This window comes from Gymnodraco acuticeps, unplaced genomic scaffold (genome assembly GCF_902827175.1).
Source record: "Gymnodraco acuticeps unplaced genomic scaffold, fGymAcu1.1, whole genome shotgun sequence".
Lineage (NCBI taxonomy): Eukaryota > Metazoa > Chordata > Actinopteri > Perciformes > Bathydraconidae > Gymnodraco > Gymnodraco acuticeps.
The window spans coordinates 275,371-336,318 of NW_022992185.1; the positions used below are offsets into that span (position 1 = coordinate 275,371).

General features: G+C 40.0%; 3 protein-coding genes across 5 annotated transcripts; 2 read left to right on the top strand and 1 right to left on the bottom strand.

Annotated features, from left to right (window-relative positions):
- Positions 1-8,450: 8,450 nt before the first annotated feature.
- trhr2 (thyrotropin releasing hormone receptor 2) lies at positions 8,451-60,715 on the bottom strand. The gene is made up of 6 exons (XM_034205092.1): positions 60,613-60,715; positions 37,697-38,442; positions 36,401-36,533; positions 32,798-32,949; positions 32,053-32,179; positions 8,451-11,004 (listed from the first exon to the last, which is right to left on the bottom strand). Exons 2-6 carry the CDS (start codon positions 38,077-38,079, stop codon positions 10,417-10,419), a joined length of 1,383 nt encoding a protein of 460 aa, XP_034060983.1. The 5' UTR covers positions 38,080-38,442; positions 60,613-60,715; the 3' UTR covers positions 8,451-10,416.
- On the top strand, positions 39,448-48,559 carry LOC117539069. 3 transcript variants are annotated; one of them, XM_034205090.1, is made up of 12 exons: positions 39,448-39,925; positions 40,954-41,003; positions 43,213-43,415; positions 43,586-43,697; positions 44,090-44,238; positions 44,400-44,453; positions 45,171-45,227; positions 45,646-45,705; positions 46,065-46,219; positions 46,775-47,004; positions 47,460-47,619; positions 48,146-48,559. In XM_034205090.1, the coding sequence occupies exons 1-9, from the start codon at positions 39,782-39,784 to the stop codon at positions 46,214-46,216; spliced, it is 981 nt and encodes a 326-aa protein (XP_034060981.1). In that variant the 5' UTR covers positions 39,448-39,781; the 3' UTR covers positions 46,217-46,219; positions 46,775-47,004; positions 47,460-47,619; positions 48,146-48,559. The 3 variants fall into 3 exon arrangements, with proteins under 3 accessions (XP_034060981.1, XP_034060980.1, XP_034060982.1); XM_034205091.1 differs by lacking the exon at positions 39,448-39,925 and having other exon boundaries at positions 40,650-41,008; XM_034205089.1 differs by lacking the exons at positions 43,586-43,697; positions 44,090-44,238; positions 44,400-44,453; ... (4 more) ...; positions 47,460-47,619; positions 48,146-48,559 and having other exon boundaries at positions 39,888-39,925; positions 40,954-43,347.
- Positions 57,541-58,292, top strand: LOC117539063 (zinc finger BED domain-containing protein 6-like). The gene is made up of 2 exons (XM_034205077.1): positions 57,541-57,731; positions 57,977-58,292. Exons 1-2 carry the CDS (start codon positions 57,541-57,543, stop codon positions 58,263-58,265), a joined length of 480 nt encoding a protein of 159 aa, XP_034060968.1. The 3' UTR covers positions 58,266-58,292.
- Positions 60,716-60,948: the final 233 nt, after the last annotated feature.

A 60,948-nucleotide genomic window follows, 5' to 3' on the forward strand; every position in this document is an offset into this window, starting at 1 on the left:
GTGATATCTACAAGAGATGTACATTTAACTAATTACATTTTGTGACAGTGTGGTGACATTCATTTTAATGAAGACAAATGTGTGTATCTTGAAATTCATTTATTTGACAGAGCTGGAAACTGATACATACTTGTTTGTGTTACCTACACAGTCATCACAGATGAGCCAAACAGAGTAGAGGATGAAGAAAGGAGAACAGGAGAAAGGGACACACAAGAAGGAGAAACAACAGACAAGAACGACAATGGAGACAACAATGAACAGGAACACCAGAACAGACAAGAGTCAATGGGTAACATGACTGATTTAGGGACTGCAGATACAAGTCAAGGCAAGTGAGACATCACTGCTTTCCATCCAGCATGTTTGGCCAGCAAAAGAGATCATTTCAACCGCAAACAGCAAGTGATGAGGGATTATTATTTCCTCCTTCCATCCCTTTTTCTGTTTAATCTGATTACTAACAGCTTCTAATAATTTGACATAGTTTATGATTTAATTAGAAAATGAAGTGTTTTTAAATAATAAACCCGTTTCTGATTCTGATTCTTTGATTTCTTTTTGACATATGGGTGTTGAGAGATGTATCCATATCTCTTAATGTTGCTCTCAAAGTGCACAAGATTGATGCTTTTAACTTCAGTATTTAAAAAAAGTCTTCCTGGGGGACCCCAGAGGAGGTGAGTTCCCCCCAAAATAGCACTTTATCTCTGCTTAGGTAACTCCGGTGTAGTGTCTCCTCGTCAACAGATCACTCAGAGCTGATTACTTTCCTGCATTTCAATGGACAGCATATAAAAAGGACATGTGAGCTGCATTGCTTAAGAGATCCTCTCATGCTATCTCTTTTACAAAATAAGTGTCCAGTCAACAACAAAACATCAGTGATCGTATAGTGGTAGTATATTTTTCACAAGCAATGTGAAACATTAAACTTATACAAACTGGTGTACAAAACTCACATACCTGCGTTGATCTCCTGGAGTGTCTCTACTCTTTCTTCTCCACATCTCTTGTCCACCATCAGAGATTGCAAACATTTCAGAAACAGCTAGAGGTAGGGGACAAACAACTTGTTCGCTGGGCATGTCAAAAACCTCCCTACTTTGATCAAGACTTTAGGGAGCCTTTCAGTCCCTCTAGTAAAGGGACTGGAAAGCAAGCTTTGAAAATGCAGTACCATCTACATGCTGTCATGTTCCAGACACTGCTCTCAACCACTCAGGGCCTGCACACATACCTGCAGAAAGAAACAATTGACTTGGTGCAGGCAGTAGATTACAAAACAGCAGTTGAGAACACACTGAAAAGTTACCGAAGTAACGAGAAAGCACATGAGGTCTATGACAAGACCAAGTCCATGTGCAATGATCTTGATATTCCCGAAACTGTGACACAGAGGAAGAAGCGTAGAAACATGGAAGACTTTGTAGTCAAGGCATCATGTGGAGCAATGTGAAACATTAAACATAAATAAACTGGTGTACAAAACTCGCATACCTGCATTTCAATGGACAGCATAAAAGGACTCGTGAGCTGGGTTCTGGTGCTCAGATTAGCTATTGATGATCACGTTGATAAATCATATAAAACAAATAGCCAATCACACTAAAAACATGTTGCTGTGACTGTGAGCATTAAACAATTAACATTAAACTAAACAAACACAACAGTACGTTATTGTCCTTATAAAATAAAAACATACATTTTGTCCACCGAGATAATACAGGCACCTTACCCTCAAGAGATCCTCACGTGCTATGAGAATCTCCCACAATCCATTGCCGTAACAAAGCTAATGCAGGCACACGTTTGTGACACCAGATGGCGCAATTGTGTATGTGCGTGTAGAAAATTTGACTGTAGTGCCGCCACTGTGGGCTAAGCCCCGAATGTTTCCAGGTCCAGGCGACGCCCCTGAAGCAAGCACAGTTGTGCTAAATTTGGAATTTTGATAGATTACCTGCCATGGGTTGACAATCTTTGAAGGGAACAAACCAGGCTTTTAAAAAATATTTATAATCATTGTATATATTTATTTAAATTGATAATAAAACTTTGTTTAATGTTACCAACGTATGTTCCTTTATTCTTTCGCCATCACATACTTTTCTTTAGGTTTCTTTATGGTCATCACATAATTAATAATGTAATTAAGGTGATTGTATTTCGCACAGTAGTGTAAAGTAACTAACTTTTACTTGTAACAGAGTATTCCTAGTCACATATAATCCTTTCTAGAAATATAAGTGTCACATATAACAAAACCTTAGAGTGGAGACGAGGTGCGACAATATTACAATAATTTATTTATATTTAAACAAATAAACGAAGACAGCAATAGGTCCCCCGAGGCTGGCATGAAGAGAGTGCCAAGAGGAATGAGGGCGAGGGACGAATCCGGTTTGGCTCTCGGCTCCCCGACCCAGGTGCCGCTCATCAGACAAATGCCGGCCCCACAGCACTGGATCCTGTAAGCACACACACACAGAGCCGACGGCACCCCTCGTGGTGTGGAGGGGTCGTCACAATAACAGACTGCATATTTTAATAATTCTATTACATTCAAAGTCAAAATGTACTTCTATTATATGCTTTTCCTAAAATCATAAAGTCATTTAAAAAGCAGAAAGTGGCACTACCTCACAAAACAATAATTCATGGATTTAACAGAAATAATTATATGAATTGGTGACCTAAATCTGGTGTTGGGATAGAAATGTTGCAGGAGGTTGCTCAATAGTATGTGTGGGTGGCTCTTAAAAGAGCCTTTTAATGTGTGCTGGTGCATTACACTGATATTTGTTTAGTGAGCTTATTAGAGGATGTTCCCATTTTTTGGGGATGTTCCCTTAGATTTTAAAATGTCAATGAAGATGTCAGACTTAGTATATTTGTTAATAATTACATACAACACATGGAATTTATGTGTGTGTGTGTTCCAAGTGAATCTGCGGCCCCCTGGTGGCCAGTACATCAATGATGTGGCCCCCACCACCATCAAAGTTGCCCATCCCTGCTCTAGGGGGATCAATAAAGGTTCATCTTACTCTTAATCTTATAAAAAGAGTTATATTATTTAGAAATAATAGATATTGTGGGTGTGCCAGTTTGAATGGGCAGCTCATAAAATGATAGCAGTGTTGGTACCTCCACCAAGTGACTTGCAAGCAGACAGCTTGTGTTACCAACGAGGACTATACGATGGAACACAGATCTTCACTGGGGCATCTTATGCAAGATTGGTGGGACAAATTGTTGCAAATAGAAATCAGTGATTTCAGCAGCCTTAGCCGTCATCACAGAAGCCTGAATGCCACAACAAATGACTTAACAATTACAACTGCACAAAGACTTTGATAACACATACAACATTTTTTCCCATACTGGGTCTGGTTGCTTCCATATCACATTGAACAGAAAACCAACATAATCTTTTAGATTATTTCACTTCAGCCCAGCCAAAAATAGACATTGCATGTATTAAAAATACATGCAATGTCTATTTTTCACAAAATACAGCATTGTTTCTCATCAGTTTATTATATGTTATTATAAATCTTAAAAAAAGGTTTTCATTGATATCATGATAAATTGTTATTTATTGTGGCCGTTATTTCGGCCAAAGGGAGAATTATTTCATTTCATTTCATTTGTATTTGTCCCGCTCATGGTACGCAAAACCAAATGTACAATAATTGCCACACAACATGACTCTACCATTGAGTAGGGAGAAAAATAAAATCTTATGTGACCTGCCCCTTTCTAAAAAAAACAAAATAAATACAAATAGATGGTCTTCCCTTTATAATAATAATTTTTTTTTTTTTCACAGCCAAACATAACAGTAACTTAGGAGAAACATAAACAAAAAAATACTTATTTCCCACTTGACGGTTAACGGAAAGAAACAAAACAACACCAAAACATCACATGTATAAGGAAAAGAAAAGAAAAATGCAACACCCTCATCTGAGTCCTACTGATTATGATGGGAATTTACAGTTGTAACGATCAACAAGGGGTTCTTGTTGAGGGAGGGAGGTGTGAAAATGTGCCGTAAAGCAACGACAGTGCGGGACACACCAACCTGAGTAGGGCGCCGCGAATGCCCGACGGCCTCTGACTCCCAAAATCAGGTAGGTGTGTCAGGGCCTTAACGGGGTCAGATCCTGGTACTATCTACTAGTGCAGGACCTCTGTCCTTTCCAGCTGGAAATATGATTGATTCTGTTAAATGCTATAACTCTTTATTAAATAACACGACTTTGGTTTAAGCTTGAATATTTGTTATTTTCTTACCAGAAGGTGATTAAGTGTGGAATTTCCACCACAGCCCCGATATCAAGAGACGTAACAAAAAGTTTGCAAGGAATTAACATGCAGAATAATTCAACATACATCACACACATTATTTTTCTTCTCTTTATAGCTATCAGTTATTTTATTCATAGAGAATGTGTTGCTCTGACTGCAGAACAACAAGAGAAGACAGTGTATGTTCTTTAGTCACATTAAAACACTGCTGTATTACGAGATCCATCCAAGTTATCCGAGCTGAGAAATACTAAAACAGAACTGGCATCGCCAGTCCTCTTCTGGATTATGGGACAATGATGAAGATCGTGCAGGAGAGGAGTTTTTCTGAAAGAGGTCCGGAGTCCTGTGTTTTCAAGTACATTTAACAAAGGTTGTGCAATACCAAATAAAGTGTGTGTGTGTGTGTGTGTGTGTGTGTGTGTGTGTGTGTGTGTGTGTGTGTGTGTGTGTGTGTGTGTGTGTGTGTGTGTGGATAATGCTTACTACAATAATGTCCCATGAGTTAATCTAACAGGGACAGTGTGCTTGAATAAAGACTGGTGTAAATGTGCTGGAGTGTGTGCTATAGAGCAGTGGTTCCCAACCTGGGGGATCGCAGGGGGGGCGCCAGGCCTCAGATGATTTGAGGCCAAATATCATATCATACCTTTTTTTTTTTTTTTACATGTAATTGTAACGCAATACATGATTATCGCTAAAAGCCTTGTCTCTACATTACAATAAAATATAAATAATAATTGATTAATTAATTTTAATAAAAATTCAAGTTAGTAGCTATTAAAGGCATAAAAAGACAGAAATGTATAATTCTTTCTTTAATAGATTTATAATAAATTTCTTCTCCCCGTAAAGTGTCCAAACCAGGCTTGTCTGGATAAGCGCATTTTTAAAACAGTCATTGTCCATGCCGGTTTCAGTTGGATTATTTGTCACAGTTGCTCCGATCAGATCGGTCTCCTCCATTTTGTAGATTATTTACGACTTTTGAATCCACATCGGCAAAATCCGGCTTACTTTGCGCATGTGTTGAACAGTTTAATCCCTTTGTGAATTGTTTCCACTTCCGCGCCGTCCTTTAATTTCTTCATACAGCGGGAATCCAAATTAATGAATCCAGAGTCCAATAACCATCAAAGTCACTCCAATAGTGCTCCTTAATTACGCTTTCATCCTCCTTTAACAAAATACTTCACATTCATCCAGTTTGTGACAGTAGTTGTAGCATTTTGAGACTTTGAAACTTTAATTACCGCTGTTGCCCCACCCCCCCTTGTGTGTGTGTCTGTGTGTGGGGGGGGGGGGGGGGGGGGGACGCAACTTCCAACAGGAGTCATTTGGGGGGGCTCTTGGCAAAAAAGGTTGGGAACCCCTGCTATAGAGGATTAGCTGTTCAACACAAACATAAACAGACCTGATTCAATTCAAACTACAATATGTCTTAAACATAGAGATTGATATTGATATAGATTGTGAAACGTTTTGGATATATTTCACATTTATGCTAATGGTTACTGATATGTTTTAAAAAATGTTACTAAAATACACATGTTTAGATCTGGGAAATCATATAAAATCCAAATACATATCCATTGAACTTTGACCACACTTGTTGCAAGGTTATCTTTTATTAGATGTATTTTTGTAATCCTTATGATTTCAGTCCTCGTTGATAAAACTACACCCACAGTTGGTGGATTACATTACATTACATTACATTGCATTTAGCTGACGCTTTTATCCAAAGCGACTTACAATAAGTACATTCGACCAGGAAGACACAACCTTGAAGAAAACAGAATCATATAAGTACATCAGGTTTCATAGAGCCAAACATTTCAAGTGCTAATCAACTGGCTTTAGGTAAGCCAGTCCTTTATTAGTATAAAAGTGCTTCGTTAATAGTTCTAACGCTCGAAGTGGAGTCGAAAGAGATGAGTTTTCAGTTTGCGCCGGAAGATGTGTAGCTATCTGCTGTCCTGATGTCAATGGGGAGCTCATTCCACCATCTTGGAGCCAGGACAGCAAACCCACATGTTTTTGCCGATGGGAACTTGGGTCCCCCTCGCAGCGAGGGTGCAGCGAGTCGTTTGGCTGATGCAGAGCGTAGTGCACGCGCTGGGGTGTACGGTTTAACCATGTCCTGGATGTAGGAAGGGCCAGATCCATTCGCAGCACGGTAAGCAAGTACCAGTGTCTTGAAGTGGATTCTAGCAGTTACCGGATGGATGTTACAGCAAGTATAGTTTACTACTGTGAGTTCCAAAACTGGGGGAAGCAAACAGTTTAGAATTCACAGAGGAGAAAATGCCTGCCTTGCTGATATTACTTTACTCTGAAAACATCCTGAATAATGTTGGGACAGTGTTTTACAAAAAAACGATTCAAATATTACAAAATAGAAGAAGACGTGGTAAATATCAAAGAGTGGTCGGAGAGAGGCTTTACCAAATGTGTTTTATTGACTTCAGTCAATATACTGAAAAAAGCCACTGTACTCACATGCAAACTTTACTATGAAATCACAGCCAATCAACAGGGTGCATTGCATATTTATTAAAACAATAAATCATCACAATGCTTGAACAATACACATAAAGCCACATTACTAATCCATACATTTCAAAATCTGTGAATACATTAAGAACACAACACATCTACAGCTCTCCAGGGCTAAATTAGAACAGAGTAGGCCCAGAATCTATCTCTCTCTCTCTCTCTCTCTCTCTCTCTCTCTCTCTCTCTCTCTCTCTCTCTCTCTCTCTCTCTCTCTCTCTCTCTATCTCTCTCTCTCTCTCTCTCTCTCTCTCTCTCTCTCTCTCTCTCTCTCTCACACGTTCAAGGGAGTTCTAATATCCAATGTAATTTAAAATTGTATTTTCAAATGCAGTATATAAATAAGTGTCACCGTGGTAACATTGTTGAAATAAGGAAAATAAATATAATTATTCTGCTGTTAGAATTGGAGGGATGAAACCCTCTCTAACGGTCACACATGCAGAGCACACAGTGAAATGTGTTCTCTGCTTTTAACCCATCCCATCCTTGTACTAGGGGAGCAATGGAAGCGGGGGGGGGGGGGGGGGGTGTCCGGTGTTGCTCCTCTTGTGGCTGTCAGAGACATCTTAAACCATGACGAAGGGTTTACTTGAAAGAACTTGAATTACATTTAAAACTCTGTAATATTCTACACAGATCTAATATACAAACAGTTAAATAAAGCGTTGAAAAACATAATATTTACATCTGCCAGTACAGACACATGTAAAAACTATACATCAGTTTAAAAATGTTCTCAACATTTGTACTTGTTCCTCTGCGCATGAAACAGAGTCTAACCGTCCTGCCTTTAGTTTAGCTATTCAGCTTGTCTTCCACTCCGCAGTGCTAATCTGTGGAATCTAAGGACACTGGTTGGGCTTAAAGGGAATAGGAATAGAAATTAGTCGAACGAATATTTAAAGATCGTGTTTCCACTTTAATAATCAAAGAACCAAGAATTAGAACCAACTCTGCACTGCCCCTTAATTCTACAGAGCGTCCTGTCACATTTCCGCTAACTGTTTTGCATTCAGCTGTCACGCAGCACCTGTGCATGCATCGCAGAGATACAAGCCACCGACAGAACAAATTAGCAACTAGATGTTTAACATATTAATAGGATAGGATTATGTCTTTGTTGTGTTTACAGATTGTTACACTGCCCCTGATTGGGGAGAAAAAATCACAACATTCTTCTCACATTTAAATGAATCTGTAAATATCTAAAGCTATTTGTTGAACCAAACATCAGCACTGCCAAGTACACATAGCACATTTTGAAAAAGCTCAAATATGTTAATAAACAACAGGTTATTCTGCTTACTCAATCGTAATAAAGCAATCTTTTTAGGGGCATAAAGACTGAAATACATGTTGTTCACTACAGCAAGACAGTTTCATCCCACAGGCAATAAGACTGTTAAACACCTGAACTGTTGAAACAACATCCACAATATTCATCTGGCTGCTACTTAAAATGTATTTATCTATTTACCTAATATATCATATTTCAATGACTTGCATATTAGACTCTTATTGCACTATTTCACTTTTTTAAACAATGTTCTTCTTGTATTTACTATTTACTTGCACTATATCTTTCTGTTTATCTGTGTTTTGTGTTGCACTGTTGGAGAAGCCTGTGACCTAAGATTTTCATCGACATAACTACACTGTAGCTATGTTCTTTTGACAAATAAAGAACCTTGAAGTAGACCCAGCAGGGTCACGTTTCACAAATCCAAAGTAAAATGTAAACAAAAACCATCATAACTTAAATATCACTTACAGCAATGTACATCATCATTTCACTACACCAAATAAAGGATGAAGAACAGTCGGACATATTTACATGCAGCATGTAATTCAAGAGTTTAATTTGTTTAGACTATTTAAACTTTCCATTATTCCTCCTTGTAAAAACACTACATAGCTTCCTAGTGCATGTTTGACACGCTGCCAACTAGATCAAAATAGTCCTGGCTAATAAATCCTCATGAGCCTCATGTGAAAAGTGATTTACATTAGTGTTGTCACAGAGCTAATATAACCACACGTACAATGCACAGTATGCAATACACATGTGTATGCTAAGTTGCTAAAGTATTAGCATGATAAAGGTAAGGAGACATGCTCACTGGTGTTAGTGTTCTCATCAGTTAAAGGGTAGGCTGACTTATGGGATAAGTTATGGAAGCAAATAAGTGCCATAAAGATCTGAATCTTTAAGTAACTGAATGCTTTACTATGTCATTTAATTACTACAGAAAACCATTTCATTACACTGACATAGTGTGTACAAAAAAAACATACTTTCATCAAATAATGAAGTATTTCTGTTCACGATTACATATGAATCATCAGAATAGTTGTTGTAAGGTTGAACGCTTATGGTCACTGTCACCCCTTTCCCACTGAAATCAGTTCCGTGCTGGTGCTAGTTGTTTGCAGTTGGTTCAATTTCCAAACCAAATGAGATCCAGTTTGGTTGTCGACCGCACATTGCCCGAGTGGAGCCAAGTCATGACGTCAAGGTTAACCAGAAAGAATATCATTTAGAGCTGTGTTTATGTTGCTCTTATTATTATAATAATAGTAATACCTTTATTTATGCAGCACTAAAACAAAGTAACAAAGTGCTTTACATGGATTAAGAGCAGGCCGTTCAGGCGGCAACAAAGCATGCGGTCACAATTCCCCACCGCCCCCAATAAAATACACAGCGTATCAACAACAAAAGCAGTAATACAAAAACAGAAAAGTAAAAAAATTCTTTGAAAAAACACTGGGGTTAAGCCTACTGTTTACTAACGGCAGCTGCCGCTGGAAAGTAGTCATTCTCTGTCTGACTGTCACACAAATAACATCTCCTGATGCATTTTTCCCAATAAGTGAATATTATTTTAGTGTGAATTGACATTGACAATGTTGCTGGTGTAAAAAATAAAGAAAAACGACTTATGCCGATGAAGCAGTGTGCTGCTCTTCAAAACGGTCAATGTTAGCTAACAGCTGGTTATTAAAAGTAGGCTGGAAAATAAATAAATGTCACATGTATGACCTCAAACATGATGGTTATGATGCATATTTGATATACTTTGATAAACATCTTAGAAAAGAGTGATTGAAATAGGGACAGCTATGTTGAAAGATAATAATGTCTAACTTTTTGTTTGTCACGTCAAATTCTTCTTTCAAAGATATGGATGACACCATTTGTAAATTGCAGTAGATGCGGTCTTCTTTGTCCTTCAATTCATAATAACTGACTTTCAGCTTGTCAGTAAGTAAAACAAAACATATTTCGTTTTTTATTGGTTCGTTAAATTTGACCTGAGTGGCAACAAATTATTATTTTGGAATCATTCAATATTCTAAGTCACAGGTCTTTTTTTCTTTTGTCTTTACAATAAAGCGAATCCTATACATTAGTTGTCTACGGCTGTGAAGTCACCAGATGGAACCAGCTCAATTAGAATGATAGCTTTTCTTTCTTGTTGGATTTAAATTGTGTACTTAAAAATTCATAGGTATCCTATTATATGGTGATATGGAAACTTAAATGTTCTCCTGCTGATGGTCGGCTGCAGGTCTGTCTGCTAAATGAACTGCAGTATCATCTAATGAAGGCCAACCTAACACCTGATCTCCAGATAGAGCCGTCTCAGCTGGACCCCCAACAGATCTGAGAGCAGCTGGGCCCGTGTTGGTGGGATGGTCTGCTGCCTTGCCATTGACAGTTGTTGTCTCCTGGTGGCTGCTTCCATTCTGCTGTGAGGTCATCTCAATTGCAGTTTTCATTAGGTCTCTCCTAGCCTTTTCATTGGTTCTATTGCTATCGGCCTGCGAGGTTCGTGGGTCTCTGACGGTGCCGAAGCCAGTCTGAATCATTGATAGTGTCCTATGATTAGCCTCTGGTCTCTGGCAGCGGTAAAGCCTGCGAAAGGCTGAGCGAAACTTCTGAGACATAGCATTGTATATGACAGGATTTATAGCGCTGTTGGCATAGATGCACGTCCGACAAAACAGGAGGAACCAGGCATCCAGATAAGGTGTGGACACAAAAGAGTTGATCAAAACTAAAGTCCGGTATGGCATCCACAGAAGAGCAAAGAGGATCACCACTACTGCCAGCATCTTTGTCACCTGAGAAGTAGAGATAGCATTACACCACATTAGAGCAGCTGTGATTTAAGATATAAACAAATGAAGACTCTGATTTATAGACAAATCAATCCCTTCAGCAACAGTTTAGCCTCTGATGGTGGCTCTAATGTTCATCATTGGCATCCATTGTTATCTCGCAAACGAGACTGCCAGGTGAAGTTAAACACCCTCAGCATGCCTTGACCGTCGTCACCACTGGTTGGTGACCATGGTAAAAGCTCCTACCATTTTGGGTAACACTTTACGGTAAGGGTACATGAATCATCATGAATTCATGCATGACTTAATGCATGAAAAAGCATGAATTCATTCATGTAGTACTCATGAACTATCAGTAATGTACAGGTATTAATGGTATCTCATGCATGACTTAATGCAGGAACAATACCTTAATTAATGCATCAACTAAAGTATCTCAATCATCATGACTTCTGAGTTATTAATGATGCTCATGTCTTCTTCATATAGATCTGCAATTAAAGGTTCAGGCCAAAAAACTGACCAGTCACAGCAATTCCAAGTGTTGTAATCATGATGAACTAAGCATGACTTTGTCATTACTTCATCATGTTTGTGCCCCTTCAAATAAAGTGGTGACCTGTTCCATCGTTTACACTGATAACCAACATATGATTAATGGTGGTATGAAATAGAATGTATGAAGCATAAGCAATTCATGGGGTGGGTTGGAGAAATTATAGTAAGGTCACTGAATTTACACAAAATGTACTGCAGATTTTACAATTTTCTTTATTCACAAAAAACACATTTTTATTTTATAAAAAAATACATAATAGTAATAACATTAAAACAAACATCCATGATCTATGCCATGGATTCAAAAACAGCGTAAAGGTCCAACTTTTTACCTTTTTAAAAACTAATAAAACTGTAAAAACAACTCAAATTTATTTCCTGTGTATATCCAGTAAGGATCCAGCGTCCTTATGTTTCAGGATTGCTGAAGCTGAAGGCTCCTGCTCGCAAAACATCCATCTTCTTTATATCTGAAGTCAGTGAGCTCTTCGTGGTTCAATCAGGGAAACATGACCCGAATGTCCTTCAGTAAACGGCCGGGAGGTCCTTTCTTATGCCTGTTTCCAAGCCAGTAAGTCCACTCTATAACTGCAAGATGTTCTTTCAAAAGTTTCTCAGTTCGGTTTCCCCATAGCCGCCAAATTATTGATTTGTATGTTAACCATGCCCTCTATATATGCTGAGTGTGAGATCCAGTAACAGGATCAACAAACCACTTTGAATGATTCACAGTGAAGTGTGAATAGCCCAAAACATTTGCCATAAACTGAACTCATCAGTTAATTATATGCATGGACTTGTGTGGGGATGTGTGGGTGCCATTAGTATTAATGTTGCCTTCTGGACTTTCAAAACTATGTAACCATGGAAAATGTTCAATAACCTTTTGTAATGATCGGGCTATATGCATAGCTACGATGCATATATGTTACCACTAGGTGGCAGTATAACATCCATTGACATAGAAGGGAGTAGAACAAGATGTGAGTCGGTACTCCCCGGAAAGGGAGGGACTTCGCCTCTCTATAAAGTGGCTACTGAAGCCATAGATATATATATCTATTACCTCATTCACACCAACGCAACTCCGGTTCAAGCTCCATGCTATCAATCAATCAATCAATCAATCAATCAATCATCAATCAATGTTTATTTATATAGCCCAATATCACAAATGTTACATTTGTCTCAGTGGACTTCACAGTTTGTACAGAATATCAGTATGACAATACGACACCCTCTGTCCTTAGACCCTCACATCATATAAGGACAAACTTCCGGAGAAAACCCACAGTTTAAAGGGAAAAATGGGAGAAACCTCAGGGAGAGCAACAGAGGAGGAATCCCTCTCCCAGGACGGACAGACGTGCAATAGATGCCGTGTGTAAATGCTAGAGTTTTTCAGGTTCAGAACCGGTTCTTCGGTTTAGCTCCGGCTCTTTTCACACCGCCCAGAGTCCATCTGGTGCTGCGTCATTGTCATGACGTAACCGTTTGCGTGCCGATACTTCATAAAGCCAAACCGCGCAGAAACCCCTCACAGCTCACACCGACAACAACAACAATGGCCGATTGTGCTCCAGCTTCCTCTGTACCTCTTCGGAAGACCAGATTCCCAGTAGGTAGCTGGTTTCTTCAGTGGACCACTGCTGCTTGTTAAGTTTCTCCATCGTTGTGTACAAACTGGATAAAACGCGGGCTTTTTGTTGTTGTTCAGGAGTTGATCCCGCCCCTGCCCCTGCCCCCGCCTCGACGTAAGCGTGACGTATGCGGTGCTTTTGCTCCAGCCGGACAATTTTTTGGTGCTTGAAACGAACCGGATTCCGGAGCTAAGAGGCTGCGGTGTGAACAGGATAACCCAGTGCTTTTCAAGCTCCAGCTCCGAACCGGCCCTGAACACCGTTGGTGTGAATGAGGTATATGAGTGAAGCTAGTCTAACCTGTTAAACCCCAGGTTTTTTTTTCCACGACACTGTGTTTCAGGGGATCTTAATATTTAAGAACCTATTAATGTGTTATACCAGATTAACGGAAATAATCTCAGCTAACTGACGATACAAACCATGACATAGTTACAGAGGAGCGGCATTTTCTCAGGGAGAGACTTAAAGAAGGTAAAGATGATTTGAGGAGATTACAAGTTTATAAATGTACATTTACGTTGATTGTTATTAGGAAATAATTACTTGTATTTGTTTTGTGTAGCTCTTGCACTCAAAAAGGAAAAGGGAGGAGAGCTAGCAGTGAAGATCCCACCTGGAGGTCAAACATCAGGACAGAGGAAAGAGGACTCAGATGAATCAGACCTTTCCTCATCTACCGATTCATCCGATTCTGATACAGAATCATCTGAGGAAAAGAAGCCCAAGAAGAAGAAGTACAAGTCCAAGCGCAAATCACAAAAGAAAATATGGAAAAACATGCGAGGTATGTACTGAGTCTTTCAAAAACTCAAATTATACTGTTGTCTGTCTGTTTTTGGGCTAACCCTTGGGTCTGGTGGTCAATGTAATAACGTAACCAGATGAGTGATTACAGCACTCGGTATCATTTTACACACATTTGTATCAGACAGATGCAGGACTTACACACGCCTGTTATCTAACCGACAGGTCCGCACGCACTCTCCAGCCCAAACTCTAATAAGCATTCATTCACAAACTAAATCAGGAGACCTTTAACGTTTTACGTCCGATTCGCTCCTCTTTCCCTCGCTGTACACAGCTCCAGTTTGGGCATCGGCCTGTCATCAGATTGTATTTGTTGTTGCTGCTGTAGCGGAAGTTTAGTACAATTATTTTTGATGAAATACTCCAAATCTTCACCCTCCATAATTGCACTTGCTTCAGTTGCTTGCTACTTTCTAACGGCGGTGAGAGTGGTGTAGTGACGCTATCTATCTTCTATCAATTAGATTTATGATTCGAAAATTATAAAAGTAGGGTAGACATGTGGATATTATCCGACTTAACAAAACATGCATTTATCTAACAGGTTCGTTTTCCACTGACCTTATTTCCAGCTATTTTCCTAAATCCTATGGAGAAATCCCATTGCTTTTTTGTCGAGGGAAACCGAGCGCAGCTTACTTCCGGGTTTTAGGATGCGTCACTGCAACACTAAATTGATGCGATTTGATTGGATTGTGAGGCAAGGGAAGCCAGCCGCCTCTGGCATCCCTTGGCATGGCTCTGACTAATAGGGCTGTAGCGATACACTAATCTCACGATACGATACGATACACGATATTCAGCTCACAATACGATATATATCACGATATTCAGCCAACCAGTGACGTGCGGTGAGGTTCATGGCTGGTGAGGCACTGACTCTTTCAGAGTCAGATTTACAAATATTATATTCTGACCTTAATCGAAATATTCTGTTATTTTCAAAAGCTTTTTTGGTCTGATGTTTCGATTAATTTTAAACAGACCGTTCAACAAAAGGATACCCACAATCTAAATATTGGATTGTTCTTTCTTAGTAAGAACCAATTTTCATTACCAATGTGGTCTTACCTTGACTTGAAGATGAAGTCCATGCTATCCTTCTGGACAACAATCTCTATTACTTTTTTGTAAAAGTCCTCCGTATCTTCCTCTAGTTTCAAAAGTCTAGTTTGTTGTTCGCGTCTATACCGTCTCTGCGTAGAATAACAGTAGCAACAAGGACCTGTGGGCTCATGTGCGCCCCTTCAGTGCGGCAGAGGTTATGGCTGCCTCCCCTGGTGCTTTTTTCATTGCCGTTGTACGGCGAGCCTAAATATCATATATACGTGAAATAAGTTATTTAGAGACTATGGATGGCGAGGATAAATGTAATAAAGGGATCTAAAAACATTACATTGGTGATCTACAGTGAGATGGTGCAGGCATGCGCTTAGTGCCCGCTTTCCAGCCAGTTTCTGTGAGGTGACGCATTTTGAGGTGAGGCAGAGCTCATCTGTGCCTCACCTTACCCCACAGTAACTGGCTTGAGCGCGCTCACAAAATAAGTGCCCGCGCTAAATTAGTGCCCGCGCTCCAGCAAGTTACTGTGGGCTTACGTGAGGCAGAGCTCGTCCCTGCCTCACTCCTCATCGCTCCCATGTAGTTGTAGCGGAGCTCGGCAAATTTGCTGATTTTGACTATAAAAAGCGATTGGAATCAAACAGAAATCACATTTACAACACAGATCAGTGGAGACATGTTATTATTATTACTATTTAGTTTTTCTTTAGTTGTTTTTCCGTTACATTGGAGTATGGCCAGTCTATGAGTATGACAGGTGAGGCTCTGCCTCCCCTGCCTCCCCTGACTGCACGTCCCTGCAGCCAACGATACGATTCGATACAATTCGATATAATTCGATACACTTATATCATTTTCTGAAAGATTTTAAAGGGACAGTGTGATTTTGGTGACATCTTGTGAGTGTTCCATTGACTTGGATTGAATTAATTCAACTGAAAACTGAAAGCATCAATTATATATATGGCTCTGACAGAGAGTCTACAGCTTGCAAATGCTGGACAAAATGAATCAAAAGATGTGGTGAGAAAATTAGTTTCATTTATTGAAACAGTGCAAACTGTAGCTTACAAGCCTTTGAAACTTAAGTACATAAAGTGCAGTATCACAATGGACAATGGAGAATCAAAAGGTGCAGCAGGTGGCGGAACACGGGGGATTTGAATGGGACTTGTTAGAAATTAAAATCAATGTTTTGATGGCATAAAGTACCTTAAACATACCGTCAGTTTAAATGCTGTTTTATACTGAAAACCCAGAAGTTCTTGTGCGCAACCAGTTGTTAAGCTTTTATTCTGAAAATCCTTCATCTCCGGTTAGCATTTAGCATGTGGCTAATATACCATTTACTATAGAGGTGAATTTAGTAGCGATATGACACGGAGTGTTGCACACCGAAACCTACTGATTTCAACACTACAACTATAGACGTAGAGATATTATTATTGCTGAATATTAAATGAAGGTACCGTTTATTTGAATACGTTTGTTTACAGACGTGGGTAGCATGAAACAACATCCGGAACTACCGGAAATGATACCAGCGGTCAGGTATTTTTGGAGTATTGATTACAGCGTTTAAAATGTATTAAATGAAAAGTCATGAAAGAGATAAGGAGGAGAAAAGGCGTGTTTAGTTATATATTTAATGTACAATGTCTGAATCCTCTGTAATGCGCAACAACGAACATTGGAGACGTGGAGGGCCGGCCCCCAGCAGCGCCAACCGGCACACGGGGAGGAGCCAGCAGAGGATATTTAACAGCTGGAAAGGTGGAGCTCGCTCTCTTCCCTTCGCTCACGAGAGCCAGAGCACAGCTGTTTTTCTGACTGAACCATCTTCTGCATGTAACATTACCGCGCTTTTTATTAATTAAAGTATACATTTGAACCTTCTCAGAGACTCAATTAGTCTCCTTTTTAAAGCTTCTCTCCTGGACGCGAGAATAACGAACACAGTTATCAGACTTAATGTATCGATACCCGCGGCTGAAATATCGATACTTTCTCGGAAAACTAAATATCGATATATATCGCAGGATCGATTAAATTGCACAGCCCTACTGACTAATCACAGGTTGGCAGGGGCATCACGTGAGCCTCATCTGATTGGTCAATCCCTCCATTTTTTTTCACCAAGGGAAGCCAGATTCGGCTGGCCTCCTCTCGCAACAGTGAGTGCAATCTACTGTTTCACCATAACATCTAGAGGGGCGCTGTTTGTTTCACTCTTTGTAAAATACTCAATGAGAATGGGGGAGAGACGGGCCGGCAGCAACACACAGCAAAGGAGAATTATCGAAACAAAACAAAGTGTTTTTATTTATTTATTTAAATTATAACTACAATCCGAAAAAACAGGGGAAGCCTGGCTTCCCTTGGCCTCCGGGAGAAAACGCCACTGTAAATGAGAACCCTGCTAACTGCATTGATCCCGCACTTCATTTTATGGGGGTCATTTGAGTGCAGGGAGGTAGTTCTAGTGTGGTCCTATAGGGTTTTCTTGAGTTGGACTTGTGTTGCGTTGAAACATTGCTAATGCTAGAGCTCTGATTCCAGTGTGCAGTTACCTTTCTATTGTATTCTTACTATTTGAACTGTACTTGCTGTACATAAGTGGGTGCTAAAGTTGACTGAACTGTGTAAAAGTTACTTGTTTGATGATGTAGCTAATATGAAATTGTGAATCAATGTGCAGCACTGCCACTTGGATCAAGCTAATTTTGTGCTTTTTCTTGTCTTACAGTAAAAACGCCTGACCATTCCATTCGCCGGTACAACATGGTACTGGAGATGGTGAGAAATCAAGGAATCAGCAAAGCCGAATCATACACCAGGATTGGTGTAGATCGAAACACAATTGTGTATCAGGCGCAGATTGCCGAAATCGCAGCTGTCAACCCAGAGCTCTGAAAACATTGAGGTCCAGCTTCAAAAGGAAGGACAGCATTAAGAGATTTGCTGAAACATGTAGGGGCTTTTGCGAGCAGGAGCCTACAGCTTCAGCAATCCTGAAACATAAGGACGATGGATCCTTACTGGATATACACAGGAAATACGTTTTAGTTGTTTTTACAGTTTTATTAGTTTTTCAAAGTTAAAAAGTTGGACCTTTTGAAGATGTTTTTGAACCCATAGATCATGGATGTTTGTTTTAATGTTATTACTATTCTATATTTTTTTACAAAATAAAAATGTGTTTTTTGTGAATAAAGAAAATTGTAAAATCTGCAGTACATTTTGTGTAAATTCAGTGACCTTACTATAATTTCTCCAACCCACCCCATGAATTGCTTATGCTTCATACATTCTATTTCATACCACCATTAATCATATGTTAGTTATCAGTGTAAACGATGGAACAGGTCACCACTTTATTTGAAGGGGCACAAACATGATGAAGTAATGACAAAGTCATGCTTAGTTCATCATGATTACAACACTTGGAATTGCTGTGACTGGTCAGTTTTTTGGCCTGAACCTTTAATTGCAGATCTATATGAAGAAGACATGAGCATCATTAATAACTCAGAAGTCATGCATTAAGTCATGCATGAGATACCATTAATACCTGTACATTACTGATAGTTCACGAGTACTACATGAATGAATTCATGCTTTTTCATGCATTAAGTCATGCATGAATTCATGATGATTCATGTACCCTTACCGTAAAGTGTTACCCATTTTTTAACCAGTGCGAGACATAGTGAAGCTGAAAATATTCATTTAATCAGTTGCCAATAACAGCCCCCTTCCACCCAGATCCTCACTGCATCCGAGTTCTGTGTGACAGGTAGATACAGGAAGTGCACACGCCTCCTCTCCACAACAACCTTTTGGAGATTAATGTCTGTGTCCAGCTCTTAGGCAGTAAGCCAGTGTAAGCCAGTTTTGCAGGTAGTTAAAAAGGGAAACTGATGTACAAGAAAATGTTAATTTAAACATGAAGGAGCCAGGGAGGAGATCTTTCTAATTGTATTTGTGCTGCCATAATGAGGCAGAAAGCACTGGGATGACATTTTGAATATGCATATTATGACTGACATTATGGATACTTGACTCTCTGTCATTACACACAAATCAGATCTGAACACAGCATCCTCCAAGAATGAATCCAGAAATCAAACCATATAATTTACATTCAGCCTCTGATGCTATCCACTTACCCGGGGCAACAACGACCAAGCCTCCCCACTTCTCCTCTTCAACATGCACTTGAGGAGATCACAGACATGAGAAACTCTCACAGATTAAAACTATACGATCTCACATCCCACTCTATTCATCTCAAATCATAAAAGTGCCATTCTCTGGCATACACAAGTTTATCAAACTCCTATCAGATTGAGTTATACAATGATGAATGAAAGAGCATAAAGTGCCTATTGAAGAAGCGGGAGTAACATCATCTGCAGTATTAAGCACACTTCAATGTAAATCCCAAATCACATTATGCAAAACTTTGGATCCTAGATGGAGCCCCTTGAACGTGAGATTAGGATCTCCTCTGCCTTCTGATGAGAGTTGATGAGTGAGCCTCACACAGAGACACAGATAATCTCACACTCCTGGACCCATTAGTGGAATATTTCATGTGCACAATAATGAATGTTGCCTTAAGGACCTCCCATTGTTATGCTCTTTCATAATTTTTGAAAAAAGTAATTTTATTGACTGTTTTTTTCCTCATTGACTGCTGACACTCGATTTGCGCCTCCCTATAGACCACAGAGGACAACAAAAGTGCTTCAATTTAGAATCCAATTTCTACTGGGGATTAGCAATGTTCCTGTCCAGATTTGCATACTAACGATAATACATGTGTTTGTGATGAACACATATCTTCCCAAACTCGTTTCCAGGACAAAAGGGATGTTTTTATGTATGAATTAGTCTTTTTATATGACTTATGATTAATGACAGAATAATACTAATTAGGTATGTGAGAAGAACATCTCTTCAGGAATGGTTTTCCTTCTACAAGATGTAAGGTGTTATGATTAGCTGATTATCACTGAATATAAAGTACGAATGAGACGCTAGTGAGGTCATTTTCAGGTATTGTATCATAAATAAAGTAAAGTACACTATTGGTAACTAAAGTATTTTTAACTTGATGATGGCAATGAATAAAAGGTCAGGGGCTCACCATAGTTTAATCTCTCCTCTGGGATGTTTAAATGTTATATGATTAATGAACTAATTCATCTTTAATCAGAACAGTTTATTCTCACTCCTCCTGCTGCCTGTAATCAGCTGATCAGTGGTGTCCACTCTATTAGTTAACCGACTATTTCATCATGCTGCTGTCAGATTTTGTAACTGTTCGGCTTTGACCTGTAGTAACCTGTCATTTTGGGCATCCATGCGGGGGGCATCCCCCCATCCACCTCCTGTCGTTAGATCCACGTCCAGCCAGGCTCCTCATCTTCACTCAGCATTAAATCGTGGGTTGCGGTCCAATAGTCCATTTAGCTTAGGAACCTTCCTAACCGAGTGAAATGACCCAGAAGTCCCTCAGTGGCAGCCATTATAAGTGCCGTTCCAATTCTCAGATGATAGGAAAGGAGGGTTGCGTTCCAATAGTCCATTTAGCTGAGGAACCTTTCTAACCAAGTGAAATGACCCGGAAGTACGTCAGCCATGTTAAGTGCCGTTCCAATTCTCTAAATGAAAGGAAAGGAGGTTTCAAACTTCCTTTATAACCTCCTTTAGCTTAGGAACCACTGGACCTCCCGTAACCGAAAGGAGAGGAGAAAATGCTGCCCCACAATGCTTTGCAGCCGCAGCATTTGCCGTCACTCAACAGTCGGCCGTTCACGGAAACAAACGATTATGACGGAGAAGTTATAGGCTATCATGAAAGTTACGGTGCTTATTAAGCATTTTAAAACGTATGTGGTAACTTGCCAAAGTGCTTTGTTTTGAACGTTCATCAGTATTATAATCAAAAAGAGAAATATGAACGTTAGTTTTAACTGAAATGATCAAATAAAGTCAACATTTCAGTCTTTACTGAGCTGTGTGGGGTTTGTTCAACTTTTAAAAGATGTTTGAATGGTGATATACACAGTGATAGATGTTAAGGACTAACGTTTATAATAAATACATTTGTATTGATTTTAAGATCTTTTCATAGTTCATACAATCATATGTATTGGGATCATTTGTATTAATGTGGACCGGAGGGAGAGGGTGACAAGCATAAATTTCACTTTCCTTTTTTATTTCAATTCCAACTTTGGTCATGAAGAATATGTTTCTCTGTTGTCCACGTTCATAAAGCATAAAAGCAACAGCATCAGAGCACGGTGCAGAGTCTCTAGATGAGTTTACAGTAGTCCCTCGTTCTTATTAAACATCCATGTTGTAGTCCGCTGTATAGAAAACTGTAGTTTCCATAGTTTCCCCACAGCAGCAGACGCACATTCATGACGTCCGCTGGCGCATCATAAACACGTTGGATAGTGAAAGTGCAGTCGATTCTCTAAAGCAGTGGTTCTCAAAGTGGGGTCCGCGACCCCCCGGGGGTCCGTGGCACTCTGCCAGGGGGTCCGTGAAAAGTTTTCAGATTCATTAATTTAAATTATCATGATATCATTTTTTTTCCTTTTTTTTTTTTTTAACAAATAATCTTTTTTTTTTCCAATCTAAAATATTTCATAGATTACGTTCAAATCTAACAAATAGATACATTTAAAAATCAAGCGCGTTACCGTGGAAACAACAATAACTGTTACGTCAGTCAAAGAGCGCCGCTGCAAGCATCATAGATATATAACACGGCTAGCATACTACGAAGATGGACAGATTTTTAAAACGACCGGTTACGGCTACAAATGAAGTAAATGAAAAACAGACAGGTCCACAGAAAACTACCGGTATGCTTAGTCCTAACTTACTTTAGTTACTGTACTGCAAAAAGCAGACGGCGCTGCGCTCAACACACAGACAGACTCAAAACCTGGACACAGGCACATAGTTACAATAACAATTTTAGGCCTAAAGGCATAAGCACAGTATTGCACTAAGCAGATTTTTTCTATGCTCTTATTTTAAACATTGTCATTCACTCTAACCTCTTTGTCATCTCTCTCTCTCCATCTCTCACCCCTGCCTCACTTCTCTCTCTCTCTCTCATCAGGTATAATGTATCTCTACTCTCTCTCTCTCTCTCTCTCTCCTCTCTCTCTCTCCTCTGCGTGTGTGTGAACAAATCTGTAATTTAAAACACATTTCCTACATGTCTACACCACCTTGCCCTCTTTGGATTTAATCAAGAAACATTAACCCTGTATAATGTTAACCAAAACTGTAAAATTATGTTATATTACTAAAAACGTATTATTGGGAATCGCGAGAAGTTTCAGAGCGACAGAGACACAGAGACACAGAGCGTCCCCGTAACCATGGTAACTCACTCTCACTCCTGCCTGGTGCTCATGGCGCGAGAGGAGAGGGAGAGACGCAGAAGTGAGACTGATTACTTTGAGCAACATGCATGGGAATAAGTTACAATATAATACATTTGTGTATATTTCTCGCTATTCAGATGGTCATGGTGCTGCTGTTGCGCAATGTGCAGAAGTGTCTTATTTTCGCACCATGACATTATCAGTTATGAATTTGTTTTTCACTGCTTGAGAAAACGGACTTGTGGCTGAGAGCGTGTGAAAAATGTCAATTGTGTGAGAGTTGGCAGCCCTGTGAACTCGCTTGATTTACTTATTAATCGAAGGTGCCGGAACGCTGTTCTGGATCGTTCCGGCCCACTTTAACCCCTGTGTGTGTGTGTGTGTGTGTGTGTGTGTGTGTGTGTGTGTGTGTGTGTGTGTGTGTGTGTGTGTGTGTGTGTGTGTGTGTGTGTGTGTGTGTGTGTGTGTGTGTGTGTGTGTGTGTGTGTGTGTGTGTGTGTGTGTGTGTGTGTGTGTGTGTGTATGTTCTGAAATGCACTTCAAATGATCACTTTTCTCTTGATTTCTCTTTGATATTTTCTTTAGGTACAGTGTTACTTGCAGCTAATTGATTGATTGTTTTATGGGTATTCTGTGTTGAGATGGTGCAAATATTTTTAATACATATCCAATATCTTTCTAATACATTTCTCTTGTGTTGTTCTTTCACATAACTAAGACTATAGAAGTGTAAAAAATAGGCTACGTCAGATTATTCCAAGGGACATACAAGTCAAATCAAGTACATTTTTATTTATATAGCCCAAAATCACAGATCAGAATGAGGGGGTCCTTGGTGTATTCTCTATCTTGTAAGGGGTCCTTGGCTGAAAAACAATTGAGAACCTCTGCTCTAAAGTACCGCAGTCTCTTCTCCTAAATCCTTTTGAATTCTCCTATCCACTATCCCTTAACCCCGTGACGTTTCACTCAGAGGTCAAGGAATAGGAGATAGGGTTAGAATTTAGGAGCTGATTTTTGGATTATCGGAACGCAACCGAGGTTTCAAACTTGCTTTATCCAGGGGTGCACATAACTGGTACGCAGGTACGCATGCGCGGCAAAAATCTGAATTGCGTAACGTCACTTGTGTCACTACGCGCCTTTGCGTACCTCAAAACATCTAAACAAGACACATATTTCGTCTACACGTGTTCCTTGTTAACAGTCAATGGAGTAAACTACGAGACATGTAAAAAAAAAAAAAGACATTAAGCAGCTACGTTGCCGTTTCGCTCCCTGCAAAAACTCTTCGGTATTTCTATGACGGATTGAACTGGGTGCTGGCCGAGCCGCGCAGAACATAACCGACGGACCTGCGAAGCTTACAGGAAGCAGAGGCTTAGATAACCGGACAACAGAGTTGGTCGCCGTGTGCACAGACAGGGTTAGCGTCGGTATGAACAACAGAATTGTGCCAAAACTCCGCCAACTGGCTGCAGTGGGAGACTCCCCTGTGCACATTCTGTGCCCCGTGCACACACTGGAGAACTGCGCAAAATCAGCTGATCACAACGTGCACGCTCTGTGGTCAAGCTGCTGCAGTTTTATTTACAACAAAGTGGAGTAAAACACACAGTTGCAAACTTCCTCAGGGTGTTATGGAAGAGTTTGAAATCAGACAGAGGTGGAAGAAGTACTCAGATCTTGTACTTGAGTAGAAGTAGAAGTACCAGAGTGTTACTCTGTTACAGTAAAAGTCCTGCATTCAAAATGTTACTCAAGTAAAATTAGAAAAGTATTATCATCAAAATATAGTTAAAGTACCAAAAGTAAAAGTAGTCGTTGTGCAGATTGGTCCATTTCAGAATAATATATATGATATGTTTTGTAATGATTGATCATTAAAGTGTTCTCAAAGCTGGTAAAGGTGCAGCTACTTTTACAAATTAGATCAAAGCCAAGTAAAGTACAAATATCTCAAAATGGTACTTAAGTAGAGTACTTGAAGAACTGTAACTTCCCACATCTGAAATCAGATATGACTTCAAGTCATGTGATCATTTCTTAGTATTTGATCCTTCAACTTGGCCTCAGGAAATGCAAGGACTTCACAGTTTTGGCAACAAGTTTTGGAGACAGGGAGGTGCATCTTCATCATCTAGCATGCAAGAAGTGTAAATAGAGGACAGTGAAGGAGACACTGAGGAGGACCACGCTTCGTGTGCGGTGAGTATAATGCTGTCTCCTGGTACTCATCTGAGTAACTCACTAAAAAAGTGATGTGCACCCCTGTTTATAACCTCCTTTAGCTTAGGAACCACTGGACCTCCCTAACCGAAAGGAGAGGAGAAAATGCTGCCCCACAATGCATTGCAGCCGCAGCATTTGCCGTCACTCAACTGTCGTTCACGGAAACAACCGATTATGACCGAGAAATAATATCATGAAAGTTACGGTGCATATTAAGCATTTTAAAACGTATGTGGCAAGTTGCCAAAGTGCTTTGTTCTGAACGTTCATCAGTATTATAATCAAAAAGATAAATATGAACGTTAGTTTTTACTGAAATGATCAAATAAAGTCAACATTTCACAGTCTTCACTGAGCTGTGTGGGGTTTGTTCAACTTTTAAAAGATGTTTGAATGGTGATATACACAGTGATAGATGTTAAGGACTAACGTTTATAATAAATACATTTGTATTGATTTTAAGATTACATTACATTACATTTAGCTGACGCTTTTATCCAAAGCGACTTACAATAAGTGCGTTCGACCAACAAGATACACACTTGAAGAAAACAGAATCATATAAGTACATCAGGTTTCATAGAGCTAAAACATTTCAAGTGCTACTCAACTGGCTTTAGGTAAGCCAGTCCTTTATTAGTATATAAGTGCTTTGTTAATAGTTCTATCGCTCGAAGTGGAGTCGAAAGAGATGAGTTTTCAGTTTGCGCCGGAAGATCTTTTCATAGTTCATACAATCATACGTATTGGGATAATTTGTATTGATGTGGACCGGAGGGAGAGGGTGACGAGCATAAGTTTCACTTTCCTTTTTTATTTCAATTCCAACTTTGGTCATGAAGAATATGTTTCTCTGTTGTCCACGTTCATAAAGCATAAAGCAACAGCATCAGAGCACGGTGCAGAGTCTCTAGATTTCAAACCTTTATTTAACCAGATTGGTCCCATTGAGATCATAGATCTCTTTTTCAAGGGAGACCTGCAGCATATAGGTTCCACATGAAACATAAAACAATAAAGGACATCATACATTATATTTACAGGATACATTTACATAGTTATAGACATTTACAAGTGGCCATAGTATCAACGAGCATTTCATTTAGCCTAGCTTTAAAAACATGCAGAGGAATGAGATTGCTCAGTTTCAATTCTTGCTGAAGACTGTTCCAAGCAAGTGGAGCTGCACATAAAAGCTGTCTTACCTAAGACAGTCCTTGCTCTTGGCACATCTAACAATACTACATCATGCCATCTCAGACAATAGCTGCTTGCAACTCTCTGTGTTATCAGAGAGCAGATATAATACGGGAGTTTACCCAACAAAGCTTTATAAATAAACGTGTACCAATGACTGAGCCTCTTTACAGTAAGTGAAGGCAGACCTGCCTTGGCATACAGGGTACAGTGATGAGTAAGTGCTTTACAATTTGTGACAAATCTCAGTGCGCTGTGATAGGCGGCATCTAACTTGTTCAGGCAATAGGCAGGTGCATTCATATAGATCAGATCACTATAGTCCAGCACAGGTAAAAAGGTCACAGTGACTAGCCTTTTCCTGGCCTCAAAAGAGAAACAGGACTTGTTTCTAAAAAAGAAACCTAGCCTAACCCTCAGCTTTTTAAGCAGGTTATTGACATGAAGTTTAAAAGTAAGACAATCATCAAGCCAGATACCTAGGTATTTATAACTGGTAACCACTTTGAGTACTTGTCCTTGCATAGTAACAATATCTAAAACAGGCTCTGGTGTCTTTTTAGCTTTAGAAAAGAGCATTACCTTGGGTTTATCAACATTTAAAAGAAGCTTTAGTTCAGAGAGCTGAGTCTGAATAATGTTAAAAACATCCTGTAATTTAACACCAGCCTCCTTAATGGAGGGACCTGCACAGTATGTCACGGTATCATCCGCATAAAAATGTAAAGTAGCTTCATCCACATTTTCACCTAAACTGTTGATATATATGGAGATGAGTTTACAGTAGTCCCTCGTTCTTATTAAACATCCATGTTGTAGTCCGCTGTATAGAAAACTGTAGTTTCCATAGTTTCCCCACAGCAGCAGACGCACATTCATGACGTCCGCTGGCGCATCATAAACACGTCGGATAGTGAAAGTGCATTCGGATTCTCTAAAGTACCGCAGTCTCTTCTCCTAAGTCCTTTTGAATTCTCCTATCCACTATCCCATAACCCCGTGACGTTTCACTCAGAGGTCAAGGGTTAGACGTTAGGAGCTGATTTTTGGATTATCCGACCGCAACCCAGATCTTCAGCATGCTCTTCCTCCCATCGGTCCCCAGGGGTGACTATCATTATATGCAATTGGGAAATAAATATTCTTTAAGCCAAAATAAGTCTCTCCTGTTTTAAATGTACATTTTCTCAGATGTCTCCAGATAAACAAAATGGGGCAGATGCTGGATGTTTTCAGATTAAGATGGAGGAAGATTTTATTCAACTTTTATCCAAAAAGAGAAAACTGGGTGAAAAACCAAGACAGCATGTAATTATTTATCTATGGTGTTATGGTCTGTCAAATTCTGTGCATGTTGAGTATAATGTGCCCTGTAAATGGTTTTGTATATTGGACGAGATGAAGGTATGTACACATTTTCTTTCCCTGTGGGGACAATGAAATCACAGAAGAAAAACTACCACCATACTTTTTTTTTTTTTAATCCTGCTGACACTAATTCAGAACTGGACAAAGATTTCTGTCAAACGTATTCTGCAACTTCTGGCAAACATAAAATCCCACATTAAAAAAGAAAAGTCTACTCAGTGTTTTAAAAGTCGATTCAAAAGGTCATGGCGGCCCTTCAAGGTGAACCAGGCAGATAACCTGTAGGAACATGACTCTGCCACCAGAAGAGAGGGAGACAGGAAACTGCATTGTTGATTGAACAATAATCAGCTGCTGAAAAACAATCAGACAAGGACTTCATTTGAAGCTTAATGGTGTACCTTGGTAATGCTAACACCTTCTTTTGTCTTCCATGTAATAACATTAGAAGAAAAAAGGCTAGTTGAAAGAACTTATTTTAAGATGTTTGAGTATAATATATATTAGGGCTGTCAAGTTAACGCGTTAATAACGCTAATTATTTTAACGCGATTAACGCATGTGTATTTTTTTTCCTCGGCCGCCCCGTAGTTTCAGAGCGCATCGACTTTAAAATACCATCTACAAGCTGATGCTGACAGCCCCGCTCCTGCTGCCTGCTTGTGGCAGACCACACTTCCACGCTCACCGGCAGGCACCGACTGGCTGTTGGGAGGACCGGGAGGGTATGTGTGGCCCGAGCGAGCGAGAGAGAGACCTTACGTGCATTGTTGTTGTTAGCATCTGGTGCTAGCTAGCTGCGCTAACGGATCTAAGGAGATGTTTAAATGAAAACAGAGGAGCGACATTTCGCCACAACTGCGCCGAGCACTTGACTTTATGCAGGCAGCCAGACAGTGGGACATTGTACGAAAAGTCAGCACACTCAGCACGGATAGTGCGCGCAACATGATTGCAGCGTCCAGGCAGCTCCCGTTCGAGCCTTGAGTTGCACATAGCTCCAACGCACACACACACACACACACGCGCGCGCACACACACACCATTTGTATTGTATTATTGAATGAGAGAGGTTCCAGGTTGAATTGAGGCGAATATTTGTAATGTTCAGAGGTTGTTGTGTTTAATATTCATGAGAATATTTGTCATTGTTCAAATGATAATAAACATTAGCATAAAGCATATTTGTCCACTCATATGTTGATAAGAGTATTAAAAACTTGAAAGATATTCCTCTAAGGTACATTTAGAACAGATCAAAAATGTGCGATTAATTTGCGATTAATCGCGATTAAATATTTTAATCGACTGACAGCCCTAATATATATACATAAATACAGTATATATATATAGTTAAATACAAAAATGTACATTCAGAGACAGAAACTTTGGTTGCTTTAGTAGCGAACACAGATCTCTGTACAATGGCTTCTTAATTCCCATTCAACTTTTGAAAGAACAAAATGCGAACACAAACTAGCCCTTCCTCGACAGAGACAAACTTTGTTGTAACCCTTCAGAGTGGATAAAGGCTTCCAAAGGCAGATGCTTTTATGAGCACACAGCTTGAGGGAATGTTTTGCAGCAGCACCATGTTTCTGTTTCACAGAGGGCTTTCTCTGTAAAAGGCTCTTTGACTGCTCAGAGGAAAAGAAGCCATTACTGCCGATTGCCTTCAGGGCCTCCTAACAGTGAGGTGCAGAGAGGCCACTGTTCTGAGGCAAAGGATAGCAGGGACATCATCACCATGCTGTGAAGACAGAATCGCTGCCTCTATATTCTCAGCCAACCCAGTCTCACGGCATTTCATGTTATAGTCACGACATGTAATCTATTGATTCGTGTTCACCAACACCATTTTACCCTTTTTTTCGTGTCACACAGAATGATTTTAAAAGCAATGTATTTCTATTGGTAGTATGTTTCGTGCCTGCAGCACGTCTTTTTGTCCGTTCGGGTCTTGGAAGACCGGAAGCTGTGGGGTTCATAAAAACATGTTCTTACTCAATATCAAGCCACGATTATTGTTTTTATTTTAAATCCTATAATGTCGGACTTTTTTTGCCGTCTGTGAGGAAAAGAAATGGGGCTCAGAGCCTCAGAATACTGAAATCTTTTTTTCCTTCTAATTTGTTATTCTTTTCTAAATAACACACTGTTATTTACTCACCAATAACACACAATTATCCTTGTTTTTATTTATTTGTTTAATTCCATAATCTCTGGCTTTTTTGGCGTCCGTCAGGAACTGAATTTCAAAATAAAAATAACCGGAAACAGACGTAGCATCATTGCGAGACACAGCCACTGAACTGATTACCCAAGATTCTCAGCTATGGTTTAAGCTCGCTAATTGGATGTTTTAGCCGCAATGCATGTAGGGATATGGTGTTCATGCCATATCAAATCCGAAAAACTTTTTTTTTTAAAGAAAATAATACTTAATTCCGAGTGTTCTTGCTTTTCTCTTTGAAAGTCATCACATAACGGCATTGTAATACACGGTTCGGCTGCATTACATATTACAGATCTGCCGTAGTTCTTTATTTATAGAGCCCTGATGAGAAGACCTTTGGAAAAACTGAAGAAATGCCGCCGAAACTGAATTACTTGACGTGGATCATAAATATATCAACAATTAAACAACATCTTCAATTTCTCTTCACATAATACGTCTGACTTTTATATTTGATCTAATTCATAGATAGGTTATATTTACACCATAACGGTGCACAGCTGATATAAAAGGACTGATTTTCTTTGAATATAAGAATGTAAATACTGAGTCTGAAATAATATAGCAATATGCTGTAAAATGATGTGAAAGCATGAATAAAACTACACATCTTCAGATGTTGTACATACATAAGTGTCCTACACTAATAATACAAAGTTATTATGGCTGTGTGTACCTTGTGTGCACCGCCTAGTGGTTAAAGCACGTTAATGAATTATTGTTTTTATCTGTTATATTTGATTAAAAAAATATTAAGAGTACATACTTTCATAGGGGGAAAGTAGAAGGTCAATGATAGAAATATAAAATATAAAAAATCAAGAAGATACTATAAGTGATCTCTACAATAAAACAGTTTAGTGCAGAATGTACAAAGATGTTAATAGGAGGAGGTGCAAAACAGACAAACGAAATAACCTTTATTTAAACATTAAATAATACTTTAGATTAAGGTCTTCTTTTAAATAAGAAAAAAGCATTGGGGGTATCTATCAAAAGATAAATATTAAGCCTGACAAAGTACTTAACATCTAATATATTGCTTTCCTGTTAACTATGTTGAAGCATTTATTTTAACTGATATTATACATATGAATTATACTCTTATGTATGTAGATAGAATAAGAAATGTGCAGAATATGACAGTTTAATGGTGGAGGTACACACATATTGATAGATGTCTTGTAATGCACTGTTGAGGAACCTGTGACCCAAGTTTTTCATTAATTGCATAACTACACCATAGTTGTGTATATGATATGTCAATAAACCTTTGAAAATCTTGAAATCTTGAAAGGGATGTGCAAAATAGCCATAATATACAGTCTTTAATGAACTATTAGTAGAGAATAACGAGTAATGAATATACTTTATTACTCGTTTCCATTCATGTCAATTGCAGATACATGTTTAGTCTTCTCAAGCACCAACTATCAAATATCTCTCCTGATTGTTGGCACTTGACAATCACCTTACCTGAATTTTACTGTAACTAAAGTCTGCTTTAAGGGTTGTTTATATTTCACATCATTAATCAGAATCTGCAAAGTAACTCAAATAAATGTAGTGGAGTAAAAATACCAGGTTAACCTCTGAATTGTAGTGGAGTAGAATTACAAAGTAACAATGAGCTGTCATGTGGGTATTAATGCTGCGCATTATGGACACAAGCGATTTTCACCCATTTATTAATTATATGTTTTACATTTGATAACACCAATGTGTTTAATACTGGCAACTTCTAATTGTGGGAAAAACGAAAACGTTCAGTAGAGACGTCCCATAGAACATTTTGCGAAACACAATAGCCAGCATGTGTAGTTCTGGGGAGGGCGTTCGATTCCAGTTTTGGATAGTCTGGCGTGGTTTCGTTCCATTTCAAACAGCTGTCTGACGCTCAGCGTAACCTTGGCGCACTGCCACTCCAACATCCAATCCCAGAACTTGAAGATTAATCACGGGGACAGTAGTCCTAATTATAGCTGGGGATTATGGGTAGTGTAGTGTCTTCGGCCATCCTAAACTCAGAAATGTTTTTCGGATTTGACATGGCATTAACACCATACATGCATTGCGGCTAAAACATCCAATCAGCGAGCTTAAACCATAGCTGAGGATCTTGGGTAATCAGTTCAGTGGCTGTGTATTGCAATGATGCTCGAAATGTCCCTTATAGGCCTACGTCTGTTTCCGGTTATTTTTATTTTGAAATTCAGTTCTTGACGGACGCCAAAAAATCGTGTTGGTGAACACGAATCAATAGATTAAATGTCGTGACTATAATACGAAATGCCGTGGGACTTGGTTGTCCCAGCAGATCACACACACAGCCAAAGACGTGACCGGGGCCAAATGTGACTTCAAATGTGACAAATGTGACGTCTTTGAGTTGTGAAAAGCGCTATATAAATAAAATGCATTATTATTATTATTAAAGCTATCGCACAGCAATCACTTGGTATATAACACAAGATGTAAGCAAGAAATGACAGTGCAGAAGGGGTTGAATGTGGGATGGGGCAGATACCTGTTTCCTGGAGGAGAGGGCGCTCTTTGGCCGGCTCTGGCGACCCGCCTTCCTCCCAGCTTCAGAGGTGTCCCGGCAGCTGCGGCGCAGGCTGGTGGCGCTGTTGTCAGGGTGGGTGGACAGCGGGCTGGGGGGACAAGCAGCATGTTACATCTGGTCTGCTTCTATGTGCTGTAGGGTTTATGTATGGGTCTTGAAATCCTGTAAAAAAAAAAGGAGGAGCTGATTTGAAACAAAAACTACTTTAGATAATGTTTTATATACTCTTTACCCTACTGAATTCAGTAGAAGGTGAAGCAGGTGTCTTCTAACCCATATTAGTGCTAACTGCTAACATTTGAAATGGGGGCTGGTATGGGTGAACCTCTGAAACCACTGGAGCCCATGTTTTCCATAATGAAGCTGGAAAGATTATTGCATTGTGACTCTGCCTGCACTGAAAAAACTGAAACAGTGACTCTAACTAAATGTCAAAAAATGTCACATAATAGTATTATATTAGGTTAGTTGTGTTAATGTTTAACTCCAAGGCCAGGCTGAGAGAAAACAAACGCAAAACAACGAATGACATCATCAGGGTTATTCTCGCAGACAAGGCTCCTCAAGATCCACAGAAGATTTTCTTCCACTCTTTCACAGGCTGGGCATTACTTCTCACGATGAATAAACTGATACTTTACATGTTTAAAATTGGTGGAGGGTCTGAATGAATTAACGAACATGTATGATATGGTGTGAACAGTACCTGAGGTAGAGGATCCGTGCTATCAAGCCATACAGCACGATGGCGAGGAGCAGCGGTATGACGTAGAAAATGGCGAAGTCAATGAGGTATATGGGCAGGTAGAGCTCCCGTTTGACTTTGTAGCCGCACTGCACATGTCCGTCCTGGTTCACCTGATGTCATACATGGTAGAGACGCTGGGTTAAAACAGGCGTCCAGGTCATACACATCTTACACATCTCAACACAATGACACTACTCTCAGAAATTCTACAGAAGTCTTACAAAAGTTTGACAGTTGAACCGCAATATGAACAATTGTTTATCAGAAAAAATTTGTTCATGACTCATGTAAGGACTTACTTTGCAGTCCCTGTGGAGGACATCATTTACCTATATAGCCTCCCATAGCAATGTATCAATATTAAAGTATTACAATAAATACACATAGACTTCCGGTATGGGGTGTGGTGAATAGACGCGTGCTCGGTTGGCTCTAACTGTCCCACTCTTATTTACCTTTTAAACCTCGTCTTTTTTCAACATAATTTGTTTGCAACGGCTTTATAAGCCATTGTTAACTGCAAAGACCTCCGGCAATGTCGAAAGCAAAGGGAAAACAAGCTGAAAAGGGCAAAGGGTCTCCGTCAGCGTCGACTCCTAGCATAACTCCAGCTCCGACTCCGAGCATTACTACGGCTTCGACTCCTAGCATAACTTTGGCTGACATTAGCTTGCTACTGGATGGACATAGAGCAGCTCTCACGGCTGATTTTTACATTACATTTTACATTACATTGCATTTAGCTGACGCTTTTATCCAAAGCGACGTACAATAAGTGCGTTCGACCAACAAAATACAAACTTGAAGAAAACAGAATCATATAAGTACTTCAGGCTTCATAGAGCAAAAACATTTCAAGTGCTACTCAACTGGCTTTAGATAAGCCAGTCCTTTATTAGTACATAAGTGCTTTGTTAATAGTTCTATTGCTCGAAGTGGAGTCGATTTCAAATCCTCATTCGAGTCTCTGACATCTACCCTGGACAGCATACACTCCACCATCACAGACGGGCAGCGTATACATTCTCTGGAAGCTAATGCTAATGAAGTCGACCAACGTCTCCAGCAACTTGAGAACGCATGCTCCGCTCTGAAGGGGGACAACGAGACACTCAAAACTAAGGTAGCAGATTTGGAGGGACGCAGCAGACACCAAAATCTTCGGATTATTGGCCTACCTGAATCTATCGAAGGTGCCCGTCCGTCTGCCTTCTTCTCTCAACTCCTCATTGATACCCTCGGCACGGAGATTCTTGCTTCGCCCCCCGAGCTTGACCGAGCTCACCGGAGCCTCGCGCCCAAGCCTGCCCCAGGAGGGAGACCGAGACCTGTAATCCTGCGCTTCCACCGCTTCCAAATTAAGGACCTAGTGATCCGTGAAGCCCGCAGGCAGGGTGAGCTGAACTACAAAGGCCATAAGATCCGCTTGTATGATGACTACAGCCCCGACGTGTTAAAGCTGTTGATGGAACATTTGCATCTTTTGATCAGCTGGCCCGTAAATTCAATCTACCTAAGTCCCACTTCTTCAGATATTTACAAGTCCAAGATTTTATTCGTAATCGTTTTCCAAGTTTCCCTGCTATTCCTCCTTGTTATGGAAATAATTGTCATAGACGCCAAGATGTGACATACAGGACAAACCTTGATGTCTGTTTACCTTCTTTAAGGACACAGGCTGCTTAGCCAATAATGTTATTGTTCCCATTCTGTGACCGGTCAATACTGGGTCACAGATGGTCTGTGTTGTGGGTACACTGGGACACTTCCTTCTCTGTATTTGTGGACTCCAAGGTGAAATCTTCGAGGTCATAGGTGTCCGAGGCAAGTAGCTCAGTGTTCCCACACTGTTTAGGCTATCTTCTCAAATATGTTGTTTACTCTCTGCGAAACCAGTTAGATGGGCTGGCAAGAGAGAGGCTCTCCAGAATTGACGTGGCAACTCTACCGTGAAGTCAGAACCTCTGACTCTTGGACTTGTGATGTGAATCCTCCGGCCGTTAACTCCAAATAAACCATCATGTGTTTGACATCAAAGCTACTGCTCTTCCCGTGTCTCCTTCCTGAGTCGGTGACTCCCAGTGCATAGCTACACAGAAGTTTCCTCTACACTCCTTCTACCTGGGTTGACACTATCTTAAGTATTAACCCTAACCTCAAGGGTACCATTTCAAAGCTATAAATACTCTTTTCACATGCCACCCTCTGCCCTCTGATAACTTTCGAACTAATTGGTCAGAGGACCTCAATATAGAGATAGGGACTGAGGTTTGGCAGTCTATTTTAAAACGTGTCCACACATCATCCATTTGTGCCCGCCACGGGGTTTTACAATGTAAAGTGGTCCATAGAGTGCACTGGTCCAAAAGTAAACTAGCTCGCATCTATCCTGGTACTGATCCTAACTGTGATAAATGTCACCTAGGACCAGCTAATCTCGCCCACATGTTTTGGACTTGCCCCACCCTATCTCTGTTTTGGAAGTCTGTCTTTGACTCACTCTCAGCTATCACGTCTGTTACCATCCATCCCTCACCCTTAATTGGCCTGTTTGGTGTGTTACCCGTTGACCATTTACTGCCATCTTATTTAGCTGAACTTGTAGCTTTCCTCACATTGCTGGCTAGGCGCATTATTTTGATGCATTGGAAGGGTCCTCGTCCCCCCTCTCATACAAATTGGATAAAGGATGCCCTATACTTTGTGAAATTGGAAAAAATTAAACACTGTATTAGGGGCTCAGACTTAAAGTTCACAAAAATATGGCTACCCTTCTTAGAACATGTTGAGTCCCTCCAGTTGGAGTCTGTCCCCATTGGCTGAGTCGCCCCCCTGGACCGCAACAGCTCACAGGAATGCTCACAAAATGTCTTGCAGGTTTTTATTTATTTATTTTTATATATATATATATATATATATATATATATATATATATATTGTATTTTTTTTAATTATTATTATTATTTTTATTTTTTATTTCATTATTACATTATTGTCTAATTGTAACTGATGTATTGTGTCTTGGGGTTGTTTTGTTAGAAATCGCAGGGGTAATGCATTGTATTGCTGCTCTCTTTGTGTATTGAAAATTGAAAAAATAAATCATATATAAAAAATAAATAAATACACATAAATGTACATTTGCACCTTACACATTATGTACTGTATGTTTACACTAAGATTTTTTTTTTTTTTATCAAATGCCTAGTTTTCGAATAGTTGTTGATCAATCTGCTGCAGGTTAACCTCTCATTCATTATCTGTAGCTGCTCTTTACAGGGTTGGGGGGGCTGACGTTGGGCGAGACACGGGTTACACCCAGGTTGACAGATGAGACAGACAACCATTCAAGAGCACATTCAAACAAAATGTAGAATCAACATTTCTCTAACCTGCATGTCTTTGGACTGTGAGAGGAAGTTGGCCCCCCCGGAGAAGTCCCCATGCTAACACCAGGAGAACATGCAGACTATACACGCCCAGCCAGCCAGTGGGCTCAAACCCAAAACCCTCTTGCACACAAAAAGGAATGCAAAATGCAGTATATACATTTATTTATACCTGAATGTCCACCAGGAAAAACCACAGCATGCAGTAGACGCAGGTGAAGAACCACAGGCCTGCGATGATCCGCTTGGCCCGGGACACTGTGCACACGGTCTGAGCCTTCATGGGATGGCAGATAGCTATGTACCTGCATGCAAAAACATGGAAGGTTCAAACACAACCATGGCTGTTAATATGTTAACCCTGAACATCTGTTGGTAGTAGATAACACTGTGTTTACTGGTTTTAAGTTGTCTACATTACATTACAGTACATATAATTTAGGTTATATCCAAAGCTTCTTACAATTAGTGCAGATATATTCACTTCAAGCCAGATCATACCATAGTAAGTGCTGGTGAATCAGTTACAAGGCCTAAATTAACTCTAAACTTTTTTTTTGTCTAAAAACGTGCAGCAGAGCAGTGAGCAGCGCCTCCTCTCTTGCTAAACGTTATAATAGCTTCTTGGTTTATAGGCCTGAGGCTGTGTGTGAGAGTTTTCCTGGGTGTTCAATCATTCATCCAAGCAGTTGTCATTAAGATATGGAGAGATCATCAGGTTTTTCATACATATATATGTGAAGAAGGCCACTGCTTATCATTGACTCTTTTATTGTTTCATAGCTTATTAGCTGTTTTTAATGGTTGAGATATTAGATTACATTACTACATTACATTTTATATATATTTTAGGTGATGATCGAGATAGACAGAACAAGATGCACATATTTCTCTCTCTCTCTATGATGTACCTTGTGCTGCTTCAGCATTTATGTTAATATAACAGTTTATGACGGGCCAAAACATTCCGAAACTTTAGGTCTAATTTAGTATAATTGACTTCATGACTTTTACTGTACTTGTTCTGTTGAATGTATTTGCAGGAGGTTTCTGTGGTGGGTTGTGTTTCTCTATGTGTAGCTGACATAATGTTTGGTTAGATTGTGGCTCAATAACTACTACAAAGATAAGGGAAACTCTATAACCACTTTATTTAGCGAAGACATTGAAATGTTTTTTGAACAGCACATTACCAAATTGTGCAAATAAGAATTGAGCACCATAGATTGCACATTGACTGTCATCGATGTGATGTCAGTGGTTCCTATTTTTAAGAAAAACAAGACGTGCCATCAGAGGACATTCTGACTCGTTCACATATAGAGCTTAAGTTTAAACACTTGTCCAACGCAGCCTATGCAATTTAAAAGACAAGTAATTTTTCCGTGAAAGTAAAATCAATGCCAATAACAACTAAAAAAATGAATGTCCAGCCGAAGCTGTACAGAGAGAAGTTATCTATGCTCACCTCTCCAGGGTGAAGGCGGTGATGGAGCAGGAGGACACGTTTATGCCCAGGTACTGCAGGTAGGTGATGCCCAGGCAGCCGGCGTGGCCAAATATCCACGTTCCCGTGAGACTGTCGGACACGTTGGGCAGCCCCGCCACCACCAGCACCGTCAGGTCCGCTATGGCCAGGCTGACCAGGTAACAGTTGGTGGGTGTCCTCATGTGACGGGTGGTTAGGACCACGAGGACCACCATGATGTTTCCCACGATGCCCGCACCACAAACCACAAGGACTAGGAACACTGACACAGCCTTGTACTCCAGCGAGTCAGAGACGGCGGCGCTGGGACTCAGAGAGATGTTGGTCGGGGTGTCCATTCTGGAGCTCACGTTGTTAGTCATATCTGCTAGCCGCTGGCTTTTTACACCCAAAGTGATTTTTGATCGCAGGTTATGTTCATTAGATTAAAATGATGTCATTTTGCCATGTTTTTGCCCTTCATATAGACCATTAACTTCTAATTAAAGCCAGCCCAGTTGTGAGTAACATGACTGGAACTAACAGGTTGACAGGCTGAGCTATCAATACATACTACAGAGGAGACGCTGGGAGTTTGCTTGTTACAAGTCTTTGACCTTAGTTTTTCCTTTTGTCACTCACCTTTAGTGACCCATCATTCATCTTGCTTTTAAATAATCAAGTAGAGGGAAAAAACAATGTTGAAAATGATCCCAGGACTTCCACTCAGGCCCCCTCTGAGTTACCTAGAAATATAAAAGGAGTGCAATTAACTGGACAAAGAGGGAACTGATTGAAAATATACTTTTCAATGTCAATGTCAAACCCACATTAACACCTACAGTATAGAGACTTCTCTTTGTGAATCTCTCAACTGCAACACTGGCAGACTAAGTTGATATATGCTTCTTGGATGTGCTCGAAAAGTGGTTAAAATGGTGCTTAAAACCAAAGATTGGGTGGGTTGAAAAAAAGAAAAAAAGAAGCTGTAATTGGAAACAAAATGTAAGGAAGACTTAAGTGGGTATTCTTCTCAGGAGTTTGTAGATTGTGAGGTATATATAGTGTACAGTTAACACTTTATTCTGAGAGGGGTGCTGAAGTATAATCACTATCCCTCAGCAATTAATCAAAAAGGTAATTTGCACAAAAATAAATTGTTGGAAGATTTTCACCTAAAGCTCCTTACACAACAAGCCGATTTTCGGCGTCGATAGATGTCTGTTCAGCTTAGCGAATCAGTGCCTGAGAAGCTAAACGGAAGTGAGCGACCCAAACAAACTATTAAGAAGGCAAATCTGAGATTGCATTTAACTCCAGCTCTCGACACAGGTTCGGGAAAGCCCCATGAGCTTCTCGCTGTAGAGTGAAAATGGAACACACATGCTATTTGCTGTTTGTTTATATCACGCAGTCTGTTATTTTCTAAATAACACACTGTTATTTACTCAACAATAACACACTATTATCCTTGTTTTTATTTATTTGTTTAATTCTATAATATCGGGTTTTTTTGCGTCAGGAACTGAATTTCAAAATAAAGTCACCGGAAACAGACGTAGGCGATACACACCCACTGAACTGATTACCCAAGAATGTCAGCTATGGTTGAATCACCGAGTGGTGATTGGATGTTTTAGCCGCAATGCACGTAACTTATTAATATTAGACTTTAAGTACTTTGTCAGGCTTAATATTTATCTGTAGATACCCCCAAAGCTTTTTTCTTATTTAAAAGAAGACCTCCCAGATAGCAAAAGATATTAATTCAACATTGGATTTTGGTTAGATTGGTTATTTTTGGTTGAGGTTGAAAAATCAATGTTGATTCGATGTGTTTTTACAAATACCATTTCAACGTTTGAAAAAATGTTGTTGAATCAATGTAATATAGATGCCGGTTTTTCAACGTTGAAATTCCCTACATTGAATTGACATTGTTTCAACGTGTGGCGCTATCCCCTCTCGGGCGAGATCATGATCCAGCGTCGGAGGCGGGGTCTGGTTCTTTCCTATGAGAGCTGCTGTGCATGAAGACAAAATGGCCCAAGTTTTGAGAGAGCGAAACGTCACAGATTACCCGTCATGCCTGTTGCACGTTGCACGTTGCACTTAATCTTGAAAGCACGTTGGTCACGTGAAAGAGCGTACACCTCAGGGTGTGGAGGAAGGCAGGCAGTTCAGTTGCCGCCAAGCCGCCTGAAGAGAAGAGACAGATATCACAAATCGGTAAGAAATGTAACGTGACCGTTGTGCATGCCTACTCTATATGTTCACCTCAGTTACACCCTGTTATGTTTTTTTAGGCTATTCAGAGCGCAAAAGTGGGAACTAATTACTTATAATAATATATATCATCAACGAATTTAACGTCGTTCATCCCATGACGCAGTTGATATTTTATTGCCCTGACTAGCACCTAGCTAACGCAGCGCTAGCTAACATAATCTGACATTAAACTCTACCATCCTACAGAAATTACATAAAGTGTCCACTGATGCAGTCAAGCTAAAGCATTATTTAGGATATTTGGGTGAAATTGTGCATATTTTTAGTTATAATATAGCCTATATCATAAATTAATTAAACAGTTCATCGCATGACGCAGTTGATATTTTCTTGCCCTGGCTAGCACCTAGCTAACGCAGCAGATACACTAGCTAACACAATCTGACATTAAACTACCATCCTACTAGGGATGCCAACGATTAATCTATTATTCGTTACAGTCTCCATAATCGAAGATTATTTTTAAAATTCGATTTTATTTATATATTTTTTTATTATTTATGTTTTTTTGTTTTTTTTCTGGCTTAGTTTCAACCAAAATATAGACTAATAATAGTAATAGTATTAATAATTGTAAATGGCCATTGGTCACAACACCAGTTTTGACTGTAAAACTTGGAGGAAGCCTGCAGCACAGGCTGCCCTGCGCAGACTGCTGCTGCAGCTTGCTACACACCGACCCCGCCGATTTTGATCATGGTCAGTTTCTGGCATCCCTACATCCTACAGAAATTACATCAAAGTTGGTCTGATACAGTCAAGCTAAAGCATCATATAGGATATTTGGGTAAAATGTATGTCCTAGGGGTCCTGGACTCCTGGTTGAAGACCCATGGAATAAAACGTGTAATTCTAGGGAATTTCGTCAGTACAGTTATATTTGCATTGCACCAGGAGGCTGATATATATTTGTACTGTTAGTTTATGCATACTGATTTTTAATCTGCTTTGTTTTCCTCCATTTTCAGGATTATACTACAAGACGAGTCAAGGGGATCACTGCAATACACAAGGCCAAGTAAAGTAATTATAGCAGTGCCACCTCTCTTTACCTAAGATGGCTTCTTATTGGTCTAAAAGACGTAGAGTCATCAGAACTGTAAGGGACATGGAGAAAGATATCCTTAAGGAATACGAGGAAACTCTTTATAATAACAAGTCACATTTAGACCCCTGTGTGAATAGGGAACCACCCTTCAGAATCTCACACGTTTCCCAACTAGATACACCACTAGCTTCCCATGTACACATGGAAAATGATCATACTGATGGTAGTTTAGCTGGAGATGATGACGTTGAATCAGATCATGTACAAATGGGAAATGATCATACTGATGGTAGTGTGGCTGGGAATGTTGAATCAGATTCTGACTCCGACAGCCATGACGAGCATCAGCTTAGTCAGGATCTGCTTATGAGGAGCCTAAGATATTGGGCAACATCCTACTCAATCAATCTGGTTGCTTTGTCTGCTCTGCTGTCCATCTTAAAGCTTTTTCACCCTATGCTCCCTAAGGATGGAAGAACTCTGCTTAGAACACAACATGATGTTGCAACCACTCAAATGCAAGGTGGCGAGTACTACCATTTTGGATTGGTGCAAGGGATACTTTCACGATTGAAATGTTTGAGTTTACCAGTGAGCCTCAGAACTCTTACTTTACAGTTCAACATAGATGGTCTCCCTCTCTTTAAGAGTTCAAGACTTCAATTCTGGCCTATACTTGCAATTCTGAAATGTGATTATACTAAGTCCCCATTTATTGTCGGTATCTTTTGTGCTTTAAGCAAGCCCAAGTGTGTTGTTGAGTATCTGCAGCAATTTATTAGCGACCTTAAAAATGTACTGGCTAATGGCGTTGTTCATAATGGTAACCGATTGAAAGTACTGGTTTCCTCATTTGTGTGTGATGCTCCAGCCAGAGCCTACGTTAAGAATATCAAGTCACATAATGGCTATTCAGGGTGTGACAAGTGTGATCAACATGGTGTGTGGAGGAAGAAAATGACTTATCCTGAAACAAATGTCAGGCTCAGGACAGACTCAAGTTATTGTGATATGATTGATGAAGAACATCACTTGAAACAGACACTCAGTCCTTTAACAGGGACAGTAAAGATGGTTTCTTCATTCCCAATAGATTATATGCACCTCTGTTGTCTTGGTGTGATGAGAAAACTGTTGAATATGTGGTTAAAGGGCAATCTAGCCACTAGGCTTCCTTCACAAACTGTTAACAGTATATCAAGCAAACTGCTGGGGTTACATTCCCACACCCCTTGTGAATTCAATCGCAAGCCAAGGGGTTTGAATGAGCTGGATCGTTGGAAAGCTACAGAGCTCCGATCCTTCATACTGTACTGGGGCCCTGTAGTTCTGAAGGATTGCCTTCCCAGTGAGATTTATGACAACTTTATGTTGTTTTCAGTGGCCATGTATTTGTTTTTGTCTCCTGGAATTTCTGGCCAAAAGGTTGAATTAGCGCATAGATTGATGATTTCCTTTGTGGAACACTTTGGACAGTTGTATGGCAGGGATCAGATTGTGTTCAGTGTACACCAGCTTATACATTTAGCCGATGAATACAAACAATTTGGACCTTTAGATAATGTTTCAGGATTCCCTTTTGAGAATTATCTTGGCCAAATAAAGCATCTTTTACGCAAGCCACACCAACCTCTACAACAGGTGGTCAAAAGGTTGTCAGAACAGCCACGTTGTGAGGTTCCATTACCAACAGATGAACCAGTCTTACAGAAAATCCACACTGATGGTCCACTCCCTCAACATTTCGGTGTTGCTGTACAGTACACAAAGGTCTCCAGTAGTCGTTTTACCTTGTCTACAAAGCAGGGGGATAATTGTATTGAGGTGGGACATAGTATTGCAGTAGTGCAGAATATAGTCCAGGAAGAAGATGAGGTATATGTGATCTACAAAAGGTTCAGACACCAAGAATCATATTACACTTATCCCTGCGAGTCCTCATGCATAGGTACATACAAGGTTAGAGAGTTGTGTGACAATATCGGGGTTGGTAAACTTGGATGTATCAAACGTAAATGTGTTCTGTATCCAGAGTCAGAAGGAAATGGCCTCATAGCTATTCCAATAGCTCATATGCAGTAGCATACCGCTCATACTGCTGGGCGAGTAAATGACATCTTATGATTTATGAGCAGGTTTTTTTTTTAATCATTTACATTATTTCCTTTATTGTATACAGAATGGAAAGGGAGGTGGTGCTTTGGGCCGTTGTACTTTTTCCAAATGGCGGAGCTGCAACAGTTCTTGCCAGCTGGTTCAGTCTAAAGGAAGGTAAATTGTTATGGCCCCCAAAAAACATGTATTTGAAGGCCCTTAAAGAACACACGACGGCCCATAAAGGATGGACCACATATGCGAATGTCCGGCTCTTGATTACTTGTGGTAAGTAGTCACTGCATTACTATTGTCTATTTTCAAGTATATAGGTATCCACACGTTTTATGGATGGCAGTTTGAATGTGTGTGGTGCCATACCACATATGACATATGTGTCACAAGTGAGACTAGTCAGTAAAATGTCATCCTATTATTTTATGCTTTTTCTTTTACAGACTCATTGGAAAAGGCCAAACGATACGAAGAAAAGTATGTGAATACTGGATGTCCAACCACTGATCTGAGCTCTGAGGACGAAGCAGGTGCACGTGGGAAAAGAAGAGTAAGGTACAGTTGAATTCCTGTAGGAGGTCAGGTTCCATGTCTGGCCTGACTTTAACCCTTATCAAACAACGTCGCATTGATAAGAACCAGTATGCGTGCATAGGCAGGAACCAAAAGAACCCAACCGCTCATAAGATGCAATGGAAAAGTGGTCACAGCACTCCCAGTGTGGAGGAAGCAGGCTTAGGATGTTTACTTTGATCGCTCCCTCTTGAAATATATAATCCTTGGTTTCTGTGTAAACAATAAGTAAAAACCCCACCTCCAGTCCTGTGATAGACTAGTGTCATCTATGTGTACCTGTACGTCAAGCGGCCTCATTCTACAGAAATGGGCCATGGGGCAAATTAGTTCAATTAATGGGAATGTTGAATGTTTCATTTTTATTTTTCCAGACCAAATCCTGTGTACATGGAGTCAGATGGGGAGTCAGAAACCAGCTGTGTGAAGAGAAGATTTGCCAAGCCACCTGATGTTCATTGTCCTACAGTGCTCCCAGAATCCAGCCAGTACCCCTCAGGACCAACCCCAAATGCAAGCAGTGGTATGTCATTACTTATTAAAATGGCAGGAACAATATGTAATTGCATGTGAGCTTTAATTTACAAGCATTTAGTTTCTCCAACAATACATTCAAACATCAGTCATGTGATATGTGTTCAAAAGTTACAGCATCCATTATTCCTGTCTTTTGTTCCCTTTTAGCCTCTGGAGGAAGCCACTCGGAGGATGTTCTGTCAATTCACCAGGCTGACAATGGTAAGTGAACCACTTCACACTAGGGATCGACCGATATGGCTTTTTCAAGGCCGATACCGATTATTAGTAATCAACGAGACCGATAACCGATATTTGGAACCGATATACATTTGCAGTAATATCAGAAAATCTTGGTCTCAAAATGTAGAAGAACACAAACTCCAACACAACTTCTTTGAAATGCCTTTTTATGTTTGCTGAACTTTTCAACATCTTAAAACTGGTTTCCTCTCTGTACCCTGAGTAAAGTCAATGAAATAGAAATAAAATGAAAACTACTAAAACTTGTTCTGAACTTCTGATATTTGAGTCTCACTCATTTAGTAGTCCCAATTCAGCAGCACCAGATTGTGGTGCAGAAAGCAGAGTTGCTGCGAGGCTCCACTAGCAATCCCCCCCCTCACAGTTTATCCGCTGCGAGACGCTACCCTGTGTAACTGGGAAACTGATAGAATTGGATCGGGACATTGCTTGTGTACAGAGTGGTGACTGCAACCAGAGAAACGGCCGCATCAGATCCAAAGTTTTATCGGCAATTTGATTTAAAAAAAAAAAAAAAAAAAAGGCCGATAGCGATAATCTGTAAAATGCGGAATATCGGTCTGGATAATCGGTCGACCCCTACTTCACACTACTACCTCCGGGCGGACAGTATGTAAATGTGCTTTGTCCGAGTTACAGCATTCATAGTTCATGTTGTGTGTTCTCTCATTGTAGGCTTTTGTGGAAGCTATTTGGCGGAGTTGGACCAGTCAATGGACCACTGTAATGATGGCAAGTAAACTAATGGTGTAAAAGTCAGGCACATTCATGTGGCTGCCGATGACAATTTATTCAGGACACCGGAAATATGACCCAATGTTTCAGTCTCTCCGAAACGTTGGTCATATTTTCTGTATCCTGAATAAATTGTCATCGGCAGCCACTTGAGTGCACCCCTCGTTATTAAGTAGACTAATAGACTATTATGTCTTTTATCTTTGGATCACAGGAATTATCAGCACCTTAGGTGGGAAACTATTCTTTAATTACTCACTCTGTAGCCAAGTGTGTTCATCCCTCAGGTCTCCTTTATCTAAAGTTGGAAAGTAACTATATGGGGCTAGCTAGGTGCAATTGCTATATGGTGCTCATGGATAACAACTTTAATAGTGCTCATTTGCCTTATTTAGTTATTTCTCTCTTTTTCTAGGATTGCCAACATATAACTCCAGCCCCTCCCACGCTATGCCATTAGAGAAAGCAAGGAATGGTATGTATTTCTCATCTTAAATGTTGTGTTTTTTTGGAAAATTCCCAAATTCATGTTCAATATAAAGAATGAATAGCAGCTCAGTGGCCTCGTGGTTAGTGTCCGCCCTGAGATTGGGAGGTTGTGAGTTTGATCGCCGACCGAGTCATACCAATGACTGTTAAAAATGGTACCCGATATCTCCCTGCTTGGCACTCAGTATCAAGGGTTGGATTGGGTTAAGTCCCTGCGACATACTAGCATCATGTCCAGGGGGTGTACTTGTACATCATGCTGCGGAAACAGGATATCGGCTCCTATGGGCCAATGGTTCTCATGGCTTACTTATAAACAATTAATAATGGTGTCTTGTCTTTTAGACGGCGGTGCCAGCTATGCACATGGCTCAAGATTAGCTGACTTCAGCGCACTGGGCTTGGCTCACCTGACCCCGCAGCACCCATCCCACCCCCTTCAGCTCCAGAAACACCACGGGGGAGATTATATGGAGAGGAATCAAGCAGAGTGTTGAAAGGCAAGTATCATTTTCTGAGCAGGTTCTTAACCGTACTGATGCCTTCTGAATTGAGAAACCTATCCCTTGTGACTTTCCCATCTTTTCATGTTTTTTGTCATGGTGTTAAGGCTTAAAATGTAAGCACTTAAACCTGCACTATGTAACCTTTTTGTGATTACAATGTTATTTTGTCCAATCTGTATGGTAGTGTTAATACAATATAACTTAAAATTGGGGTGGTTGATTTTGGTCTCCCTGCTCTTCTATTGAGACATTTAGATCCTTTATCTAGGTGAGACATGACCTTGGTTTGACAAAAATTATGACTTTATGGTCAATTTCTCCCCCGAGCAAGCAGGCAGGCTCTATAAACTCAGTGGTAAATATTTCAGCAGTTGTGCTGGAGACCTGTGTTCAAATCCAGGGTAAATAGGAAAGTTACATAGTGCAGCTTTAATGGTTACTGTTGGCAAACACTTATCAGTGAGTTACTTAGTGTCATTCTAAATTATTGGAAATTAAAAATCTATCCTTGAAATGTAAATTAAAACCTTTATTTTTTTAATTTTCAAGACATTGCTGCCATGAGAACCACGAAGATGCTTACCGAGCTATGTATGGAGGTGAAGCAGATCTCACGTGACATTAACTTTATAAAGACGGAACTTGCTAAACTAAACATTCATGGAGCTGAACCAGAGTCACAAGAAGACAACTTCCCCATAATGCTTCCACTCACCAACGAGGAGAAGTTTGATGAGACTGAAGCTGCTTTGAGGGAGGAAGCAGTCCGTCGAAAGATGGTGAACAATTTTTACACAAAGCATTTTCTCTATAATCTGTCGAGGCTTCTAATATTTTCTGTATGCATTTGCAGGTATCCTGTGGATCCTTATAAGTTTTAAAAGTCTTACATTTCTTGTTTGAAATCTTAAGGGCTTATGTCTGGAATTGTAGGAGTGGATGCATTACATTTCTTTTTCTCTTGGATGTGTGTTTGACAGAAATATTGTAAAAATACGCCTCGCGAATCACGATAATATTTTTCTTAATCAATATTTGACCATTTCTTAGGATTGCCAATTTGGTTGTTGGCATTGTTTGTCGATTAGTTTGGACACAGTAGTGGTCTTATTTCTTCCTTAGAGGTAATACAAATGTGTTCAAATTCATTACATTTGTATTTATTTATAAATGAGAAGATGTCTATTTACATAGTACACTGTAGCACACTAATCATTTTCTCTCGTCTGTTAAGATTACCCGCCTGGCATTAGTCGGAGGGACCAACTCGGAAAATATGATCCGGCGAATGCTATCCGCTGCCATGACAAACAGTCTAGCCTGCATCTTCAACTGGGTGGGAAAGGGAGAGAAGAGGGCCTTCAAGGACACGCTGATAAAGGACTGCATGTTTGGTGAGCCTGCACCTCAAAATACTAGGTTTACTACTTTACAACAGATTTGGCAAATATTGAATTTAATTCATAAGTCTTTTACATTTCTTTCTCAAGTTGATAAGAATGGATGCAAAATGCATCCATTCTTATCCTTATCTTCATATAAGTGGTCCTCATTAATGCTCATAATAGGATGGCAGCATTTCTGTCTACTCGCTCTGCATCTCAAAGGTGGGCTGTGGACATTTCAGAAACCTGCCTACCAGTGACATTATTCCTAGCTAATTGGAAATGACCATTGATGATGTCACTGATGGGCACGTTTCTGAACTGTCCACTACCGTCCTCTGAGACACAGAGCGAGTAGACAGAAATGAGTAATAGTGTGAATCAATTATATGAAGATGTGGTTGATGGGTGAATTGCTCAATTAAGGCCGCCTGAAAACCTAGTACACTAAACAGTACACACTGGAACGCATCCATTGCAGCTTTCTTCTTCTTATTATTTCAATAAACAAAAAATGTAACTTCTTTTTTTTCAGCTGCTGCTCGTCAATTTGACCGCAGGCTGACGGAATTGACATTCAGGGTTGGAGTGCAGAAGTGGCTACGTTACGCACCGGAGAGGAATGGCGGTGTACCAAGGAAAAAATAGTTAAACGGACATTGTTTAAAGTTGGGGTGTTTTCGTTCATGTTGAACTGGGGTCTTATAGATCTGAGTTTATAGTTAAGACTGCCTTTCCACCGAGTATGACAACCCTGTTTGCAGTTGCCAGGTTTTTATGTCATCTGGAGTTTCAGAGCAAATATAATTTGAACTACAGTTGATGGCCAGATCATTGTCTCTAAGGAGCTTCCTCCACTTAAAGGTCCCATGTCATGCTTTCCCGGTTATTACCCGTCCCCTTGTTGTTATGTAGCTTTTTCTGCATGTAAATGGTCTGCAGAGTCAGAAACCCTCAAAGTACACCCTGTAGCGAGTAAAACTCTTAACACAGAAAAGACCTGTCTGTGCTGCCCCAGAACTTCTTCCTGAGTAAAGTGACGTAACGGGCATAGTGGCGTAACACACACACTCTCACTCAGCCTTATCTTTTCTCAGCTGCGGCTCCGTGGATTTACACACACAGCCTGGCTGTGAGTGTGTGTCTGTGTGCTCAGGCTGAGTTCCTGTGTCTCGCTGATGTACAGCTGTAACGGTGGTGAACCTCAGTGATTATGTGTTACAATGGTGTTAGCAACCAGAAAATGACACCAGTAATGACAAACTGATGAGAATGCTGCGTGGGGTCTGGGTACCGTGTTGGCGGGATGTTGCGGGGCTCGCTGCTCGGCTCGAGGAGCAGACAGTGTGAGCTGGATTACTGGTGTTGTTTCCTGGTTGCTGCGTGAAGTCTGTGAGACAGCGAGACACAGAGGAACTCAGCCTGAGCACACAGACACACACTCACAGCCACGGATGAGAAAAGATAAGGCTGAGTGAGAGTGTGTGTGTCACACCACTATGCCCGTTACGTCACTTTACTGAGGAAGAAGTTCTGGGGCAGCATAGACAGGTCTTCTCTGTTAGTTTTACTCGCTACAGGGTGTACTTTGAGGGTTTGTGACTCTGCAGACCGTTTACATGCAGAAAAAGCTACATAACACACAAGGGGACGGGTGATAACCAGGAAAGCATGACATGGGACCTTAAGAGACAATGTTTTTCGTGCTTGTGGACAAAAGATGTTAAAGATGTTCATATCATTGAATCTGAATAAATAACTGAATAAGTAATGGGCTCTTTTTTAGTTTATTTTCAATGTCCGACATCAATTGCAATCTTCAGCATGACAATATCTCAATGTTGATTCAATGACTTTTTGCAATCTGATAATAACATTGTTTCAATGTATAATGCAATGCATAATATAGTTGAATCAATGTTGATCCAATTCTACATTCTTTCAATGTTGATCATATCGTAATTGAATCAAGGTTGATTCATTGTTGGGATTGGTTGAAAATTCAATGTTGTTTCAATGCTGATCATAACGAGCACATTCACTATTGTTTCAATGTCTGACTTCAATGTTGAACACAATCTTCAGCGTGACCATATCTCAATGTTGATTCAATGACTTTTTGCTATCTGGGCTTAACCTAAACTATTCTTTAATGTGTTAATAAAGGTTCATTCGTATTTCTGTTTTGCACATCCTCATAATAATATCTCTGTACATCCGTCACTAAACTGTTTTATTGTTTTACAGTATCTTCTTGATTTTTTATATTCTATATTTCTATCATAGACCTTCTACTTTCCCCCTATTTTGTATGTAGACTACTCTTAATATTTACATTTTTTCATCAAATATAACATATTCAACCAAAAAATTCAATAACGTGCTTTAACCAATAGGCGGTGCGGGTTAAAAAATTGTCAAGTTTAAAGTGTTACAGTTTTTCTCGATTGCTAACACACATTTTTTTTTTTATTGCTCAGTTTCTCAGAACACTAAACACAATTCACAAAACCACACACCCAAAGTGCAAAACACATAATTTCTCCTGCTAAATGAAGAACTGCACTCAAAACTACACAAACTTTTGCACCAAATATAACACACTTCATTCATAATACTAGGCAAGGCAAGGCAAGTTTATTTATATAGCACTTTTCTGTACGCGACAATTCAAAGTGCTTTACAAATTAAATTCAAATACTTTTTAGGAATAAATACAGTAAAAACACATTATATAATGGCATTTTACAACAGGCATTACAAAGCAAAGATAATAAAATAATAAAAATGAACACCACAGGTATACAATACATGTTTAAATGGCATACTGTAGTGCGAATATGAGCAGCTCAATTTAAAGTAGCGGCAAAGAGATATATCTTTAATCTCGATTTAAAAATAGTAAGCGTTTCTGCGGACGTGCATGATTTGGGTAGTTTGTTCGAGATTGTCGGGGCATAATAGCTAAATGCTCTCCCCCCATGTTTTGTTGTTACTCTCGGAACCGATAGCAGACCCGTCCCAGAAGACCCGAGGCACCTTGATGGCTCGTAATTATGTAGGAGTTCAACAATATACTTTGGTCCTAAACCATGTAATGATTTAAAAACTAGCAATAGTACTTTAAAATCAATTATTTGGCCGACTGGAAGCCAATGTAGAGATTTCAGAACCAAACTGATGTGATCCACTCTTTTAATGTTAGTGAGGACACGTGCAGCAACGTTCTGAATCAGCTGCAGCTTTCTGATGGATTTTTTTGTCAGCCCTGTGAATACACTATTGCAGTCGTCGAGTCTACTAAAGATAAAAGCAAGGACAAGATTTTCTAAGTCCTGTTGTGACATTAGTTTTGTAATCCTCAATATCTTCTTCAGGTGATAATAAGCAGACCTGTATGACTGTTGTAATGTGGCTGATGAAATGCAGGTCTGAGTCCATCACTACACCTAGATTTCTAGCTTTACTAGTTGTTTTGTAGTCTGCCGACGGAAGCTCTGCGATTACTTTTAATCGGTCCTTCTTTGCTCCAAAAACAATGATCTCAGTTTTTTGTTTGTTCAGTAGGAGAAAGTTCAGAGTCATCCAGTCATTGATGTGCTCAATGCACTTGCTCAGTGTTCTAATCGGAAAATAGTCTCCTGGTGTAATTTTTAAATAAATCTGGGTGTCGTCTGCATAGATGTGATAGCTTAGATCGTTGTTTTTAATAATTTGAGCCAGTGGTAGCATATAGATAGTAATATATATATCCTTTATTTAACCAGGTAAAAGACTCATTGAGATTAAAATCTCTTTTCCAAGAGCGACCTGGCCAAGAAGGGCAGCATGTAAAAAATTACAACAGATAAAACACAGACATGACAGGCAGACAAATACAGCTGTAAAACACAAATAAAATGGCACATTAGCCAGTCAATATGCAAGTAAAACAAACTATTACAATCATTCAAAACTGGCAACATTTAAAACGATTTTAGGATATACGAGCACTCACATCTACCAATGGTATCGTGTTCTCTGTCCTTTAAGATGGACCTGAATTCCCCCATAGTGATTAAATCTGAGAGTTTCAGCTCCTTCAAAAAGCAAAGGTCCTAAGATGGAGCCTTGAGGAACCCCGCATGACATATTTGTCAAAGTTGATGTGTAGTTGCCTATTGAGACAACGTTTTTTCTGTCCTTTAAGTAGGTACTGTTAGAAATTAAAATCAATGTTTTATGGCATGACTTGGTTTAGACATACCGTCAGTTTAAAAGCTGTTTTATTCTGAAAAAAACGGAAGTTGTATTTTCCTTGCTTTCATTAACATTGCATGCTTTTACTATTAATGTTTTAAATCGTTTTGGACAAAAAAATGTTTAGGACAATAAATTGAAAGTCGTTTTGGACGAACAAGTCAGTACGGCTGATGTAGTGGTTATACTGTTGTGTTTTCAACCAAGATATTGCGGGTGGATTACGGTAATCGGAGTTACAGCAGCATTACGTTAAATTTGACGACGAACTGTTAATAGTCGTTGATAGGTCTCCATATTAGACCCATACCAGCGTGTCTAAACAGCAACAGATAATCACAAGACAAAACTAGATAGAAATGTTATTTTAAAAAGTGTTAAGTGTTGTTTTTGTGCTGAATTTCATCAGTGAGAGACATTCTTCTTGAAAAACTCTTTGTTGTGCAGGTCAGAGTTTGAAATAATCAGATGCCATCTTGTTTTGACCTCATGTTGACAAACAAACACATGGCAGTCGCCATTTTGTGAAATGCAAATTCAAAGTACTACTTTGTTTGTTTTTATCAATTTGGTTTTACTCCCATGAGGCTAAGTCATTTTTCAGACCTCCATCTTGTGAAGAACAAATCATACTTCTTGTCACAGTTAGAACTAGAAAATAGTTCATTTTGCTAAATCTGATGTTTATAGGGAAGGATTATTGTATTTTCTAAAGATCCAATCTGATTTTTGAAGTATTTCTGCAGGCAAATGTGTATTGGCGGTTTTTGAAGTATTCCTGTTTGCAAATGTGTTTTGACGGTTTTGTGCTGTATTGTTTAACCATATTGTAATTTTCTTCCCATTTTTAAGATATTTTTAAGGAAAATAAGCTTCTTCTTGTCAAATAGAGGTCCGTTTTGCAACAGCTATCCCTAGTGGATTAATCTGGAAATTACAACAGCGCAAATGACATTCTAATAGACTTGTCTCTATTCTTGTTTTGCTCGATCTCAGTGCTGCATTTGTTACTATCGACAATGATATATTATTGCAAAGCCTAGAGCACTTAATTGGCATACAGGGAACTGCTTTTGGCTGGTTTAGGTCGTATCTATCTGAACGCTCTCAGTTTGTACGTGTCAACGATGAATCTTCCACGCAAACCAAAGTTAGCCATGGAGTGCCACAGGGCTCAGTGCTCGGACCTATTTTGTTCACATTATATATGCTTCCATTAGGCAATATTATAAGGAATCATTCTGTAAATTTTCATTGTTATGCAGATGATACTCAACTATATTTATCAATCAAGCCTGATGAAATGAATCATCTAAATAAAATTCAAGACTGCCTCAAGGACTTAAAAACGTGGATGACCTTAAACTTTTTGATGTTAAACACGACCAAAACTGAAGTTATTGTACTTGGCCCGAAGAATCTACGAAACTAATTATCTAAAGATATACTAACTATGGATGGCATTAATTTGGCCTCCAGTGAGACTGTAAGGAATATTGGTGTTATATTTGATCAGGATTTATCCTTTAACGCCCACATAAAATCTATTTCAAGGACCGCCTACTTCCATCTACGTAACATTGCAAAAATCAGGCATATCTTGCCTCAAAACGATGCAGAGAAACTAGTCCATGCATTTGTTACTTCAAGGCTGGATTATTGTAACTCCTTATTATCAGGGTGTACCAAGAAGTCAGTCAAGTCGCTTCAGCTGATTCAAAATACTGCAGCTCGTGTACTAACCAGAGTTAGGAAAAGGGACCACATTGCTCCAGTTCTGGCTGCCTTACACTGGCTCCCTATAGAACACAGGATAGAATTTAAAATTATTCTTCTCGCCTACAAAGCCCTTAATGGGCAGGCGCCATCTTACCTAAAATAATTCATTATACCCTACTGTCCTACTAGGGCATTGCGTTCCAAGAATGCAGGGTTGTTGGTTGTTCCTAGAGTCTCTAAAAGTACAATGGGAGCCAGAGCCTTTTCTTATCAAGCTCCACATTTGTGGAATCAGCTTCCAGTTTGTGTTCGGGCGGCAGACACTATCCGTTTTTAAGAGTGCGCTTAAGACCTTCCTTTTTGATAAAGCTTATAGTTAGGGCTGATTAGATTCAGCCCCTAGTTTTGCTGATATAGGCTTAGTTTGTCGGGGGACATCTTACTTCTTCCTTCTCTCTGTCTATACCTGTGTACTCTCATGTTCCGATTAACCCAGCTTCCCCAAATTCCTTTCTTTTTGGTGTCTATATACGCTGGGATCCGGAGTCATGGATAATCCTGTTGCTGCGGTCCTGTGTCCTGGATCGCGAGCCCTGGATCTTGAGTCGTGGCTGTGGTCCTGGATCATAAGTCCTGGATGGATATCCTCGTGGATTCATCTTCCTATTATACACACATGCATTTCCAAACATTTGGACTACCTATGTTGCAAATGTATTATCTTTTCAATTTACACACGGCATCTATTGCACGTCTGTCCGTCCTGGGAGAGGGATCCCTCCTCTGTTGCTCTCCCTGAGGTTTCTCCCTGAGATTTTTCCCTTTAAACTGTGGGTTTTCTCTGGAAGTTTTTCCTTGTACGATGTGAGGGTCTAAGGACAGAGGGTGTCGTATTGTCATACTGATATTCTGTATAAACTGTGAAATCTACTGAGACAAATGTAACATTTGTGATATTGGGCTATATAAATAAACATTGATTGATTGATTTAACAGTGGAATAAAACTATTTTATACTATTGGAAAGCACGGAAAATGTGTGTGCATTAAGATTAACCATTAAGATGACATAAACATGAAGTCATGAACACTAACCCAGACATTAGTTGTCTAACTTGAACCTAGCTAAGACACTTGTAGCCTGTCTCTGCTGACGCACAATAAGGGGAGTGTCAACACAGACACCTGTCAACCCGCACTCTGCTGTTCCTCAGCGCCGCTTCCCCTCCCTCCCGTTGAAATTATGAATTAAAAGCGTATAGTAATCATAGATAACACGGCAGGGTCCGTGACAGTTTGTTTTCATCTGCTTTCAAATAAACAAAGTCTTGGTTTTTAGAATATTAAACTTGTTTCGCCATGACAACAGCCGGTGTTTCTTGTGAGTGTTTCCCGGGAAACAAACACAATACACACAAACGCATCACAGATTATTTTGCGGTATTTGGCTGCCGAACGAAATCATGTACGCAGCTCGCGTAACTAGGATTCTAGTGGACGGTATCATTACTACAAGTATTTTTTATTTTTTTTAAAATTAATGACGTTGTTTATAAATAAATCTGAGGGCCGCAAAAAGAGGAGGTGGGGGCAGGCCCCCGGGCCGCCATTTGCCCATCCCTGTACTAAAGGAAAGGTCAGGGGGGTGACCAAAAGCACTAAGAGTTAACGTTTGGTGACATGAATATCCAGAACAGCTGATAATGAGCTAATAAAATGGACCTTGCTCTGAGGAATTGGACAAGCCAGCAGATCAAACGCACCAATCATATGTTAAACTGTTAAACTGAAGCCCCACAATGTTCACTTGAAGGTAGACCTCAGTTTGAGAGCCAGAGCTTGCTGATGAAGCTTTAATAAGATTCAATGGACCTAGATAGGCAATATTCAAATTAGCCAATCTGGTGCTGCAGAATAACAAGACGTAACCCCTAATACAACACTCGAGGATTTTACAAAAGTCGTATAGTTTTGACATAATGTTTTGACAATACACACACACATTTTTGGGTTTATTCTCCATTCATATTGCACTAATGATTCTTCCATGTGCATTTCTGGTAGAGTAACAACCACATTCCTGAAATCCTGCAGCAGAATAATTTGTGATTAAAGCCATTTCTTAAACTATAATTACTTAAACAGATTTTGAGTTTATCAGGAGACAAAATGTGAAGCATTTTTTTTCATCTAGAGTCCTGAGGTTTGTTCTGAAGTTACACATTTCTCTAAAGCTAATTAACCAGTATGCAACACTCTGAGGCTCTACAGGGCATCAGTTACTCCTTCACTCATGTCCAAGCCCGGTCACCATACTTGCCAACCCTCCCGATTTTCGCGGGAGACTCCCGATTTCATTGCCCTCTCCCGGTTTCCTCCCGGGGTCATATTTCTCCCGCATTTCTCCCGATTTCTGACAAAATCAGATTTACTCAGGACTGTTTCCACTCGGACTTTAATACAGCTACACCATTGTTTGGTTTCCATTAGGGATGCACTGAAAATTCGGCCACCGAAAATTATCGGCCGAAAATGGTTAAAAAGGCCCTTTCGGCCGAAAGCCGAAAGGGCCATGCTCACGGCTGGCTCACAGCCAACATGTCTGCCGCTTGGAGATACTTCACAATATCAGATAAAGAGGCGCGGATTGCGATTTGCAAAACGTGTTCAGCTGACATTTCTCGAGGGGGTGTAACTTCAAAGACTTTCAGCACTTCGGGATTACTCCATCACTTGAAATCTAAACACCCGGACCAATATACGGAGTATGATGAAATCACCAGCGCACAGAAAAAAAAAGTCCTTCCCAGCACCCCGACTCCTTCTGTGGCAGACCTTTTTGAAAAGATTAAAAAGTTTCCCAGTGATGGTCCTAAGGCAAAGGGCATTACTCGGAAGTTAATGGAATGCATCGCCATGGACGATCAACCGTTTTCTGTCGTACAGGACGTTGGATTTCGTAGGCTTATTGAGCATATTGAGCCACGTTATTCCTTGCCTAGCAGACGACACTTAGCAGACGTGTGCTTACCTGAACTGTACAATGTCGTTGCTAATCACATCCATGAGCTCTTGGCTACAGATATTACAGCCATCAGCTTCACGACAGACATATGGAGCTCAGACGTAAGCATCACCAGTATGCTCAGTCTAACTGCACAATGGATCGACAAGGATTTTAAACTGCAAAAGATTCTGCTGCATTCGCAAGAGTTTAGGGGGTCTCATACAGCACAATCCATCTCCTTGACATTCGCCAATATGTTCGACACATGGCATATCGACCGACCTAAAGTGCACGCAATAGTCAGTGATAACGCAAGAAGTATGACTAAAGCTATAGAAGAATGCAATCTGAGTGGAATACGCTGCATGGCCCACACTCTGCAATTAGCTGTGAACGAGGGAGTGTTGGCTCAACGCAGCGTAAAAGATCTGTTGGCCATAAGCAGAAAGATTGTTGGTCACTTCAAACATTCTCAACTGGCCTATTCTCGCATTGAGCCAATACAAGATGAGCTTGGAGTAACAACGAAACGGTTCCAACAAGATGTGAGTACACGGTGGAACAGTACTTATTATATGCTGGAAAGCCTCTTTGCTCACAAGCGAACCTTGGCTACATACAGCGCAGATCATGATCTCCCCGCATCATTCACTCCAAACCAGTGGATCTTAATGGAGAACATTCTCTCCATTCTTGCCCCATTCGAACAGCTAACTAGAGAGATTAGCTCATCTGACGCATCGGTGGCAGACGTCATCCCTTTAAATGCGGCTCTAAAGCGTCTTCTAAGGAAAGAGGTTGAAACGGACCGTGGAGTAAAAACTATGAAAAGTACACTCTTGGAGTCTGTCAACACACGTTTTGCTGATATCTACTCTGATCCCCTGTACTGTATCGCGACTGTACTTGACCCGCGATATAAAGACAATTATTCTGATGCGGGGAAAAAGCAAAGCGCACGAGACATGATCCAGGCTGTGTTGGATAAGGAGAACCCACGAGAGGAGGCTGCTGCGCACAGCACAGGAGACGTGACGCAAACCACAGAAAAAAGGGCTCGTCTGTCTACAGCAGAGGAGGAGGAGGAGAGGGGGCAACCACCCTCGTTGTCTGATATGTTCAACGAGATCATGGAAGAGAATACTACCCCAAATAGGTAGGCTACTCTGTTCTGACTTGGTTACTTACTGTACTATGTGCTACTGAATGTGATATTTATTAGTACTGTATGTGCTGCCATGTAATATGCTCTTAATGTTGTAATTTCTTTTGACATGTCAGATGATTTTATTTGTCTGCCAAGTGATCTGGCATGCGTAAATATACATTTGACTAAATGTTCATTATGCACTGTCCCTATTTTAAATACAATCTTATTCTCTCAAACCTCTCAAATGCCAGGCTGGTGACAAGCTCAACCGCTCAACAGTTAGATGATTATCTCTCAGAAGTACCCATCCCCAGAAGCGAGAACCCTCTTGGATACTGGAGAAACAAACAAGACCGCTTTCCTGACCTGGCCAAGGTGGCACGCAAGTATTTGAGTGCTCCATGCACAAGCACTGACAGCGAGAGACTGTTCAGCGCTGCCTCTCATGTGCTTGATGAGAAGAGGAACAGACTCATGGCTGATAAAGCAGAGAAGCTACTGTTCATTAAAAAGAACCTCCCACGTTTCCTTAATAAGTAGACAAGGCTGGCTTATCATAGGCTTATCATAGGCTTATCATAGGCTTTCATTTGTAAATACTATAGTTACATTCATGTGGATTTATCCAGTTTGCACATTTGTATGCATGCACTTATAGGTGCATTTGTTGTTGTTGTTGTTGTTGACACTATTTTGTTGTAGGCCTACTGGCCTAGATGTTTATGCTGTTTTAAAGCCCCTTGGCTTTGATCTGAATGCACTTTGTTGTAGTTATTATCCTACAGAGAAAATAAATGTACAAATGTTCAAAAGTGCTGAATAAATGTTTTATGGACCCATAATAGTGATTATTATTTAAGTTATGTTTTGCCATAATCATGTCTATTTCCATAATCAGGTAGCTGAACAACATTGGTAAAAAATGTATACATTATATATATATATTTCTATTAATCATTTTCGGCCTTTCGGCATTCGGTTTTCGGCCAACTGTTTCCTATTTTCGGTATCGGTTTCGGCCAAGAATTTCCCATTCGGTGCACCCCTAGTTTCCATGGTAGCGCGTCTCTTTAGTAGCGTGCGCAACTGAAAGTCTGAGAGGGTGAGGCAGATAGTCACATAAAACAGAACAACAATCGACAACTCTACCCTCTGCTCACTCCTTTCCTGTAAAATACAGGCCCAGCCCACACATATGCTCCATCAAGGATGGTGCTACAGGCCGCAAGGCAGTGCACTTACCACTACAATAAGCATGTTAATGTTATCCACTACCACCCCCCCGGTGGTTTTGAAATGCTCCCGATTTCTGAGGTCTCAAGGTTGGCAAGTATGCCGGTCACACACACACACACACACACACACACACACACACACACACACACACACACACACACACACACACACAACCACACACACAAATTAGACCTCCTCCTGGGAGCTGCCTTGAGGTGGTCATGAAATGAGAAGTCATTTTGTTGCACTATTGTGCCATCAATCAGACTGCATCCACTCTCCATTCCATTACATAACTCAGTAGATCTGGAACATTTCTAACTATCCGTCATGCTTAGCTGCCTGAAGAGCCACAGGAAAACAATCTGTTCCTGACCACGGAATAATGTCCCGTAAAAGCACAACATGTTCGTTTCTTACTTTATTGTTGCAATGATTAAAAAAACAATGCATAGCATTAGTAAGAAGAGTAGTTAGACGTGTTTTCTCTCTCTAACTTTGGACGGGGCCAGGCTAAGCTAAGTTAACTAAGCTGGCTCCAGTGACATATTTTTTCGTGCAAACAATCTTCTTTCAATCTTCTCATCTAACTGTCGGCATGGAAGTATATCCCAAAATGTCAGTGTGTTACATTTTGTCATTTTTACACATTGGCTTTTGAACGGATGATGTGATATTTTGTGAGTTTTAGAGATTGTGGAAGGAATATTGTTATCATCTGCCATATTGACTGTAACCAAACAACTACACAGAGGGAACCTCTGGAATCTTTTTAAACGCTGCTTCTCAACACAATTTGATCAATCTTACTTCTTAAAGACCACATAATTCAGTTTAAGCTCACTTTGACTAAGCTAGCAACCACCAAGCTCTAAGGGCTATCACTCAACTTGCTTCAGCTCTCATATGCGTTTAATTCAAATTAGAAATAATCCTTTGTGCCTGTAGCCATCAGGCTGCACAACCAGGGGTTAACCCTGTAACCCATCAATAACCTGCACTGACTGAACATTAACAATATTTGCACTCAATTATGTATATATGTTCATTCAAATGATCAACGTTTTACCTTATTTTGATATATTGTTTTAACAGTTACTTATATAATGTAATTTGTTGTTTTATTATCCGCTTATGAATCTGTACTGTCCTGTTTTTCACTCTCACTCTGTTGCTGCTTTAAACTCCTAAATAAAGGTCCATCTTATCTTATCTAATCTTATAACTTTGAAGGATTCATATTCAGAATAATGAGGTTGCTATGGCCAGCTGCTGGACCATAGACTGAACAGTATATAAAGGTTCAGACAAGACAACTTACACAATAAAAGAATAATATTTTTGATTGCTCATCAAATGTATGTATTGTAGTTAGAAACTGAGCTGTTGACAGACATTTTGAGAAATTCATAATGTTCATGAATCAACGAGGGTGACAGGGACACAGTTCTGTTGAGATATGAATCAAGTGCATGAGAATGTGCATGTACATTTTTTTATGTGTTTCTATCTTGTTGCACAGCTGATGGAAGACATGCTGTCGGTATGGCATGATTGGAGCTTTGTCTAAATTAAATTATAATTGATTCAGAGACAGACATTACTGGCATCAACTTCTCATTATATTTTTACATAAAATAATAATAATTACCAGTTGCGGCTTGTCAATTAATCCGGAATCTTCTCCAAGTCCGAACCTGTCTTCACAAAATAATGCGCTGCTCTCCTCGGTGTGTGTCGTCTGAGAGCAGCCGGCAGCACACTGCACTCCGACAAACCGGCAGCACACTGCACTCCGACACACACACACACACACACGCACGCACGCAAGCACACACACACACCCACACCCACACCCACACACACTCTTTCGAGGAAGCAGAACTTGTGCCGTGCCGACTAAAAGCCACATTAAGTATTAATATTGATAGCCTATCTGTGGTGGAATTTCTTTCAGCGTTATAAAACGCAACGACTAACACACAAC

What these genes read in the sequence shown, in the direction of transcription:
- LOC117539069 (XM_034205089.1), top strand. Translation starts at nt 41,043, where the DNA reads ATGGCTTCTTATTGGTCTAAAAGACGTAGAGTCATCAGAACTGTAAGG.
- trhr2 (XM_034205092.1), bottom strand. Translation starts at nt 38,079, where the DNA reads ATGACTAACAACGTGAGCTCCAGAATGGACACCCCGACCAACATCTCT. An exon ending in ACCGCCTTCACCCTGGAGAG is followed by an intron (nt 36,534 to 37,696) that starts GTGAGCATAGAT and finishes TTTTGCATGCAG; the next exon opens with GTACATAGCTATCTGCCATC. An exon ending in CCCTCTCCTCCAGGAAACAG is followed by an intron (nt 11,005 to 32,052) that starts GTATCTGCCCCA and finishes TCTACTTCTCAG; the next exon opens with GTGACAAAGATGCTGGCAGT.
- LOC117539063 (XM_034205077.1), top strand. Translation starts at nt 57,541, where the DNA reads ATGATCCAGGCTGTGTTGGATAAGGAGAACCCACGAGAGGAGGCTGCT. An exon ending in GAGAATACTACCCCAAATAG is followed by an intron (nt 57,732 to 57,976) that starts GTAGGCTACTCT and finishes CTCAAATGCCAG; the next exon opens with GCTGGTGACAAGCTCAACCG.